Source organism: Pyrus communis, chromosome 7, assembly GCF_041283825.1.
Source record: "Pyrus communis isolate YQ-2024b chromosome 7, ASM4128382v1, whole genome shotgun sequence".
Lineage (NCBI taxonomy): Eukaryota > Viridiplantae > Streptophyta > Magnoliopsida > Rosales > Rosaceae > Pyrus > Pyrus communis.
The window spans coordinates 17,363,776-17,435,350 of NC_142571.1; the positions used below are offsets into that span (position 1 = coordinate 17,363,776).

Here is a 71,575-nt window from a genome sequence, read left to right on the forward strand (position 1 = left end):
ACGTGTGCAGCTTTGTCAAAAGGAGTCGCATCTGCACTACCACGTGTCGTTCAGAAAGCGAAGGGGCGTCGTTCAGAAATCGAAGGGGCGCCTGCTCAGAAATCGAAGAGGCGTATTCAAAGATCGAAGAGGCGCCACTATTTCAAAAAGCCGGATTTGCGGGATCAAAACGTTTGTCGACAAGGGTAAAAGGTACCACCACTTGATATTATCTCTATATATGTCGACCTTCGTCTTTTATGGCAGGGCAAACCTGAAGAAAATGCCCAACTCTCTCTCACCTCTGAGGGCGCACTCCGAGCAAAGCCTTTCGAAATACTCAATTCTTTCTTCTTCCCCAAAGATGATACCAGATGCCTGGAGTACATATGACCCAGGAGGAAACGGCGGATTGAAGCATGTGCTGATTCATTCACCGCTTCTTCAAAGCAAAGGTATCTCATATCATCAAGGTCAAAAGCAAAAATATCTCATATCATGCTTTTTCCCTGTCTTTTTCTTTGTCCTTGTTCTTACTTGCATGGCAAAGTAAAAGAAGCAATCAGCCGGCACTTGGAGTCAGTCTACCGATCTGGAGCCAACTGCCTGGAATCTATTCCTGATTGCTTACCTAACGTTGCTCTCGAGTAGTCATCTTCAACGGTTGATACACTTCCAGAGAAGGGACCACTCCTGCAAAGATTGAACAAAGAAACAGATAACAGGAGGAAGCTCAGACCTTCGGGGGAGACCCTAAAAGGAATCCTGCTGCCCAGTTCAAGAGTAGCACAAAGGAAAATCAACGATGGGTGGAAACCAGTTCAAGAGTAAACCTGTGGAATCACAAAGATCAAAGCCTCAATGCAATCACCAAGGAGAAGAGGGAATTTACACTCCATAACCAGATTTGCGTCCCTAAACTCTTCTCTTTGTTAATTACATTCTGCCATGTTTAGTATGTTTAAATGTTTTTTGTGTGTTTACTAATGTATTGTGTGAACCATATGCTTAAAACATTGAGGACAATGTTTGATTTAAGTGTGGGGGGGGGGGGTAACTAAGTTTATTTAATGCAAATTCGTGGGATTTTATCACCCATAACTTCAAATGTTGTTCCTTGCTGTTTTAAGGTGTTTTTAAGTTGTTTTAGAGTGTTTTAGTATGTTTTGTTTTATAACTCCGAAAATCACATAAAAATTTGAAAAACTTGTTTTAAAAACCCTAAAAAGAGTGTTTTGAGTCGTTTTTGTGTGTTTGTGTCTTAGGGTACCTTCCAACACAATGATAAGGATTTGGTTTATAATTGCATGACGGTTAGAAAGAGTTATAAACATAGAGAAAAGTTTGATTTACTCTTGGTATATGCTTGGTTATGGTTATAATGTATGACTTCACATGCAATCATAAAAGAAAAATTCGTTTTTGTAACATGCTTGAAGGAAGGAACTCAAACAAACGCTACAACCCTGAGAGACTTGAGCCTATAACGTTCGTTGGAGAGTATAATCTGTGATTTCTTGTTTTCTAAAGTCGTTGCATGATCTCATTATTCTTTGCTTGGTTACTACTTAGAAGGCGTTTTATCATATAGTTCCAAATGCTAGAACTCATGCCCATTTCATTCAAAGCATGTTATTGATTTGCATAACACATATTCAAGAAGAAGTTGTGTAGTGACCACCACCATAGCCAAATAGCCTTACTTCCCATACTTCGTATATGTTGTAAGTTTTAACCCCGTTGAGCCTTGTTTAGCCTTTATTCTTTGTTTACCCACATTTTCCTCACCTAGCCTAGTTTAGGACAATCCCCACCCTTGTTCTTAAAAGATAGTGAGCATGACTTAATTGAATTCCTTTTGAGTTACATTATGAAAGAAAATAAGTGTGGGGGAGAGAATGTTTAAGTGTTGATGTTTTGAGATTCAAAAGAAAAAAAAAAAAAAAAAAAAAAAAAAAAAAAAAGAGAAAAGAAAAAAATGAAAGAATAAGTGATTGAAGAAAGGTTCCAAAACACCAATTCTGGGTGTAAATTGTCTAAATTCTCCCTTTTTGTTCAAAAGTTGAGTTTTCATTCAAAAGTGAATTCTAAGTTGATTCAAATGCTTTGCTCACTATTACTTTAAAAACCTTTGTTTTCCATATCCCTTCTTTGTTATCCACATACCCTAAGCCCTGTTACAACCCTTGACTTCTATCTTGAGTGTTGTGTATTTCAATTTGTGGAGTTTGAACTTGGTATGAGCTTATGGTATCACTGGTTCTCGCGTCTAAATAGTAGCATTCCATTCATGAGATCATATCTAAACATGCTTATTAACTCCAGAAATTGCTTCCTTTGAAATACATATATGTGAGTGTTTGTTTTTATGATTACATCAATCTTCTCACATATAACTAGTTTAGGGTGTGTAGTCAGAAAATCTGTGTGAAAAACGAGAGCATATCTTGTAAGGATTTGAGCAAATTCTCTAAGGCATGTTACTACATTCAAAACATGGTTTTAAATGCTTAATTGTGAAATAGTATGTGGTGACTATGATTAAGAATGTATTCAAGTGTGAAGATGACTAAAATCTATGGGAATAATGATTTTTAACTTGTCTTGTGCATTGGAAATCCGTGAGACGATTGTTGGAAGGTGTAGGTTGTGTTTTGTTCGTTTTGTCTAGTTTCGTGTTCTTTTGTTTTGTTTTGCTCGAGGACTAGCAAAAGATAAGTGTGGGGGTATTTGATAGGAGCATATTCATGCGACTTAAATAGATTGTTCTCGTGCATTTACGTTATGTTTCTTTAGTTATTTTAGTACTTTAAGCTATTTTCGTGTGTTTGTAGGTCCAAAGGGCTAAAGGAGCAAAAAGATGCATTTTGGAGACTTTTGGAGCACTTTTGGGCTAAGGACGGATAGCTTATGCTTGAAGCCAAAGTGTTGGACGAAATTGAAGACCTAATTAAAGACCAAAGTGTTGGAACCTTGTTCCCTTTAGTTTTAGGACATTTAAACCTTTCCTTTATCCTTAGCCGTGCATAACATTCCAACATTCCACACTATCACATATCATACATCACATATCACTTATCACATATCATTCACCACTTATCATATCATACACTCAATCGCTTATCACATATCACTTATCACACATCACATATCACTTATCACATATCACTTACCACTTATCATTCACCACATATCATTCACCACTTATCATATCATACATTCATTTATCACTTATCATAATCATTCACTTATCACTTAACATATCATAAACTTATCACTTATCACTCATAATCACCTACAACATCCACCTACTTCACCTACAACATCCACCTACTTCACCTACAACATCCACTACTTCACCTACAACATCCACCTACTTCACCTACAACATCCACCTACTTCACCTACAACATCCACCTACTTCACCTACAACCTCCACTTACTTCACCAACCTCACACACTTACTTCACCTACAAATGACATAGCCATATGTTCCCTCCACTACTCCTATAAATACCCTTGCATTCATTCATTCATGGACACTCATTCATACACATTTCAGTCACAAACTCTCCATTTTCAGAATGTAGACCATCAAACTCCCTTGTGCCGTGCCCTCCCTTACAATCCAAACACCATCCTTCCATTTCCACCACTCCTCTTCCATTCCTCCACCACTCCCCAAACCATTCACACCATCAAACTATCCTTAGACCTTGTGCTACAACGAAGAGGAAGAGAAGAGTGCCTAAACGTTCATACAATTCAAGTTTGAGTTGTTGGAATGTTTAGGTGTTTCTTTGATTTCAATGTTTAATTTCAATACTCTTTGTTTTGTACGAATGAGGAATGAAAGAGAAGAGGGCCTAAACGTTCATACAATTCAAGTTTGAGTTGTTGGAATGTTTAGGTGTTTCTTTGATTCTCTTTGTTTTGTACCATAAGGAACTAAACCCCCCTTGGCTAGGGGGGGATTCGAAATAAATGTTTATACTTGCATTTTGATTTGATTACTTCTAATTGCGTTTCATAAGTTGTGGATTCAATTTGTTTAACCGTTTGATTGATAACTTATTTATGTATGTTTATTGAGAGTGCACGCTTAATTTTCATGCATGAATATGATGCTAGAATATAAGTGAGTTTCACCTAATCGTTATGAACTTATATTCACAAGTAGTGGAGGTTGCTTATAGACAATCGCGTTAAATGAATTCTTGGCACGAGTTTCATGCTCATCATAGTAACGAATGCCTCGTCAACACTTATAGTTTTCATAATGCTTAATGATCTTTGATTGTATCTTTATTGTGCTGTTCACGTAAAGGACTTTTGGAGAATGTTGTGAATTGCGTTGCGCTAACCCATCCAATTCATTAACTTAAGGAAAACTTGACGGTTAATTTAAGCGGACCTAATTAACCCGGGGTGATGAGTTTCATAATTTATTGAAATGCAATTGGAAATCATTTTATTATGCAAGTGTAACATGTGTGGAGATGAACCCCTTAGCTAGCTTCAATCCATTCAATATCATCACATTCATCTTTACAATCTGTTTTGTTTCCAAGTTTCTATTTTTATTTCAAGTTTTCAAAACCAATCCCCCTTTACTTTAGTGTCCAATTTAGTTAGAAAGTGTCTTAGTTTGTGTTTAGAAGTGTTTTGATTAAGTTTATTTCCCAAATTCGTCCAAATTCACCAAAGTGTTCAAAACTGCCCAGAAAGTGCTTTTAAGGCAGTTTTGAGTGTTTTGGGTGATGTTTGAGTCTTTTGGTTTGTTTTAGTGTTTTAAAGTTTAGTTTTGCATTCTTTGAGTCTAGTTTAGTGTTTTATATTGTGTTTTTACGTTTTTGAGTCAAATCCAAGTGATTAACAATCCCTCCTAATCCCCGGTCCAGAACGATCCCTACTTATACATATACTACAATTTGACGAAAAGAGGGTTTAATTTGTGTGCGTATAAATCCCGCATCACTTGGTGCATTCAGCAAGGCCCGAGATTAATTTAATTGCATTTTATAATCACTTTTGTGAGGTTGTTTTGGGGTGAAATTGGGGTCATCGATGTTCAATTTCAAACGCAAAAGACGTGAAAACTTATCAAAAATAATACCATATAAACTCTCTAACATTCTCTAGTCTTCTAAACTTTATGGGATAATTAGGGTGGTGAGCCCTTAAGGTCAAATCGGCCAGAAGGTTAGTAGTAATGTAGGTGGACAAACATGTGGCCAGTGTGTTGATTCATCAACCAAAACCATAAGTATTTACATGGTCCACCCTTTGGTTGGATCCACAACTATTCCCTTGAATCCAATGTGAAAAGAAGGTCATGTAGTACCTTTGCGAGGGATGATATAGAGATCTAATTTTCCCAACAAGCAGGTTGGCAAGATATGCTTGTAGGCACAAGATCCTTACTACGGATAAGGTTATGCTTTCGTATTATATGTGGCATCATTGTTCGACCTAAATGTCCTAAATGGTCATGCCAAAGTAAGTAAATTACTTGAATCACTCAGCTTTTGGCCGACTATGCTACATAGTGAACCCTATACAGGTGCATTGGTTCCTAAATATCCTTTAAGCCATGTTTATAGGACGTGATGCAAAGATATTCCACTCTATTTTCATCATTGGTTTCAGTCATGGTCATTGTTCTCTTAATATCCTTAAGACTTAATGGATTCTTCTAGAACGGGAAGAATGTAAGACCTCTTTAATGGTAATTTTGTATCATTCGTACAAGGAGAAGTGGTGCCAATGTCCTTAATCAAGTTAGATAGACCAGAATTCAATGGTTAAAATGTGATTTAGGTATGAAGTTAGGGTGCGTAGTAGTAGATTCATCCGGACAACTAACTTCCTCACATTTAAATCTAATCATGTGTTTAATTGAATACGGTCACATGTATATACAAGTGTGTTGATGTACAAAATCAGCGAGCACTTTGGTACAACAGAAAGTGTCAAGTTAGTGACCTTCACCAGATTGTTCCGGTCACCTAGTGATGATGATGTGTAAAGAGGTAGAGGTAGGGAAGCAAACACAAGACGTACGTGGTTTGCCCTAAGTCTGGCTACGTCCATAGAGTAGAGGAGTTCTCATTAATAGTGAAGGGTTTACACAAATACATAAGTTTAAGCATAATTATCATTATTGGGTTCTAATGACTAGTTTAAGTACAATAATGACATTTGGGATTAATTGTAGGAGAATGCTCTCCTTTTATAGTTGAGGAGAGTCTTTAGTTTTTGTCCGTGGTCGATGTGGGACTCTATGAGTTTTATTCTAACGTAGACATGTGTCGCGCTGCGATTGGCCTCTTGGTTGGAGGGAAACTCTAATGCTTTGGCAGGGGTACCCCAGCATGAACCCCTTAGTGGGTCCTTGAAGGTATAACGTTGACCGGCGCTCAGTAGTTTCAGGATTGGTCATGTATGGTACAAACAAAGTGCATAACTAATGGTCTTTTCCATCAAAATAGAAGTAGATTCTCCGTAGTTGAGGTTTGGGAATATTGTCCCTTATTTGAAGTTTTGGATCCAGGGGCTAAGGAATCACGCTTCTAGTTGTGATGCAACCCCTTTGCAGGCCCTGATTCTACCATTATTTGCGGGCTTGGGTTTCATACCCATGTTGTGGCCCAATTCGAAATTTAATAATTAGGCTTCATGAAGCACTTAACATTTTCTTTAGGCAAATGGAGTGTGTTCTCTAGTCAAAATTCGATTGGATTCTATAAACTTCCAAATTGCACCCATTCACGGATGTAAATGTTTCAATCAAGTCTTGCTTCAGGCAATAGATCATCTTTCATGATTGAAACGTCCCTAGAGCGAGTCAAAGAGCCATGGAATCATTTTTAACGAGGTACTGTCAATTGGAATGCTTCATCATAAGTCTTTAGCCATTGTTGGTTTTAATGGATTATCACTTTTTTTTTTTTGCCGTCAAGCGGAGCTTCACATCTTGTGCCTATATAAAGTAGTTTCCTTTATAAACTTTCAAATTAGTGAAATTGAACTTGTTAAGGTTTGACAATCCACTAAATGGAGAGAACAAGATTGTTCTTGGTGCTATGGGAGATAAAACCTCCATAAGCATCAAAGTTAAAACATTCAAGTTCTAAGACATGGTTTGGTTTAGTAGATTAATCATGGAGAACTTCAGGTCTTTACATTGGCAGTGAGTGTTAGGAAACTTCAGGTTCAAGTTGAGAGTATGAACTTCGGGTTTAAAATACCTGCAAACAAACGTATATGTACAAGTCTATATATATGTATAGATACACCAACATGCACATACATAAAGCAATTGAAAAACAAATAGAGTGGAAGTGGGTATCTTCGAGACCTTTTATGTGAAAGTATAGGGAACGACCTTAACAAAGGAAGAGCTTCATGCCCAAAAATAAAATATTACTTTAGTCGGTTGGGATACGAGCCAGCTAGTGGAAGTAGATGGGTTGACATAGCCTAGACTCAAATATTGCCTAAGAAACACTGGGGTTCAATATTTCACACGGGCCAAAATAAAGTGCCCTAAAGAAAAAGAAAAAAACAGACACAGCCCAGTTCAAAGTAGGATGGGCTATCTGATTGTAGGCCTAAAAAATTTTGGAGCTTCAGACCGAAAAGTAAAACAAAACCAATTTTATTAATTTGCTGGGTTATAGGCCTACATGATTGCGAAGACGATCGTAAGCCTAAGCCCAAATATGGGCTGAAAAACATGGATAAAAAATCCAAGCCCAAAACATAGGCCTAAAAATCAATCGAACCTGATCTGGGTTGTGAGACCGAAAGCCCACGGGGCTGGGTTCCAAGGAACCCTGACGCCATCATGGATGGTGGCGTTGAAGGTGGCGCTGAGTGTGTGAAGCTCGAGGGCATCGGTCTAGGTATGTCGCATCGAAACGTAACGCTCGTTTGGCGTTCATGGGTGAGACCGAGCGTGGTGCTCGAGGTCTCTCGTGGTGTTGCCTCGAAATCTGTCGAGGGATAAGTTCGTAACAACCCTAGGTCACCATGGACGGAGCAAAGCTCAAGTCACGGCTTGTGGCTGTCGTCATCGCGGGTTTACCTCAAATTGTTGTTGATGAGGTAGTGGTCGCAATGTCAAGCACGCTGGCAAGGGAAATCGCACATTATGCGTGGTGGATTTAAAATCCGATGAAAATTCGCCAGGAATTCACAAATTTGGTCGCCGTGGACGAGCTCTCTGCCTTGAGGGGACAACTGTTGGTGTCGCCGTGGCTGGTCATCAATGAAGAGTAGTGAAGATCTGAGGCTGATGGCGCGATTGTTCTTGATACGATCTTGGAACAAAGAGCCAAGAGAGGAAGACAACGTGAACGACATCGTTTCATTATGTGCTAGTGCCACAAGCTACAGTGCAGCGTTGATGGGCTTGGCATAACCATGAATTGAACTGAGACACAAAATTAGGGCTTTTGGGACGTTGGCTTGGCGTAGTTGCGGGTCTCAGAGGCTTCGGGCACGGCTCACACGCGGCTAGGGTGTTTTTTTCCTTCCTTTTTCTTTGCTTATTCACACAGACTTAGTTCACCACAATTATAACAACAGTAATATAATATAATTGCGAACAATAATTTAAACAAAATATATAATTCTGTTAATGAAAATTAGAGTTCACGCTTAATGGTGAATGTTTCATGTAATTAGGTTGAAAAATATCGACATTTGGCCAGGTCGGCCAACCTCGGCAGCTTTCGACAAATGTGCCAATACCAGCCGAGAGAGGGTCCGCCCGGCCGCAGCCAATCACCTTAGAAAAAAGAGGTGGACCGGGAAATAGATCCGAGGGACCAAGCCAGGGAGAAGAAGCCGCTTCCGTAAACATGACCGAAGTCCAGAGAATGATTGACTCGGCCTTGAAGAAGGGGCTGAAGTTTCCAAAATTCATCCATCCATACCCGGCTTATGTAGAAAGGTTTGAATAGCCACGAGGTTTTAAGATCCCTGATTTCAGCCTCTTCGCCGAGGAATCGTCTTTATCCTCATTAGAACATGTGGCTCGGTTCACAGCGCAGTGTGGAGACGTCAATAGCGACTTCTATAAATTACGGCTGTTTAACTTTTCACTAACAGGCTCAGCCTTCGTCTGGTACATTAATCTCCCGCCCAACTCCGTGCAGAGTTGGGAAGAGTTAGTCGAAAAGTTCCATGAACAATTCTATCGGCCAGGGATGGAGATGTCCGTATCATCGTTGGCCAGGATGGCTCAAGCGTCCGACGAATCTCCAATGGAATACCTAACAAGGTTTAAGTCGGCCAGGAATTGGTGCCGAGTACCACTCCCCGAAGTGGAATTCGTCAGGATCGCCCTCAACGGATTAGACGTGGAGTACAAAAAGAAGTTTCTGGGGGCAAATATTCGAGATATGTACGAACTTGCTCAACACGTTGAACAATATAATTATCTACTTCGAGAAGAAAAGATATCGAAGTCACCATCCCGGGGGACGTTGTATAAGAATCCCACGGTTAGCTATGCATTGGCCGAAAGTGAGGACCCTCAGTATGCTAGTGTGGATGCGGCCGAGATAGTAATAGACAAACCCTACGTCTGCAAGGCTTTGGCTCAAGTGAGTTCCAAAGACACCAAAACCCGTTCGGCCGCCGAGGAAATGAGTAAGTCATCGAAAGTATACACTTTCGATATCACCAAAGCTGATGTAATTTTCGATCAATTATTGGCAGCAAAAATCATCAAGCTTCGGCCGGGACATACTATCCCTAAGGCCGATGAATTAAAGGGAAAGATATACTGCAAGTATCATAATTCTAATAAGCATGCAACCAATAATTGTGTTGTATTCCGGGACACAATTCAAAGTTGGATCGAGAAAGGGAAGTTGAAATTTCCAGAAAAGCAGATGACGGTCGACGTCAATCCCTTCCCTTCAACAACAATTGGTATGGTGGATGCTCATCTTCCTAAAAACAAAAGGAAGGCCGAATACGTCCCGGTGCAGCATATCCGTCAACGGAATGGTCGAACAAGACTAAAGCTTGATTTATTTTCAAATGCACCACCTACGGAACAATCGGGGCCACCTGCCAATGAGCCTATGACGAGGTCAAGTTTCGACGGAACTCATGAATCAAAGGTTTTATGTGACCATTGTAAAACACCAGTTGAACCTGGGAAGAAGACATCTTTAACACCCCCCACGGCCCCTACAACATCACCGAAAGGACTTGGTAACGGTCCACGACGTCAAGTGTTTGATCGACTCGGCCCACAAGTACGGCCGAAAGACCAGGCCTCGGTTAGGCGGCATCTTGACTTCGACGTACCTTTCTATAATGAGGATTATTATTCGCGTAATACCAACAGTTCGAGCTTACCAGCCGATCGCAAAACTTTCAAACCACCCAGGACATCGGATCAACGCTGGTACAGTTACAATTCTCCGACTGGCTTATATACGGCGCTGTCTAAATCTTAAAAACGTCGCCGCCAACGGATAGATTGCATGGCTCGACGACGAGAAGCGCAGGCCAGCCCTGCCAACCAGTGGCAACCAAAAAAGGCCGTGGAAAACATTAGTGAACGGCCAACCCCGACTATCATGACCGAGTTAGCCGAAGGGAAGAAAGTTACCGGTTTCGAAACCACCATTGAAGAGTCTGAGAAACGTATCAAGATCCTTCTCCGACCTGGGGAGACGAGAGCTCGTCTAGAGCACTTTAGACAAGAGGCCGAAAGGAAACTTTCTCCGTTACCACCGCGCGAGCCGTTTATCAAAATACGGCGCAACTTACACCCTCAATTCCTCGGTGAATCCCTGGAGTACATGCGAGAGTTCCATAAGAAATACTCCGCCAATGACTTGTACGGACTACCCAAGGCGTGTCAGGAAGCCCTCGACCTAGCTCTAACTTGCCTTGATGCCGAGCAAATTATTCAGAAAACTTCCGACCCAGCAATTAAAGCTAGGTTCCAACATATACGGGAGGCTCGGGTCTTTGGTTTTGAGGTCGATCTTTACACAGATATCGACGCCGCCGAATTACCCTTTTCGCTCGAAGACCTTCAGCATTTGCGCTATCATTTCGAAGTTTTCTCGGCTGTATCGCTCTTCGGCCTTACAGCCGACGAGGAAAAACAAATAGCACGGTTGGATACATATCTAGACACGAGGAACGCCCGTATCACCTATAAGGAACGAGCTCGTGTAACGAAGGACCAGCATAAGTCTTCGGCAGTCAACATAGTCGAGGAAAATAGCCAAACCAAACTTCACTTGGTCCACACGTCTCAGATACCGGTTCTTACCGAGGCATTCAAAAGTTTGATCGAGGATGTTCCGCCGACTGCTACTGTGGTTAGTTCTGCAGAAGACGACGACCACGATCCAATGGGTCCCTCGGTCCTCGAACATATGGAGATCAGTATGGTCCATGTCCTACCAGCTGAATTCCAACCAAGTACCCACCAGTCAAATTTCTGGGACGTGGACGTGGTTGCCGAGGAAGCAACACAAGTAGATTTCATCGCAAACGACGACGACAGAGAAACCCGAAGTAGGGACAACCTTAAGGCGGCTTTGGCCGAACTATTTCCCCGTTCCCCCTCGGATAATCTCCAACACCTGAAGCCGTTGTACGTCATGGTTCACATCAAAGGATTTCCCATTTCTAAAGTGTTTGTCGACTGTAGAGCCACAGTCAACATTATGCCAATGTCCGTCATGAAGGCTTTACGCCGTTCTGATAATGAACTCATTCCGTCAGGGATCACTATGAGCAGCTTCGTTGGTGACAAGTCTCAAACCAAAGGAGTGCTCCTGTTGGAAGTTAGCATTGCCGGTCGTCAACACATGACGACATTCTTTATAATTGATTCCAAGACCAACTATAACGCATTACTTGGCCGCGATTGGATCCACCAAACCAATTGCATTCCTTCATCACTATACCAAGTCCTCATCTTTTGGGATGGCAAATCGGTCGTAGTCCACCCAGCCGATAACCAACCATTTGAAACCAACATGATTCAGGCTCGCTATTACGATGATCACGTCGGCTATATCACCCTCCAAGGCCTTAACGAGGATGGGCGGTCGACGAGAATTTCGGTACAGAAAGTGATTGAGGTCGGCGCCGAGACTGTCTAACAGGATTCGGCGAGACTTGGCTTGGCAAATTTAGTCACCAATGCCGATGATTGAGCACACCAAGCAAGAACGACGTCAGGCCGCGGTTTCATCTACAATGGAACGTCTGCTGGCCCATTGGTACGCCATTACCAAGCAACCAAATTCCAGCGTCAATTTAATCGAATTTTTGGCCGAAGCGGATAACGACCCCGTTCTATCTTTCGATAAAGTTCAGGTCGCACCGGCCGAACTCGAAGACCATCGGCCCCAGGTCAAGGACCCATTAGAAGAAGTTAATGTAGGCACGGCCGATGATCCTCGAACATTGTTTATCAGCGCGTTACTCCCACCGTCCATGAAGGTCGAACTCCGTAAGTTACTCCAGGAATTTAAAGATTGCTTCGCGTGGAGCTACCATGAAATGCCAGGCCTCGATCGAAACCTTATAGAGCATGAGCTACGCATCAAGGACGGGTACAAGCCTTTTCGACAACCTCCTCGTCGATTTTCGACCGAGGTACAACTCGGCATTAAAGAAGAATTAGTTCGGCTTCTAAAAGATGGTTTTATTAGGACCGCTCGGTACGTCGAATGGTTGGCCAATATCGTCCCAGTGTTGAAGAAAAATGGTGCCCTTCGCATTTGCATCGATTTCCGTAATTTAAATCTGGCTACTCCCAAGGACGAATATACAATGCCAATTTTAGATTTGCTAATTGATGCCGCAGCTAATCATGAACTGCTATCTTTTTGGACGGGCATGTGTGTTACAACCAAATTTTCATCGCCAAAGCCGACGTCCACAAGACGGCTTTCCGTTGCCGTGGGGCACTCGGTACTTACGAATGGGTCGTCATGCCATTCGGCCTCAAGAATGCCGGCGCCACATACCAACGAGCCATGAATATGATATTCCACGACTTAATCGATACAATCATCGAAGTTTATATCGATGATGTGGTGGTAAAATCTAAACGCCGCCAAACGCACCTGGATGATCTGCGGCAAGCATTCCTTCGCATGCGCAAGAATAACCTCAAAATGAACCCGGCCAAGTGTGCTTTCGGTGTTTCGGCCGGTAATTTCCTAGGATTTTTGGTGCACCATCGCGGCATCGAAGTCGACGAAAATAAAGCCTGCGCCATCATTAGCGCCCCACATCTGACGACAAAGAAACAGCTTCAGTCGTTACTCGGGCAGATAAATTTCCTCCCCCGCTTCATCGCTAATTCGGCCGGTAAGATGAAGGCATTCTCTACGCTCCTTAAACTTAAGGATACCAACAAATTTGAATGGCGCGAAGAGCATCAAACTGCATTTACGCAAATCAAGGTGGCCCTTTCCACCCCACCCGTGCTAATTCCACCTTGTCACAACAAACCCCTTAAATTATACATTTCGGCAGCCGCTGAATCCATTGGTTGTCTCCTCGCACAAGATAACAATGTAGGACGCGAACAAGCTATCTTTTATCTTAGCCGAAATTTGAATTCACCAGAGCTCAATTATTCACTTGTCGAAAAACTTTGCTTAGCGTTGTTTTTTGCCGCATCCAAGCTTCGGCATTACATGCTCCCATCAGTTACGCAGGTCATCGCCCAAACAGACGTAATTCGTTACATGCTCACTCAGCCAATTGTCAAAGGCCGAATCGGGAAATGGACGCTCGCCTTATCCGAGTTCAGCCTTCAGTATGTACCCCAAAAGGCCGTCAAGGGGCAAGCCCTCACCGACTTCTTGGCCCAGCACCCTTCCCCTTATGGTTTTGAGGGAGGCGACGTCGACATCGGATTAGTCACCACACGCGATAATCATTGGACTATGCATTTTGATGGTTCCAGTACTTCGACCTCGGCGGGTGTCGGTATTGCCATTCAGTCGCCTGACCACTGCCGATGGTATTTTTCTCTCAAGTTGGATTTCAGCTGCACCAATAATCAGGCCGAATATGAAGCCCTCATTATCGGCCTCCACGTTTTACATGATCTACGGGCCTCCCGCGTTCTCATCCTCTGTGATTCCAAACTTGTGATTAACCAACTGAACGGCATGTTTCGTTGCATGAGTTGTACTTTAGTGCCCTATCACATGGTCGCCACCTACCTGGCCGAGTCGTTCAAACGGATCATATTTGAACACATTTCACGTATCCACAACACAGACGCCGACAAACTCGCCCAGATCACCTCCAGAGCACAACTCACGGGGGGCAAACTAGGCCGAATTGCAGCCACAAGTCAGTGCTCGTACCCAGCCTTGATCAATCGACAAACTCTCCAGCGTGCACACAATACGCACAAGGGTAATGTCGCTCTCATCCCTACTAGAACGAGGAAACCCCGTAGAAGTGTGTGCCGTCGAGGTAGAACTAGATGATTGGAGAAAGACGATGTTACGGTACCTCGATAACCCCAATGAGAAACACGACCGGAGAACGAAAGTGCTCCCCACGAATTACGTGTCGTACCAAAATGAATTATACCGCAAGGGTGAGGACGGGTTACTACTATTGTGCCTCGGCCCACACGAGGCTGCCTAAGCAATGGCCGAGGTACTTGAAGGAATTTGTGGAGCACACCAATCCGGACGAAAGATGCGCTGGTTGCTTCGATGAAACGATTATTTTTGGCCCAGTATATTAAAGGATTGCATCGAATATGCACGAAGATGCGTACCATGCCAAATTCATGGACCCGTGCAGAGAGCCCTGGTCGAATTACTCCACTCAGTTACTAAACCATGGCCGTTCAGGGGATGGGCAATGGACGTAATTGGCAAAATCACGCCATCGTCGGGGGCGGCGAAACACGCGTGGATAATTGTAGCAACTGACTATTTCACTAAATGGGTCGAGGCAAGATCATACGCTGAATTAACGGCCAAAGAGGTATGCAATTTCGTAGAGGATAATATTATGACCAGATTCGGCGTGCCAGAAACGATCATAACTGACAATGGCACCATATTCACGGCCGATAGGTTTAAGGAATACGTGGCAAGTTTGAATATCCGACTTGAGCAATCTACACCATATTACCCTCAGGCAAACGGACAGGCCGAGACAAGCAATAAAGTGTTGATCGGCATCCTCGAAAAAATGGTAAGAGAGAAACCTGGGTTGTGGCATTTGAAGTTAAATGAAGCATTATGGGCATACCGAACTTCACCCCGGTCGGCCACTGGGACCACTTTTTACGCGTTAACTTATGGACACGACGCTATGTTACCAGTCGAGTTGAGTATAAGCTCATTACGAGTGATCGAGCAGAGTAGTTTGTTCAGTGTGGAATATGGTCAAGCGATGTGACAAGAATTAGAAGACTTGGAAGAAAATCGAATCGACGCGGGTAACTTATTGGTAGCACAAAAGAAAATTGCCGAGCGAGCGTATAACCAGCATGTAAGACAAAAAAATTCGGCGAAAGAGAATTGGTTTGGCAAACTGTGTTGCCTGTTGGGATTATAGACCCCCGATTTGGTAAATGGTCGCCTGGGAAGGGCCATTCATCGTTCACAAAGTCCTCGGCAAGGGGGCATATCATCTCAGAGATCGGGCGGGTTCAGTTCACAAATTGCCGATTAATGGAAAGTTTTTTAAAAAAGTACTATCCAATTACATGGGAAATGCAAGAGTAAAAGACCATTGTGTAAGTAAGAACCATTGTATTGATAACAAAAGAACCATTGTATTGATAGCAAAAGAACAAATACAAAGATAATTTCCTAAAAGGTCGAGGGGAGGAAAGTCTCGAGGGTAGCTTTTAGCTCCAGCCACTTCACTTCGCTCAAAATTATCTCAGCCTGCCTCGTCTTCTTGTTGCACTGCAGTTGCTGGATGCGCCTGCGCCGGTAGCGAAGGCCGTCAGCCGAGCCTTGTTGGCCTTAAAGTCCTTCTCAAGCTCGGAAGCGGCAGCCGACCTTTGCCGTTGAAGGTCAGAAATTTGACGCTAGAGGTCAGAGATCTGGCGATCAAACTCGGTCAGCTTCGCTTTCTTTGCTTTGATTGCCTCCATCTCAAGTCGTCCTCGGCTTGTAGGGCTCGTTTGAAAATGTGGAAGTGTTGCCGAGTCCGCTCCAAGAGGTCGGTGAGGAAGGAGATATTCTCCGTGCTCAGGTGACCGGCGCTGGCGAGGTCATTAAGACACTCCCTAACGGAGTCAAGACCTTTGCATCGGAAAGCTTGGGAGGCAGTGAGAGACAGGACTTCGTGCAGCTTCACGAAGACTTCGGCCTCGGGCATGGCTCCCGCTAGTTCGGCAGGAGTAGCAGAGGAGCCGGCCTCACCGGTCGTGCTCTGAAGAAGAGCGTCAAGCTCCACTTCCCACGATGGCTGCACATAAAAGGAAAACTTTGTGAAGGAAAATAAGACGTCGTGATATAGTGCATGACAAAAAGGGATTGTTTTAGACCTGCCGAGAGGAGACTTCGGCCATGCCCTCTGGGTCATTGCTCGAACCCAGGGAACTTAATGGCCGAGCCCAGTGCCTTAGACCGCTTCTCAATTCACGCGACTGATGGAGGTCATCTACATTTGATGGCCACGACGGTGGCCAGGAAATATAGACAACGCTTGTCGGCACATAAAATTGTCGGTGAAATGAACGTTCGGGCACCTGACATTTAATAGTCTTTTAAGAACATGTGTCATGAGAAAATCAACGCAAAAGAAATAAGACTTACAAAGGCCGAGGAGACTTCCTGCGGAGGAATGGGAAGGTCTTCATCCTACGGGTGGATCGGCGTTTCGGCCGTTGCCTCAGGATCGGCCATAGGTCTCTTGCCGCAATCCGCCGTAGGAGGACACGGTCGAGCGGTCGCCTCGACGACCGGAGGAGGATGCACGGGAGGAGAGTTGACTGGTCGACGACGGCGCTCCAGCGGGACTTCGTCGCTCTCGCTCTCGACGTCCTGAACAAAAAACATTTTTCGTTATGACTAGAAACCTGAAGAAACAAAGGATGGAAGTAGAATTATACCTCCTCCAGAATGACCGACGGTCGCTGAGTGGAGGGTGCCTCGACGGGTGCAGCCGACTTCCCCACGGTAGGCGCCACGACCGGCTCTGAGGCTGGAGCTGATACGACAACTGGATCGGCCGTTGTCTCAGGCAGGGAGACGGCTGGAGGAATCGGGTTTGGAGAAGATGGGGCGGCCGGTACAGAAGGAGAGCCGGCAGAAGCAGTTATCCTTGTAGTGTCACTAGGAACAACATGAATCTCCCGGTCGCCCTTCTTCGCCAATTTCTTGACGCGTTTAGAAGGACGAGGGGCATCATCCTCCGGCTCGGCCTCTTGATGGGGGCGTTTGGTGGAGACTGCCCGCTCGGTGGCGATGGTCCTCTTCGTCATCCGAAAAGACGTCGAGGTCGAGGAAGTGTTTAAAGACTTCGTCGGCTCGGTGAGGTGGCGCCGGTCGAGAGGCCAGTTGAAGGCCGAGGGCGGTCGATCGTTGGAAGGCAGGAACCTCCGGTCGAAGGGTGGAAAAGTAAACATGCAACCAGAGTTGGAACACCCAGAGGGGTCCATTCTAGTGCGGGTCAATCTTGCTAATAGTCGCCTCGGCCAAGCAACTGTAGAGGTTGGCGAGTATAGCCGGGCTGAGCACCAAGGAGCGACCATTAGCCACTGCCTGGGCCACCGGTATGTTCTCGACCAGGCATTTGTTTGACATGGTACAACAAATGAATTTGTTGTACCAGTAGAAGAGGAAGGCCTCGTGTTCTCCCTTCCTAAGGCCTTCCTCGCCTCGGCCGGCGAAGTGAAGGATGAGAGTGTTGTAGTTGAAGAAGTTCTTGTGGAGCTTCTGAACTTCTTCCCTTGAGGGCTCCCGATCGCCCTGACTAAGCGTCTCGACGACCTTTTTGTCGAATAATGCCTTCAGGTCGAGAGGAGAAGGGCATCCGGAAAGGGCGGCATCAATGGGAAGGCCGGTTGGAGAACTCCCAATGATGGCCAAAATGTCAAGGACTGTGGGGCCGAGAGGGCCGAAAGGCAGGATCATGGTGTTGGTGGCCGAACACCATAAACTCAGGGCTGCCATGAGCAGCTCCTTATCCATGGCAATATCCATGGTCGACAAAATAATGGCATCGTAGATACCAAGAGCCTTCCACTCCTTGCCAAAGAATGTGCTCATTCGGTCAACCCAGGCGCCCCAGGCTGTGGTGGTCGAGGGCCAGGCTCCCTGAGGCCGCGCCAGAGTCCACTTCGACCAATCGAACCCCTGCAGCAGGGGTATTAAACACTGCTCCTTAAGAAGATTAATGATAGACGACGACACTGCGTCTCTGAAAAGGGGATCCAGAATCTGGTGGGTGGTGGCCATGTCATTTTCAAATCGCAGCGTCTTGACGGCGCTCCGATCAATGAAATCCTTACATTTGCTGCACTCGTCAGAAAGCTTTGAGATAAAAGAGGCCATTGATGGAAGAAAGGATTTGGAGTTAAAAGAGGAGGTTGCAGGAAGAAGGGCTTGAAAGCTTTGTTTGAACGAACAGAAATGATAAAATTGAGATTTTGGAATTTCTGAAGGCGTGAGATGCGAATGACAGAAGTTTGGGTATTTATAGGCTTTTCAAAATGAAGATCAAACGTCTGGAATTCGAAAAGCACCGGTTCAAATTGGGGGGGGGGGAATTTAACCGGGAAAGGTCCCAATCATTTCAGATATTTTGGGAACCTGCGAAGATAGGATCGAGGGGTCGAAAATCCAGGACGCACGATTGCGTGCGGCGATGGTTTTAATGCATTAATTAGGATAAGACGCTTTGGTAAGTGCACGATTTCGAGGGCCATGATTGAAAGCTTTTAAGAGAGGCGGAGAATCGACATGTGGCTATACGTTGGGGGTAACGAGGAGAGTGCAATCATGTCTCATAAATGTGCATAAGTAATGGTCATCAAGGGAAGTAAAGTTCGAAAAGCAAGAGGCGTTTCCGCTTCTTCAAGGCCGAGGCCCGACCAAAAGTTAACAGTCGGCGACCTCAGAAGCGAGGGGGCAATATGTGGGCCCAAAATAATATTGTTGGGCCGAGCAGCAGGATGTGCTCGGCCCAAGGTTATGCCATACTATGGGCCGAATAATAAATCCCGGGTTTATTGGCAAGGTCGGTCAAGTCCTATCCTAAGTAATCTGGATAAATAGAAAAGGTCGAGGGAGTCCTGGTGCGACCAAGATTCCCGAACGGCAAAGAATAAAGCCTCGAAAGGAAGGAAAATTCAGAATCCCAGTGGGAGTAGGTTTGTTCGAGTTAGAGTTGAAACGGGACAAGGACTCCCACTCCAAATCAGAATGCGAATCGGTCTCAAGGAATGGGGTGCTATAAATACAAGAAATCATGCAACAGAAAGGGCCCTTCAAATCAGCATACAATTACCCTGCGCAAAACCTCTCAAATACCTTGAGATTTTTCCTTTTCCTTTTCCGCCGACACACCTTCAGTTTGGATAAACAGCACTGTGGAGGCACCCGGCGAGCATCTTCAGTTTGGATAAACAGAACTGCAGCCGCAGAATCAGCCGACCGAGAAGCACCTTCAGTTTGGATAAACAGCACTGCGTCGAGGTCGACCGGTTACCTATCTAAGTCTCGGCCGAGAAGGGTTTTCGAACCTTTGTTGGCAGAGGTCACCTTGCTAGCCTTCTCGGCATAGTCAGGTGTTACGAATTGCATTGCTCGGCGTACTGGACGCCGAGTGATTTTATGATTGGATACTCGCAAGTAAGTTTCAGGGTTCGGCATTCCGACGGCCGAACTACGTTTACCATCAAGACATACATCACATTTGAGTACATGTGCCCATATAGTTTGGTCTCGATTCGACGTGCTTATACTCTTACGAATATAATCACAGTGACCGAATCGGGCTCAAACGATTTGTGAACTCCGCAGAATTAGTAGCCTTGTCTTCAGGCTGTAGAACCCAGAGACCGAGAGTGTTCCTTCCTCGGTCGCAATCGCAAGATAAAGAGGCCAACGACGCGCTCAACGTGACATCAACAAATTTTACTCCTCGGCCAAGCTCGGCCGACGAGTTGGCATGCCCCGCATTCAACCGAAGGACGTAGTTAGCTTATTAGTTACTCGGCCTGCGTGCCACGTAGGTTTTGTAATTTTTAGAGTCAACAGAATGGTAAGCCCAAAGCGGACAATATCGTGCTACGGTGGTGGAGTTGGGCCAAGAAGTGATCCGCATCGGGCCGGGATGTGACAATTGATATCAGAGCCTAACCCTGGCCGCGTGTGTGCCGACAAGGACGTCGGGCCCTTAAGGGGGTGGATTGTGACATACCACACCGTCCAGGGGTGTGATCCTTATATGTATATTCTCATTCCTACCTAGCACGAGGCCTTTTAGGAGCTCATTGGCTTCGGGTTCTGTAGGAACTCCGAAGTTAAGCGAGAAGGGAGCTAGAGTAATCCCATGATGGGTGACCCACTGGGAAGTTGCTCGTGAGTTTCCAAAAACAAAACCGTGAGGGAATGGTAAGCCCAAAGCGGACAATATCGTACTACGGTAGTGGAGCTGGCCCGGGAAGTGATCCTCCGTAGGCTGGGATGTGACAAGATCTAATTCAAGTAGAGTACCAAATAGACCCTAATAGTTTTGCAATCTAGCAACCTATTTATTTTTGGTCTACCTTTGTAATTTACAAGCTGAAAGAATTAAAAGACACTAAAAGGAACATAAATAAGAAAAATTTTCAATGTATTGGAAACATGACTTGGTGTACCGACTGCGTTCTTTGTAGATTGAAAAACCTGTCCAAAAATAGGGCCTTCTACTTACTAAATTCATAATTTCAGTGTCCTTGTTTCCAAACATCTTTTGGCATGCTACATCTACTTAAAATTCTAACATATTTTTTTCTGGAGTGGTTGAAGATTTTCATAGGACAATAACCGATTGAATTTTATTCTGGATGATTCAATTCCATGGACCTACGAATAATGTTAAGTTTAAAAATTAATTTAGTTCAAAATCTCTAGTTATATTAATTTTACAAGTAACATTGAAAAAGAAACCAATCTTAACCCCGTACTAAACGACTAAACATTTTATTAACGCAATGATAACGCGACAAGTAGTATTGAGAGAAAAAAAATCCAACTACAGAATCTCATGCCTTGGAGAAATTTTTTAATCTATTCGGAATATGAGTCGGTAAGTGGAGGAAAACTTCAAAAAAAAAACAAAAGACTTTTTTTTTTTTTTTTCTATTTCTAATAGGACACACGAATATGTAATGTACCGCAGGACTGGTCCTGAAATTTTAGAGGCCTTGTACAAGACTCAAACGGAGACCTTTACATGGTCTAGAATTTTTGTTGCTATATTTTCTTTTATATTTCATCGTGTATAAATTGGTATAGTGCAAAATAAAATAAATAAAAATGAAGCATGATGTGGTGTCTACGTACTTATATGCTTCCCCTATGTTTTTGGGTTCGAAACTCCTTAGTTTTTAATACAAAAAGCATGGTGTGGTGGCTATGTAGTAAACATATTACCGTACAAATATTGTAATAGGACCATTCTTGCTCTTATTATTACTAGAGTTCAACTCAAGAAAAAATTATGTATTAAACAAATCACAGATTATGATATTAGTAGCATACTTATGATGAATTGTTGGTTTTTTTAGTGCATTTTTGCTCACCTCGTAAAGTAAGGATGTTTCTCACTCCACCCCGGTTGATTGTTGTTAGATTTGTCAAAATTTCGAGATTCGTCTCTTAAATCAATTAAACCAAATTAACCTAACGGTAATCAATGGAGTACTTTTGGGGTGTGACGTTTAAACAATGACAAAATAAACGATTAAATGATATCGTATAGAAAAATGGGGGGCTTTTAAAGATTATATCTTCAACCTTTTAAGAATTCTAACTTATTATGATATTCTTAATTATATATTTATTAGCAAAAGTGATCTTTTATAATGAAAGAAATTAACTACATATATTTAAAACAAGAAAAAAAATAGTGTAGCAAGAAAAAGATTTTTTTTGGGTGAAGTGTAGCATGAAAAAGAGTCTAGCTAAAAAGGCCCAAATAAAATTCATAATTAAAAGAGAAAAGATATGTGAAAGCAGGGGTCGAACCCATGCTATGTAACTAGAAAAACTAGCACCTGCCAACTCTGCCATGCAGCTATGGGAATTTTGTTAATTACGTTTACGCTTACGTTTTTTTATATATGTATTTACTATATAGGTTATTAAAATTTCCGAGCCCCATAAAAAGGGGCCATGTGCGGTGCATACCTCGCACACCCTTAGAGCAGTTCCACCATAGGCTATTGCTTGATGGATTGGCTTTGGACCAGGGCCAGATAGCCCTAGGGAGATGGTCCAACGTGTGCTGGCAAGGGAGCCCGAGTGGGCTCAAGGGAGAGGCTCGAAACGAGTTGCCAACCCGAGAGCCTGAAGGCAACGTGACAAAAGGCTGATGTCAGGGCAACGTCAGCCACAATATAAAATTATTAAAAATATTAATAAAAAAATGTAAAAAAATAATAAAAAATTAAAAAAATGTAAAACCCAGGCTTCGAACTCAACGGCTATCGCCGGAGTCCGTCGCCGAGGCTGATGATACACCTACAGACAAATGGGAGAGATCCAGTCCCTCATTCGTTGCAGCTGCCACTACACCCCACACCGCCTCACCTCCACGCACTTGCGATTCCCCTCCTTCCACTTGCGTGCCCAGATCGCACAATTTGTTATTTGTTTTTGGGAGAGAGAGAGAGAGAGAGAGAGAGAGAGATTTTAACTAAGGAGTTGGCGATCCTTTACCTACATAACTAAGGAAAAATTGTGAACTTTTGCACGGATCGGCTATTGATGTTGTCAGAGTCTGAGGCCTTGCCTCCGAAGTTCAAGTGAGAGAGAGCTGCTGAGCTTGAAAAAGAAAGAAAATAAAATACATAGCTTTTGGAATGGTGCGTTGGCACCATGTGAAAAGAAAAAATTAAAAAAATAAAAATAATTTTTTTAATAGAAAGTGATACAACGAGATTGATTAAAAATCCTATCTGAAATTGCAAAATAAAATTATTTTGTATTATTTTTAAAAAAATATTAATATTTTATTGTCTATTGCCAGGGCTATTCAGTGTAGGGGTGGAGATGCAAACGACAGTTACTGTTCATTAAGGGCAGTTATTGTTCATCGAATGAATTAAATAGTAAATAGTCCAAGAGAACCTTAGTAACAGTGGAATTGTTCTTAGGACCGGTTCTGATGTACAGGCTCATGTTTCAAGCACATGAAAAAATTTCTTCATGCACCGAGAATCAAATTAATTGGATATTTTGGAATATGTATTTACAAATAGTCAACACTAAAATTCCAATTGTCTTTGCTGATGGTTGATTTACATGAATGAGGGTCCTCTTCAGGTAATCTTTGTAAGGATTTTGGAGATATGTAAATTATATTTGCTTATTACATATCGTGCGATAAAAAATTATTTTAAAAATTTTATTTAAAATTAAACATAAATAATATTTGATAAAAATTAATCATAATATACAATAAACAAATATAATTAATGATTTATCGAGATTCTACAAAGAGAATCCGAAGTACACCACAAAAATTTTTGGATAACGTGGGCAGCTGCATCACCCAGAGTTCTTTTCGTTGTGCAAAGAAAAGTCCACTTTCTTCTAATTTTTATCTAAACATACAAAACAAAGCTCTAACACTCTATATAAGCAGACAAACGATATCTAACTACCGACTGATCAACCCGATCGATATCGAATCATTATCAATGGCAGAAGCAACAAAGCGGTGGCCACTCCATAACAATTTCTCACTCTTTGTTTTTGTTTCTAATTTCGTTGTTGTTAATTTGTTCTGAATTTGGTGTTTCGTTATGCGTGTGAATTTTTCAGGTGTGCAGTTGTGACAGGGGCAAACAAAGGAATAGGATTCGGGATTGTCAAGCAGTTGGCATCAGATGGAATAACAGTGGTTTTAACAGCTAGAGATGAGAAGAGGGGTCTTGAAGCTGTTGAGAAACTCAAACAGTCCGGTTTGGGAGGTGAAGTGGTTTTTCATCAACTTGATGTGGCTAACCCCTCAACCATTGCTCCTCTCGCGGAGTTCATTAAAACCCAGTTCGGGAAACTCGATATCCTGGTACGATCATAGCTCATTTTTTAAAAAGTTTCTGTCTTTGAAGACTTGGGCTTTTGGGCGTAGCCAAGTTTTTAGATTAGATTAATTAGAATATCGCTTGAATCAAATAAAGTTTGTCTAACTCATTAATTGGATTTTGAGTTGGTTATAAGAACATCTAAAGGATCTACCCAAACTGACCTTTAATTTCCATTTTCTAGAATTTCTTGCTTTTCAATAGTTTGAGTTGCTGAAGTAAAACAAATATTGAAAGATTTGTGCTTTGCACTGCACAGGTGAACAATGCAGGGGTTGGTGGATCCATTTTGGATGCTGATGCTTTTAAAGCTGCAGTAGCTTCTGGTTGGGTAAGTGTTGGACATAATTCTTCTCACAAGGCCACCTTTTGTGGCTAGAATTCTTCTCACAAGCCATTTTACTAGCAAATGAAATGATTATGCGTGATATTATTCTGGACAAGATTTTCACTGTGATAGATTGATGACTGATGTTTGGGGCGTGTGTGATGCAGAAAGAAACAATTGATTGGAATAAAGTGATGACTGAAAATTATGAGTTAGCAAAAGAATGCGTGCAAATAAACTATTACGGCGCTAAACGAACAACCGAAGCGCTTATTCCACTCCTCCGGTCATCCGAATCACCAAGAATTGTTAACGTTTCATCCTCCATGGGCAACTTAAACAAAATACCTAGTGACAGGGTTAAAGGAGTCTTCAGTGATGTCGAGAACCTAACAGAAGAGCGAATAGACGAGGTGCTGACTCAGTTTCTAGAAGACTTCAAGGAGGGTTCGCTTGAGACCAAAGGCTGGCCTTCTCATATGTCTAGCTATATACTCTCAAAGGCAGCAATGAATGCATATAGACGTGTTCTAGCCAAGAAGTACGCCGATTTTCGTATCAATTGTGTCTGCCCCGGATTTGTCAAAACAGATATAAACTCCAATTCCGGCGTCCTGCCTGTCGAAGAAGGTGCAGCAAGGGTTGTGAAGTTAGCATTCCTGCCCAATGATGGGCCTTCTGGCTGCTTCTTTTCTCAGAATGTAGTGACAGATTTTTGATTCAAGAAGATTTTATATTATAATGCAAATGTTGCAATGTATGTCCTTTATTTGGGTAGCAGCTTGAACTTGTTAAGTATACTTGGAACAATCTATATTTGTAACAAAGTACCTTTTGTATAATGTTTTATTTCCTACTTTGAATATATATATTCAATCAGTTGTGCAACATTAATGTTTTTTTTTTTTTTTCTACTAGGAATATATATTCAGTCAGTCGTGCAACAATCTCTATCTCACATTGCAACATGATTGAATTTCAGAATTTTCATTTAGTCTCACTCTACTCATACAGTACAACAAAACTGTTGCGAAATTTAAACTAACCGAAATTAGTCCAATTTAGTTCCAAATTTTATGCTCGCAAGCGTACGAATCGATCGATAGTATAGAAAGTAAGCACTTAATATCGTACCTTAGAAAATGATTTAATTCTTATCAACTAACTTAAATCCAATTGCAACGAAGTAAAATTAGCAAAGATTGATGAAAGATGGATTTGAAAATTAAAACTAATAGTAAAAACGAATGAAAACAAGAAAATTTGTTCACAACGCAAAATGTGGCAGCCAAGAACACAATTGTAATTCAGTCGAGTAAAATGCTAGAACATCCGACTGACCATAACTAATCCAACTTATTTTCTGCAGTGAATTATTAACAAGTACTCAACCTCATTGATAGTCAAATCTCTCTAACACATGTAATATCTATGGCATCTAGACTATTACGTATATCCCAATATGCAACCATCCATGGCATCTGGAATAGTTTAACATAATGAAACTCATTACGATCAGTGGAAATTTATATAAAGACTACACAAATCCTAAAGTATGGCATCTACTACTAGGAAATTCATGATATCTATTTGCAAGAAGCTATCACTCAAGTTGAAAACATGGCATCTGCACAACTTGCATCAAATTTACCAAGTAAAAGTCAAGATGGTAGCTAATCACCAAGACTAAAACTAAGGATATAAACACAGCAAACGATACTCAATGAAATTGAAAACTTGCAATAATTCACTTGAGAATATAAGCATTCATAGTCATGGCTACATCGTAACCCTAGCTAAGGAAAATTAGTTCGAAACATAGATGAAATTATCATTGTATTCATAATAAAAATGAGAAGAAAATTGAGTTAAGAAAAAACGCTGAAAAATCCTTGTGCTTTGTTGCAATTGTCTTCCGTCAGTCCCCTGCCTCTTCTCCAAAATATTAATCAGTTCTCTTTTCTTTTTTTTTCTTCCCACTTCTCCTTCCTTTTCCGTAACCGACAAAGGTTTTAAAACCCATTAATTCACAAGAATGAATTAATTTGCCTCTTCAATGATCTGCTACGTGTTGACTAGCAATCACATCTCCCAAATGGACATCCACCAGATTTGCAACTTGGCCAATCTCCATAACAGATCAAAATGATCAAATAAATATCTCATGTTCATACTTTTGGTTGAGACCCTCAAACTGGAATTTGATCTAGGAAGTTGGGTTTCCATCTCTTTTTGAATTTGATCACCCTAAACCCCTTGCTCTGCTGCAATTGTATGTGGCGGTTTGCTCCAGAAAAATTGGGTTAGGCCTTTCTTTCATCTGTCGGTGTAAATGAGATGATAAGGCCAGCCTTTGTGCAATTGAATAAATCATGTGCAAGGCATGTCTTCCACATTTTGTTGACTTGTCAAACCTCCTTTTAGACTTTTAAAACAATATGATCCCTGCACAAAAATTCAACCAAATAAACTGCTGTCTAATTTCTAAAGGAATGACCTGCATAAGATTTAGATGAGCAAAAAAAAATGTAATGAAAAATAACCCAACTTGTGATTATCACTTAAAACCAATTTTGACCTAAAAAAATTGACAAACACATTTTAACTCAATCCACTTACTGAACAAAACCAAATTTCAGCTACTTCACTTGAATTGAACTTAAAAGGATTGAATTCATATTTTTCTCAAAACCATGTAATTTCATTCATTTTGAACAAACATAGCACAAGAAAATGTAGCTTTCGGAGTAAGATAAGTAGTAACATATGCGCTCATCAAAAACCTCATCCCACTAAGTGGGGTAAACTCTATTAATTCTAGAATAATACCATTGTTTGGTTTTGCACCAAGTCTTGGATTAGCTCCAAGAACTTTGTTTTTTCTTGAAGTCTCTGTTCACGTCTTCCTAGGTCATCCTCTACTTCTTTTCCCTAACCTTGTCTCATAATTGCATTTTTTAACTGAAACATGTGTAGGTTTCGTTCCAAACCACTTAACTGATTTTTTTTCTAATCTTATCTTCAATTGTGGCTCCTCCTACTACTTACTTTAGATATCCTTATTTTTAATCATGTCATTTCTAGTGTGCCCACACATCCAATGAAGAATTCTCATTTCCGCCACTCATTTTTTGCACGAGTTGATGCTTGACCGCCTAACATTCCGTGCTATAAAACATTGCTGACCTTATTTTCATTCTATAAACTTTTTTATTGAGATTTTATGGTTTACGAAGGTTGCACAACACACCGATGCACTATTTCACTTCATCCATCTAGTTTGTATTATATGATTGAGATCTCCATCCAAAGACACACAAACTCTCTGTCGTGCTGTCAAAATGCAGCATATCTTGATGCTTCTCTGTTGGGATTATTCTTGATTTTGAAGATTTCCTATGTTTCTAAGTCCTTTCAGTTTGTAACTGGTCTTCATTTTCAACTCTATGTTGCAGGTAGACATAATCGTCCTCACAGATGGCAGTCGTATCCTTGGCCTAGGGGACCTTGGAGTTCAGGGAATTGGAATTCCATTGGAAAACTTAATATATATGTTTGCTGCAGCTAGTATGAATCCACAAAGAGTATGCTCTCTCTCTCTCTCTCTCTCTCTGAGTCTACATCTTACGTTTCTACTAATATTTATATTACAGTTTTCTTGGTTAACAAATTAATCTAGTAGATCTTATATCGCTTCACCTATATACCTCTATGACAGATACTACCGGCTATACTATCGATTTGAGCACACAACTTCTCATGGCTCACCAGAAGCTCTAAGCATTTTAGTCATTGCCAATTAATTTCTGCTTGGGAGATGCATCTCGATCACATGCATCATCATGATTTGTTTGGTTATATTTTTCAACCAACAAGTAATTGTGTACAAAAAGATGGTTTTCATCCATTAAAATTGGAATTCAAGTCGATGTATTTTTTAGTTGTGCTTATATATATTCACCATAGTTTTGTGGCTTGTCACTTTTGATGAGACAATTTTTCGCACCGTGTGACAAATTGGATTCAAATAATGTCATGAATCAGCGTTGATACATCCACTCTTGTCTCATAAGTGACGTGGATTAATCTGTTGCCTGCTTGAAACATGACAAATATATAAGTTCCAAACTTTGAAATCCCCAGAAGTGAAGATTGAAGATTTCAAGTCTGATTTAAATGACGCTCCATAGGTTATGATCCAATTCTCTAAGCAATTCATCTTCATTTGTTTGTCATGACTATGTAAGCCCCGAAGAGGCACTTGTACTCAAGCATTGAGAATACTTATAAATTAAGCATCCGCATGAAAATGAGAATTATTGGATCACAAATTAATGATACTTGATAATTTTGATTATAGTAGTTACTCATATCATTAAGAGCTATTCAATCACGTTTTACCATTAATGTCAAACAAAGTAAAGGGTTGGTCAAATTGGAAAGATACAAGATCCATTTTTGAGAGCCACTGAAAAATGTGGAATAAGGAAACCTATAGTAAACCCAAATGGTATTCTTGGGTGCATGTGATGAAGTGAAATAAATCATTATGGCATAACACTTCTTGGTAGAGACATAGTCTGCTATTGTAGGAGAAACCACATTTTTATAAGTGCAGTGTTATTTGAAACATGAGACTTCTAGCATGTGGAGACTACATAATACTTGAGATTTTAAGTTTTGCTCTCTCTCTCTCTCTCTCTCCAATTTCATAAGGAATAGAGAGTGCCATGAAATTCCTTATCAAAGATTTCAAATGAAGAGCATAAAGCTCAAAATATGTACTCAACACCTATTCTAGATAAATTGCCTCAACGAGTACATTTGTTAGTTCGAACTAAATTATATTGTTGCAACATACCCTTAAAAGAGTTAAAAGTTTTAGTATGACTCTTGAAGAGCCTTCAAGGATATTTGTATATATAATTTACATTTACCATGGAGCTTTATACTACTCTTTGTTTATTTTAATTCCTAGTTTTTATTTTGTATTTGGTCTTTGTTGGAACACAAATGGCTGTTGTCAAATGCCAGTAAACTTCTGCACTTCCCTAGGTCAAGCCCTAACCAAACTTAATACTGAAGCACATTACTTCACACTTGACAATGATGACAAGTCGAATCAAGACCATTAGGGGGAGTCACTTATTTATCAAATTTATTCATCAAAGGGAATCTTCGACAATATGCTAAATCTTCGACAATATGCTATACAAAAGCTTTGTGCTCTTTTCCCTTCGACTAGGTTTTTATCCCACTAGGTTTTTCCTGTCAAAATTAATTTTAGAGAGGCAACATTATGCGCGTCCAAAACCTTATCAATGTTTTCTAAGTTGTGCTTGATTTTTCTCCTTTACTTTGGTTTGTCCCACTAGGTTTTCCAAGGAAGGTTTTATCGAGGCAACTATTATTGATTGGTGAAAATCCAAAGAGGAGTGTTGCAAATATTATTCATTATATAGCTATTCACCTTCCGGGTCAATATGTCATCCCAATAGTTCAACACTTTTCTACGTAAATCCTACGCCTATAATAGGCACTCTAATAAGAAGGAAATGGCACCTTGATTTCTCCACCAATTTCTCTTTTGTCTCTCTACATTCTCTCTTGTTTCATAGTTTTATTTCCAACTGTGTGTTATGCTCGTAAATTCGCTATTATATACATATTAATTCTCCTTGTTTACACCTTTATTTTAATCTTTTATATAGGTTTTACATTCTATATATATTTTGTAGGTTGTAACAGGTAAAGAGAGGAAAAGAAGCTAAAAAGAAAGTATTGAGACTAAAAACAGTTTGCAATTCCATGTCGTCAGCACAGCCTCTGCCGATCAGTCGAGTTCGTGGATTAAATTGTATGACTCGGGAAGAACCAGGAGATTTAACATATATCTCTGGAAAGCTACGGATGTTTATTTTCTATAGAATTTTATGGTTTGGGAATAGCAACCACCAAAACAGAGAAGGAATAACCCACAGCAAAAGGAAGGAAGAGGAAAGACCTAAGCATTGTTCTACAATTTATCATTGAGGAGTTTCTTCTTCTCCTTTTTATTTTCTGTTTTGCATGGCTTTGTTACCCATTTACATTATGATTAACTAAATTCCATAGTTAGGTTGAAGTCCTAATCATGTTTCCTTGAGTATTTTCATTATACTTTGTTACAAAACAATCTATTGATGCTTTAATGGTTAATTCCTATTTTAACTCCAATCTTGTTGAGTTATTTTATTATTGATCACCATAGAATAGCTTTGTGATTGAGTTCGTTACATAGGTAAATTTGGATGATCGAGTCTTTTATCTATGCCTAGTAACAAGTGAACTTGTTACGGTTCTTGGAATTAATTATCATGAATAACTAAAATAGATACCATGTTCTAGGATTTTTGTGTTTGTCGATTTCCATTGTTTTATGCTTTCTCAGAGTGCAACTTAGCAGATACCATGCTAAATACTTCGAGCATGAAAAGAGTTAGAGTAGACACCCATGCCTAATTCGTTGTTTAGGAAAATCAACAACTTAAAGAGCAGATATCATGCCTTTAGGTTGACAAAAGTTAAGCATCTAAATTGTCTTGTATCATCGTGTATATCGATTGCGTAGGCAAAAAAAAAAAATTAAGGATGAAAACTAAAGTCCTAATCGTTCAAAAATCATTTTCATAACCCTTATTGCCAATTATTTTTATTTGCCTATGTTCTTTATGTTGTGTTTGTATATTTTTAAATTTAAAACATCTCAAACTATTTTGTTAAACCTTTATGTGCATATTTGATTGCTTTTGTAAAAGAATTAATTAGGGTTTTGCACCAATTTGGTTTACGAACTTAGGGTTTTACACCAACTGTCCCCGACCATGGATACAGCTTCCTAAAGCGGTGGTGCTGGTTCCTATGACCGGCGATCACACCCAACGACATTGGGGTGTCCCCTTGGTCCAGCCCAATCCCACTTGGACTTGGTTTGCCTTCGATCCTTACCATCCATATTGGCCCTTGGTGGTCTCAGCCCACTGTAGTTGATAGTGCAATCATGCACACTGTTTTGCGTGAACGCGTCTATTTCACTAACTTCATACCTAAGAATGCATCTCTGACAACCCTCTCAAGTCCATCCAACATGATTGAATGATACGGTAAGGTTCGTAACATGTTGTCCAATGACACTATTTTGACCATTTAAGAGGCTTTTTATTCTCTACGTTCCAGAAGAACGTTGTTAAGCTTAAAGGACATTTGAGACAATAAGTATCACGCTGAAATCTATGTAGAAAACGGAGTTGAAAATCTGTGCATCACTTCCTACAAATATGGCCAGACCTGTAAATATTGAAATTTCGATGAAATAATTGTTCATCAACAAATTAGATTTTAACCCAGCAAAGGTTATGTGGCGCACATCATGGGTTCCACAAATTACACACATGAGATGTGACTCATCAAAATTGAATGAGTTATCAAGAGTGACACATGTCAACATATGAAACTTTCTCAAGCAAATCAAATCAAGTACAAAAAGAGACAAATTAACCTAATTTGATCAAATTATATCAATTAGGATTTAATTTCCTATTAAAGATTTTGATAAAATTAAAAGATAAATTAAATAATTAGCTCAAGTTATCAAATCATAAATTTAATCCCAAAAATCACGAGATTCATATTGGGATTTCTAAACTAAAACTCAATCCCTTGGCTGTAAATACTAGGTTCAGTTCAAGCTATGAAAGAGAGAAACGAAGCAAGTCCAACCCTTTGAAGGAACCAGAAAGCTCTCTTGCCAAAGCAAACTCCAAAGTCACGAACACTTTTGTGTTCTTCATCAAACTTGTGGAGAATCAACAAGCGCAACAAACACATGCCGAGTCATCAACCACTAAAACCGAAGATCGCCCCACCACATGACACTACTTGTGGTCCCAATTTGTTTAAGATCAAGTCTCGACAGTTTTTGACCAAATCACATCCTAGTTCAAGATCAAGTGTTTGGCACCATGGGATCAAATCTCAATATTGGAAATTTGAATAAGAGAAATATTCTTATAAGAGATTAAACCATAGAAATGTAACCCTAAACATTCATTAATACAAAAAGTTGTTTCCTACACGTGACTTGTTTTATTCGATGAAGGAAATATTTTACAACTTTGCATTTGCATTATGTTTAGAAGAAGTTGCGAGTCAAGTCACTTCACATTGATGAGTAAATGAAAGCCACCTACAGTACTTGCCCAACAACAGAAGCACGACAAAGTTAAAAGCGAAGAGGGCATTGCAAAGATCTCAATACGTAGCATTCAAGGAGTGATTTATTCATGGAGGTGGATTGTCTACCCTCCCATTTCTATACTCTCTCCATGCCATCCTGTTTGTGTGGTCACAGTTAAGCCACATCAATATTTTATATTCCTATTACTTTTTGTTTTATTATTTCTATAAAAAAAATTAATATAAAATGTTGTCGTGGCTTAACCGTGACCACACATCACAGGAAGGCATGAGGAGAGCATGGAAATGGGAGGGTAGACAATTCACCTCCCTTATTCATGTTGGAAAAGGCTGTCAAAAACTAAATATCAAGAGATCAGAACAAACAAAAGAAAATTATATGTACAGAGCAACATATCAAAACTTAAATTTTAAACAAAATAGTATAGCTGTAAAAGAAGAGAGATTTTCAATGTGCCGGGACGCGATTGGTACACCAAGTATCATAATACAAGTAGTTAGATACTTAAGAAAAATAACTTTCAATTACTTGTATTATAACACTTAGTGTACTGAGCCGTATTTCTAATATACTAAAAAGTTTATTGTAAAAGAGACTGTAAAGAGAAAAAAAAAAATACTACAACAATTTAGAAAGACCTAGCATGCATGATTATAATATAAAAGGCATAGGTAGCCTATTGGACCAAATGTTTGAACTACTATTTTGTGCCTTTGTACTATTGAAGTTCCCATTATCATGGCGGGTTTTGAATTCCATCATGAGATTTTGGTTCCCGAGAGGCTGGTGATTAACTGGTTATCTGAAAAATGAACGGAAGCTCTAAGACTTTCCAACTCAAAGCAATCTTATTCTGTTAATATTCTTCTGAAAATTTTATGATGCTCCAAATTATCATATATTTTAAAATTGTTAACGGTTAAATATTTGTCATTGTATCTTTGAGCAATGATATAATAGTTAAAATTCTCGAAGTATATAGAGTGCCCGGAGTATATACTAAACAAATCTTATTATCCTAATCTCATATCAAGCTAACTTATAAGCTAGCTTCTGGCCTAGCAAGGAAGCAATCTTGATGTTTCTCACGTTGATTAATATTACATATGTTGATCCATTAGCAAATTCTGGCCACATATTGTTGGTCCATAGCGTAATGTTGCTTGAGGAATTTGGATTTTTTTTTTCTTTAAAATAGGGACAATTGATGGCAAGTCACGGTTATCTACTCGTTCCGAATTAATGGTTTATTTCTCAACCTCCATATAGTTAGCAGTTCAGACAACTTTCTTAGATCCACTTTATTGATGGTCTATTTCTAGTACAAAATATGGCACCTGTCGTGACTTGAAGTCATGACCAAACCGTGTTCCTCGCCCTTGAATCATGGCTAAACTGTGTTCACAAGAAGTCACATCGCTAAATATCTTTAGTGAGGTAACATAATGTTAATCTCATTACAACTCTTGGCATACCCGGATTGAAATTAAATCGGTTTCGTTGGATAAATGATTTTAAAAGAAGGATTCGGAATGTTATATTAGCTAAAATCTTAGCAGACGGACTATAATAGTCTAAAAAATATCACTTGAACCTTATATCATGTGAACCTTAGATTTGGAATCGTTCTTAGACCTGAGATTTCTTACACAACAGATTCATCCGACTCGAAACGACCCAAAAATAATGGGTTTTGGGTCAACACGTTACAAACCCAAAAAATTTGGAATCACTCTAGATTATTTATTGATTTAAAATATATTTTTTCTTTAATGAATAACGGGTTGAATCATATTAATGTTAATATTAACGGGTCAAGTGCGGGTCGAGTCATATTATCCATTCATTTAAAGGGTGTGACATGATACCACCATTAAGATATTGAGTATGTAACGAGAATGACACGAATACGAAAAACACGGCATTCGGAACCCAAAATTAATTACATCTGTGAATATATCTATAAATATTAAATAGACAGACACTAAAGGAACCACTGGTACCAATTAGCAATTTAGGATTACTATGGCTTCCCTGTTTACCAAGTCTTGTTCTAAAGTTGTCATTACCTTCCTACTGATTCTCCCATTTTTGGTTTCGAGGTCGTTCGCCGGGCGCATTGTGGTTTATTGGGGACAAAATGGAGGGGAGGGCACACTAACAGCAACATGTCACACAGGAAGGTACCGGATTGTAAACATAGCATTCCTCTCACAGTTCGGCAATGGCCAGACCCCTCAAATCAACTTAGCCGGGCACTGTGATCCGGCGTCTAACGGCTGTCAAAAAGTGAGCACCAGCATCAGAAACTGCCAGAACCAAGGCATTAAGGTCCTGCTTTCGATTGGCGGCAGCTTGGAGAGTTACACGCTACCATCTGCAGATGATGCTAGAGGTGTAGCGGACTACATATGGAATAACTTCTTAGGGGGGCAATCAAACTCGAGGCCTCTAGGAGACGCCGTATTGGATGGCGTGGATTTCGATATCGAGAGAGGTGAGATTCAGTACGCTGCACTTGCTAGGAGGCTTTCTGAGCATAGCCGGAGAGGTAGAAAAGTGTACTTAAGTGCAGCACCGCAATGTCCGTTTCCTGACCAGAAACTCAATGGTGCACTAACCACTGGGAAATTGCTCATGAGTTTTCAAAAACAAAACCGTGAGGGAATGGTAAGCCCAAAACGGACAATATCGTACTACGGTAGTGGAGCTGGCCCGGAAAGTGATATGCCGCGGGCCGGGATGTGACAAGATCTAATTCAAGTAGAGTACCAAATAGGCCCTAATAGTTTTGCAGTCTAGCAACCTATTTATTTTTGGTCTACCTTTGTAATTTACAAGCTGAAAGAATTAAAAGACACTTAAAGGAACATAAATAAGAGCAAATTTTCAATGTATTGGAAACACGACTTGGTGTACCGACTGTGTTCTTTGTAGATTGAAAAACCTGTCCAAAAATAGGGCCTTCTACTTACTAAATTCATAATTTCAGTGTCCTTGTTTCCAAACATCTTTTGGCATGCTACATCTACTTAAAATTCTAACATATTTTTTTCTGGAGTGGTTGAAGATTTTCATAGAACAATAACCGATTGAATTTTATTCTGGATGATTCAATTCCATGGACCTACGAATAATGTTGAATTTAAAAATTAATTTAGTTCAAAATCTCTAGTTATATTAATTTTACAAGTAACATTGAAAACGAAACCAATCTTAACCCCGTACTGAACGACTAAACATGTTATTAACGCAATGATAACGCGACAAGTAGTATTGAGAGAAAAAAAATCCAACTACTGAATCTCATGCCTTGGAGAAATTTTTTAATCTATTCGGAATATGAGTCGGTAAGTGGAGGAAAACTTCAAAAAAAAAAAAAAAAAAAAGTCTTTTTTTTTTTCTATTTCTATTAGGACACACGAATATGTAATGTACCGCAGGACTAGTCCTGAAATTTTAGAGGCCTTGTACAAGACTCAAACGGAGACCTTTACATGGTCTAGAATTTTTGTTGCTATATTTTCTTTTATATTTCATCGTGTATAAATTGATATAGTGCAAAATAAAATAAATAAAAATGAAGCATGATGTGGTGTCTACGTACTTATATGCTTCCCCTATGTTTTTGGGTTCGAAACTCCTTAGTTTTTAATACACAAAGCATGGTGTGGTGGCTATGTAGTAAACATATTACCGTACAAATATTGTAATAGGACCATTCTTGCTCTTATTATTACTAGAGTTCAACTCAAGAAAAAATTATGTATTAAACAAATCACAGATTATGATATTAGTAGCATACTTATGATGAATTGTCAGTTTTTTTTAGTGCATTTTTGCTCATCTCCTAAAGTAAGGATGTTTCTCACTCCGCCCCGGTTGATTGTTGTTAGATTTGTCAAAATTTCGAGATTCGTGTCTTAAATCAATTAAACCAAATTAACCTAACGGTAATCAATGGAGTACTTTTGGGGTGTGACGTTTAAACAATGAAAAAATAAACGATTAAATGATATCGTATAGAAAAATGGGGGGCTTTTAAAGATTATATCTTCAACCTTTTAAGAATTCTAATTTATTATGATATTCTTAATTATATATTTATTAGCAAAAATGATCTTTTATAATGAAAGAAATTAACTACATATATTTAAAACAAGAAAAAAATAGTGTAGCAAGAAAAAGATTTTTTTTGGGTGAAGTGTAGCATGAAAAAGAGTAGCTAAAAGGGCCCAAAATGGTTACCCCCAAATAAAATTCATAATTAAAAGAGAAGAGATATGTGAAGGCAGGGGTCGAACCCATGCTATGTAACTAGAAAAACTAGTAAGGCAGGGTTCGACCCCTGCCATGTAACTAGAAAAACTAGCAAGGCAGGGGTCGAACCCATGCTATGTAACTAGAAAAACTAGCACCTGCCAACTCTGCCATGCAGCTATGGGAATTTTGTTAATTATGTTTAAGTTTTTTTTTATATATGTATTTACTATATAGGTTATTAAAATTTCCGAGCCCCATAAAAAGGGTCCCTGTGCGGTGCATACCTCGCACACCCTTAGAGCAGTTCCACCGTGGGCTATTGCCTGGTGGATTGGCTTTGGACCAGGGCCAGATAGCCCTAGGGAGATGGTCTAACGTGTGCTGGCAAGGGAGCCCGAGCAGGTTCAAAGGAGAGGCTCGAAACGAGTTGCCAACCCGAGAGCCCGAAGGCAACGTGACAGAAAGGTGATGTCAGGGCGACGTCAGCCACAATATAAAATTATTAAAAATATTAATAAAAAAATGTAAAAAAATAATAAAAAAATGTAAAAAAATAATAAAAAATTTAAAAAATGTAAAACCCAGGCTTCGAACTCAACGGCTCTCGCCGGAATCCGTCGCCGAGGCTGATGATACACCTACAGACAAATGGGAGAGATCCAGTTCCTCCTTCGCTGCAGCTGCCGCTACACCCCACAACGCCTTCACCTCCACGCACTTGCGATTCCCCTCCTTCCACTTGCGTGCCCAGATCGCACAATTTGTTATTTGTTTTTGGGAGAGAGAGAGAGAGAGAGAGAGAGAGAGAGAGAGAGAGAGAGAGAGAGAGAGAGATTTTAACTAAGGAGTTGGCGATCCTTTACCTACATAACTAAGGAAAAATTGTGAATTTTTGCACGGATCGGCTATTGATGTTGTCAGAGTCTGAGGCCTTACCTCCAGAGCTCAAGTGAGAGAAAGCTGCTGAGCTTGAAAAAGAAAGAAAATAAAATACATAGCTTTTGGAATGGTGCGTTGGCACCATGTGAAAAGAAGAAGGAGAAAAAAATTATAATAAAAAAAAGGTTTTGGAATGGTGCATCGGCACCATGTGAAAAAAGCAAAGGTTTTGGAATGGTGTGCTGCACCATGTGAAAAGAAAAAATTAAAAGAATAAAAATAATTTTTTTAATAGAAAGTGGTACAACAAGATTGATTAAAAATTTTATCTGAAATTAAAAAATAAAATTATTTTGTATTATTTAAAGAAAAAATATTAATCTTTTATTGTCTATTGCTAGGGCTATTCAGTGTAGGGGTGGAGATGCAAAAGACATTTACTGTTCATTAATGACAGTTATTGTTCATCGAATGGATTAAATAGTAAATAGTCTGAGAGAACCTTAGTAACAGTGGAATTGTTCTTAGGACCGGTCCTGATCTACATGCTCATGTTTCAAGCACACGAAAAAATTTCTTCATGCGTCGAGAATCAAATTAATTGGATATTTTGGAATATGTATTTACAAATAGTCAACACTAAAATTCCAATTGTCTTTGCTGATGGTTGATTTACATTAATGAGGGTCCTCTTCAGGTAATCTTTGTAAGGATTCTGGAGATATGTAAATTATGTTTGCTCATTACATATCGTGCGATCAAAAGTTATTTTAAAAATTTTATTGAAAATTAAATACAAATAATATCTGATAAAAATTAATCATAATGTACAATAAACAAATATAATTAATGATTTATCGAGATTCTAGAAAGAGAATCCGAAGTACACCACAAAAATTTTTGTATAACGTGGGCAGCTGCATCACCCAGAGTTCTTGTCGTTGTGCAAACAAAAGTCCACTTTCTTCTAGGTACAACTAGATCCTACTTCAGTAGTTGGAAGATGGCAAAGAACAATATTCTTCTAATTTTTATCTAAACATACAAAACAAAGCTCTAACACTCTATACAAGCACGCAAACGATTATCTAACTACCGACTGATCAACCCGATCGATATCGAATCATTATCAATGGCAGAAGCAACAAAGCGGTGGCCACTCCATAACAATTTCTCACTCTTTGTTTTTGTTTCTTAATTCGTTGTTGTTAATTTGTTCTGAATTTGGTGTTTCGTTATGCGTGTGAATTTTTCAGGTGTGCAGTTGTGACAGGGGCAAACAAAGGAATAGGATTCGGGATTGTCAAGCAGTTGGCATCAGATGGAATAACAGTGGTTTTAACAGCTAGAGATGAGAAGAGGGGTCTTGAAGCTGTTGAGAAACTCAAACAGTCCGGTTTGGGAGGTGAAGTGGTTTTTCATCAACTTGATGTGGCTAACCCCTCAACCATTGCTCCTCTCGCGGAGTTCATTAAAACCCAGTTCGGGAAACTCGATATCTTGGTACGATCATAGCTCATTTTTTAAAAAGTTTCTGTCTTTGAAGACTTGGGCTTTTGGGCGTAGCCAAGTTTTTAGATTAGATTAATTAGAATATCGCTTGAATCAAATAAAGTTTGTCTAACTCATTAATTGGATTTTGAGTTGGTTATAAGAACATATAAGGATCTACCCAAACTGACCTTTTAATTTCCATTTTCTAGAATTTCTTGCTTTTCAATAGTTTGAGTTGCTGAAGTAAAACAAATATTGAAAGATTTGTGCTTTGCACTGCACAGGTGAACAATGCAGGGGTTGGTGGATCCATTTTGGATGCTGATGCTTTTAAAGCTGAAATGGCTTCTGGTTGGGTAAGTGTTGGACATAATTCTTCTCACAAGGCCACTTTTTGTGGCTAGAATTCTTCTCACAAGCCATTTTACTAGCAAATTAAATGATTATGTGTGATATTATTCTGGACAAGATTTTCACTGTGATAGATTGATGACTGATGTTTGGGGCGTGTGTGATGCAGAAAGAAACAATTGATTGGAATAAAGTGATGACTGAAAATTATGAGTTAGCAAAAGAATGCGTGCAAATAAACTATTACGGTGCTCAACGAACAACCGAAGCGCTTATTCCACTCCTCCGGTCATCCGAATCACCAAGAATTGTTAACGTTTCATCCTCCATGGGCAACTTAAACAAAATACCTAGTGACAGGGTTAAAGGAGTCTTCAGTGATGTCGAGAACCTAACAGAAGAGCGAATAGACGAGGTGCTGACTCAGTTTCTAGAAGACTTCAAGGAGGGTTCGCTTGAGAGCAAGGGCTGGCCTTCTCATATGTCTAGCTATATACTCTCAAAGGCAGCAATGAATGCATATACACGTATACTAGCCAAGAAGTACCCCGATTTTCGTATCAATTGTGTCTGCCCCGGATTTGTCAAAACAGATATAAACTCCAATTCCGGCGTCTTGCCTGTCGAAGAAGGTGCAGCAAAGGTTGTGAAGTTAGCATTCTTGCCCAATGATGGCCCTTCTGGCTGCTTCTTTTCTCAGAATGAAGTGACAGATTTTTGATTGAAGAAGATTTTATATTATAATGCAAATGTTGCAATGTATGTCCTTTATTTGGGTTGCTGCTTGAACTTGTTAAGTAAACTTGGAACAATCTATATTTGTAACAAAGTACCTTTTGTATAATGTTTTATTTCCTACTTTGAATATATATTCAATCAGTTGTGCAACATTAATGTTTTTTTTTTTTTTTTTTTCTACTTGGAATATATATTCAGTCAGTCGTGCAACAATTTCTATCTCACATTGCAATATGACTGAATTTCAGAATTTTCATCTAGTCTCACTCTACTCATACAGTACAACAAAACTGTTGCGAAATTTAAACTAATTGAAATTAGTCCAACTTAGTTCCAAATTTTATGCTCGCAAGCGTACGAATCGATCGATAGTATAGAAAGTAAGCACTTAATATTGTACCTTAGAAAATGATTTAATTCTTATCAACTAACTTAAATCTAATTGCGACGAAGTAAAATTAGCAAAGATTGATGGAAGATGGATTTGAAAATTGAAACTAATAGTAAAAACAAATGAAAACAAGAAAATTTGATCACAATGCAAAAAGTGGCAGCCAAGAACACAATTTGTAATTCAGTCGAGTAATACGCTAGAGCATCCGACTGACCATAACCAATCCAACTTATTTTCTGCAGTGAATTATTAACAAGTACTCAACCTCATTGATAGTCAAATCTCCCTAACACATGTAATATCTATGGCATCTAGACTATTACGTACATCCCAATATGCAACCATCCATGGCATCTGGAATAATTTAACATAATGAAACTCATTACGATCCGTGAAAATTTATATAAAGACTACACAAATCCTAAAGTATGGCATCTACTACTAGGAAAATCATGGTATCTATTTGCAAGAAGCTATCACTCAAGTTGAAAACATGGCATCTACACAACTTGCATCAAATTTACCAAGTAAAAGTCAAGATGGTAGCTAATCACCAAGACTAAAACTAAGGATATAAACACAGCAAACGATACTCAATGAAATTGAAAACTTGAAATAATTCACTTGAGAATATAAGCATTCATAATCATGACTACATTGTAGCCCTAGCTAAGGAAAATTAGTTCTGAAACAAAGATGAAATTATCATTGTATTCATAATAAAAATGAGAAGAAAATTGAGTTAAGAAAAAACGCTGAAAAATCCTTGTGCTCTGCTGCAATTGTCTTCCGTCAGTCCCCTGCCTCTTCTCCAAAATATTAATCAGTTCTCTTTTCTTTTTTTTTTCTTCCCACTTCTCCTTCCTTTTCCGTAACCGACAAAGGTTTTAAAACCCATTAATTGACAAGAATGAATTGAGAGAAACAGAAGAAACTTCAACTCCTTCTCGTTGATATCTCACTACCATAACCCCTAGCCTCATACCTCTGAGTCAATTCATTGCAGTAGTAACCCTCCTTAATTTGCCTCTTCAATGATCTGCTAAGTGTTGACTAGCAATCACATCTCCCAAATGGACATCCACCAGATTTGCAACTTGGCCAATCTCCATAACAGATCAAAATGATCAAATAAATATCTCATGTTCATACTTTTGGTTGAGACCCTCAAACTGGAATTTGATCTAGGAAGTTGGGTTTCCATCTCTTTTTGAATTTGATCACCCTAAACCCCTTGCTCTGCTGCAATTGTATGTGGCGGTTTGCTCCAGAACAATTGGGTTAGGCCTTTGTTTCCTCTGTCGGTGTAAATGAGATGATAAGGCCAGCCTTTGTGCAATTGAATAAATCATGTGCAAGGCATGTCTTCCACATTTTGTTGACTTGTCAAACCTCCTTTTAGACTTTAAAAAAATATGATCCCTACACAAAAATTCAACCAAATAAACTGCTGTCTAATTTCTAAAGGAATGACCTGCATAAGATTTAGATGAGCAAAAAAAATGTAATGAAAAATAACCCAACTTGTGATTATCACTTAAAACCAATTTTGACTTAAAAAAATTGACAAACACATTTTAACTCAATCCATTTACTGAACAAAACTAAATTTCAGCTACTTCACTTGAATTGAACTTAAAAGGATTGAATTCATATTTTTCTCAAAACCATGTAATTTCATTCATTTTGAACAAACATAACACAAGAAAATGTAGCTTTCGGAGTAAAATAAGTAGTAAAATATGCGCTCATCATAAACCTCATCGCACTAAATGGGGTAAACTCTATTAATTCTAGAATAATACCATTGTTTGGTTTTGCACCAAGTCTTGTATTAGCTCCAAGAACTTTGTTTTTTCTTGAAGTCTCTGTTCACGTCTTCCTAGGTCATCCTCTACTTCTTTTCCGTAACCTTGTCTCATAATTGCATTTTTTAACTGAAACATGTGTAGGTTTCGTTCCAAACCACTTAACCGATTTTTTTCTAATCTTATCTTCAATTGTGGCTCCTCCTACTACTTACTTTAGATATCCTTATTTTTAATCATGTCATTTCTTGTGTGCCCACACATCCAATGAAGAATTCTCATTTCTGCCAAACTCATTTTTTGCACGAGTTGATGCTTGACTGCCTAACATTCCGTGCTATAAAGCATTGTTGACCTTATTTTCGTTCTATAAACTTTTTTATTGAGATTTTGTGGTTTACGATGGTTGCACAACACACCGATGCACTATTTCACTTCATCCATCTAGCTTGTATTATATGGTTGAGATCTCCATCCAACGACACACAAACTCTCTGTCATGCTGTCAAAATGCAGCATATCTTGATGCTTCTCTGTTGGGATTATTCTTGATTTTCAAGATTTCCTATGTTTCCAAGTCCTTTCAGTTTGTAACTGGTCTTCATTTTCAACTCTATATTGCAGGTAGACATGATCGTCCTCACAGATGGCAGTCGTATCCTTGGCCTAGGGGACCTTGGAGTTCAGGGAATTGGAATTCCATTGGAAAACTTAATATATATGTTTGATGCAGCTAGTATTAATCCACAAAGAGTATGCTCTCTCTCTCTCTCTCTCTCTGAGTCTACATCTTACGTTTCTACTAATATTTATATTACAGTTTTCTTGGTTAACAAATTAATCTAGTAGATCTTATATCGCTTCACCTATATACCTCTATGACAGATACTACCGGCTATACTATCGATTTGAGCACACAACTTCTCATGGCTCACCAGAAGCTCTAAGTATTTTAGTCATGGCTAATTAATTTCTGCTTGGGAGATGCATCTCGATCACATGCATCATCATGATTTGTTTGGTTATATTTTTCAACCAACAAGTAATTGTGTACAAAAAAATGGTTTTCATCCATTAAAATTGGAATTCAAGTCGATGTATTTTTTAGTTGTGCTTATATATATTCACCATAGTTTTGTGGCTTGTCACTTTTGATGAGACAAATTTTCGCACCATGTGACAAATTGGATTCAAATAATGTCATGAATCAGTGTTGATACATCCACTCTTGTCTCATAAGTGACGTGGATTAATCTGTTGCTTGCTTGAAACATGACAAATATATAAGTTCCAAACTTTGAAATCCCCAGAAGTGAAGATTGAAGATTTCAAGTCTGATTTAAATGACGCTCCATAGGTTATGATCCAATTCTCTAAGCAATTCATCTTCATTTGTTTGTCATGACTATGTAAGCCCCGAAGAGGCACTTGTACTCAAGCATTGAGAATACTTATAAATTAAGCATCCGCATGAAATTGAGACTTATTGGATCACAAATTAATGATACTTGATAATTTTGATTATAGTAGTTACTCATATCATTAAGGGCTATTCAATCACGTTTTACCATTAATGTCAAACAAAGTAAAGGGTTGGTCAAATTGGAAAGATACAAGATCCATTTTTGAGAGCCACTGAAAAATGTGGAATAAGGAAACCTATAGTAAACCCAAATGGTATTCTTGGGTGCATGTGATGAAGTGAAATAAATCATTATGGCATAACACTTCTTGGTAGAGACATAGTCTGCTATTGTAGGAGAAACCACATTTTTATAAGTGCAGTGTTATTTGAAACATGAGACTTCTAGCATGTGGAGACTGCATAATACTTGAGATTTTAAGTTTTGATCTCTCTCTCTCTCTCTCTCTCTCTCTCTCTCTCTCTCTGCAATTTCATAAAGAATAGAGAGTGCCATGAAATTCCTTATCAAAGATTTCAAATGAAGAGCATAAAGCTCAAAATATGTACTCAATACCTATTCTAGAATTGGGTATAAATTGCCTGAACGAGTACATTTGTTAGTTCGAACTAAATTATATTGTTGCAACATACCCTTAAAAGAGTTAAAAGTTTTAGTATGACTCTTGAAGAGCCTTCATGGATATTTTGTATATATAATTTACATTTTCCATGGAGCTTTATACTACTCTTTGTTTATTTTAATTCCTAGTTTTTATTTTGTATTTGGTCTTTGTTGGAACACAAATGGCTGTTGTCAAATGCCAATAAACTTCTGCACTTCCCTAGGTCAAGCCCTAACCAAACTTAATATTGAAGCACATTACTTCACACTTGACAATGATGACAAGTCGAATCAAGACCATTAGGGGGAGTCACTTATTTATCAAATTTAATCATCAAAGGGAATCTTCGACAATATGCTATGCAAGAGCTTTGTGCTCTTTTCCCTTCGACTAGGTTTTTATCCCATTAGGTTTTTCCTGTCAAAATTAATTTTAGAGAGGCAACATTATATGCGTCCAAAACCTTATCAATGTTTTCTAAGTTGTGCTTGATTTTTCTCCTTTGCTTTGGTTTGTCCCACTAGGTTTTCCAAGCAAGGTTTTATCGAGGCAACTATTATTGATTGGTGAACATCCAAGGAGGAGTGTTGCAAATATTATTCATTATATAGCTATTCACCTTCCGGGTCAATAAGTCATCCCAATAGTTCAACACTTTTCTACGTAAATCCTACGCCTATAATAGGCACTCTAATAAGAAGGAAATGGCACCTTGATTTCTCCACCAATTTCTCTTTTGTCTCCCTACATTCTCTCTTGTTTCATAGTTTTATTTCCAACTGTGTGTTATGCTCGTAAATTCGCTATTATATACATATTAATTCTCCTTGTTTACACCTTTATTTTAATCTTTTATATAGGTTTTACATTCTATTTATATTTTGTAGGTTGTAACAGGTAAAGAGTGGAAAGGAAGCTAAAAAGAAAGTATTGAGACTAAAAACAGTTTGCAATTCCATGTCGTCAGCACAGCCTCTGCTGATCAGTCGAGTTTGTGGATTAAATTGTATGACTTGGGAAGAACCAGGAGATTTAACATATATTTCTGGAAAGCTACGGATGTTTATTTTCTATAGAATTTAATGGTTTGGGAATAGCAACCACCAAAACAGAGAAGGAATAACCCACAACAAAAGGGAGGAAGAGGAAAGACCTAAGCATCGTTCTACAATTTATCATTGAGGAGTTTCTTCTTCTCCTTTTTATTTTCTGTTTTGCATGGCTTTGATACCCATTTACATTATGATTAACTAAATTCCATAGTTAGGTTGAAGTCCTAATCATGTTTCCTTGAGTATTTTCATTATACTTTGTTACAAAACAATCTATTGATGCTTTAATGGTTAATTCCTATTTTAACTCCAATCTTGTTGAGTTATTTTATTATTGATCACCATAGAATAGCTTTGTGATTGAGTTCGTTACATAGGTAAATTTGGATGATCGAGTCTTTTATCTATGCCTAGTAACAAGTGAACTTGTTACGGTTCTTGGAATTAATTATCATGAATAACTAAAATAGATACCATGTTCTAGGATTTTTGTGTTTGTTGATTTCCATTGTTTTATGCTTTCTCAGAGTGCAACTCTAAAAACTCATTAAAAGATTTGGAGTGAGAGGGGAGGAGGGAGAGAAAAGAATGGAGTGAGTTTAAGTTTAAAAACTCTAAAAACTCACTTCTTGTTTTTAAAGAATAGACTATATTTTTTAGTTAGTCTGAATTCAGTTTTTGAAAATAGTCCTACCAAACAAGTTTTTAAGACCCAAAACCTGAAAATTGTTTTTGAGTTTGAAAAGTTGGATTCAAGTAGAGTACCAAATAGGCCATAATAGTTTTGCAGTCTAGCAACCTATTTATTTTTGGTCTACCTTTGTAATTTACAAGACACTGAAAGGATTAAAAGACACTAAAAGGAACATATATAAGGGAAAATTTTCAGTGTATTGGGAACACAACTTGGTGTATCGGTTGTGTTCTCTGTACATTGAAAAACCTGTCCAGAAATAAGGCCTTCTACTTACTAAATTCATAATTTCAGTGTCTTTGTTTCCAAACATCTTTTGGCATGCTACATCTACTTAAAATTCAAACATTTTTTTTTGGAGTGGTTGAAGATTTTCATAGAACAATAACTGATTGAATTTTATTCTGGATGATTCAATTCCATGGACCTACGAATAAAGTTTAATTTAAAAAATAATTTAGTTCAAAATCTCTAGTTATATTGACACATCCTGACCGAAATCAAGGCGTGCTGACCGTTACATGGGAGTGTCATAACCATGTGCACAGTACGGAAACAAAATGATAAAGAGAAATACGAAAAAATAAAAACCAAACTACAAACAGTACTAGCTAAGATAACATGCTAGTGCGAGAGTAAGTGTGAAATACATAACTAGAGCATAAATAGCCTAAGTGCAGTCCGACTTGACAAGTACTAATTAAACAACACCCAAAGGTGATCCTACATTTGTGAAATCTATCAGAACCACCACCACCATTCGACTCCTAAGCTTGCTAAGAGTCCAAAAATACCATTCACGACCTTGATCTGTGATGTTTGAAAGGATTTTGGGGGTTGTCCGTACAAGTTGTATAGAAATGGAAGAAAAATCCGAGAGGGGGCAGAGAGAAAGAGGGTCAACGGGGAAAGGGATTGGTGTGTGTGAGTGTAGTCCAGCTGAGTCACCAACCAAAAACAAATCACCCACGACACCAACTAACGTCCAAGGGCAAAATCGTCATTTCACACCATCGATAACATAATTCGGGACGGGCTGTCACATATATTAATTCTACAAGTAACATTGAAAACGAAACCAATCTTAACCCCGTACTAAACAACTAAACATGTTATCAATGCAATGATAACGCGATAAGTAATATTGAGAGAAAAAAATCCAACTACATGATCTCATGCCTTGTAGAAATTTTTTAATCTGTCCAAAATATGAGTCGGTAAGTGGAGGAAAACTTAAAAAAAAAAAAAAAAAACGAAGACTTTTTTTTCTATTTCTATTAGGACACACAAATATGTAATGTAGTGCAGGGCTGATCTTGAGATTTTAGAGACCTTGTGCAAGACTCAAACAGAGGCCCTTACATAGTCTAGAATTTTTGTTGCTATATTTTCTTTTATATTTCATTGTGTATAAATTGAAATAGCGCAAAATAAAATAAATAAAAATGAAGCATGATGTGGTGGCTATGTACTTATATGCTTCCCCTATGTTTTTGGGTTCGAAACTCTTTAGTTTTTAATACAAAAAGCATGGTGTGGTGGCCATGTCGCAAATCACAGATTATGATATTAGTAGCATACTTATGATGAATTGTCGGTTTTTTAGTGCATTTTTGCTCACCTCCTAAAGTAAGGATGTTTCTCACCCCACCCCAGTTGATTGTTGTTAGATTTGTCAAAATTTCAAGATTCGTGTCTTAAATCAATTAACCAAATTAACCTAACGGTAATCAATGGGGTACTTTAGGGGTGTGGCATTTAATAATGACAAAATAAACGATTAAATGATATCGTATAAAAAAATGGGGGGCTTTTAAAGATTATATCTTCAACCTTTTAAGAATTCTAATTTATTATGATATTCCTAATTATATATTTATTAGCAAAAGTGATCTTTTATAACGAAAGAAATTTACTACATATATTTAAAACAAGAAAAAAATAGTGTAGCAAGAAAAAGATTTTTTTTTGGTAAACTGTAGCATGAAAAAGAGTCTAGCTAAAAAGGCCCAGAATGGTTACCCGTATGTAACTAGAAAACCTAGCAGCTGCCAACTCCGCTACGTGAATTTTGTTTATTACGTTTACGTTTTTTATTTTTTTATTTTTTAGTTTTTTTATATATGTATTTACCATATACGTTATTAAAATTTCTGGGCCCCATAATAAAGGGGCCTGTGCGGTTGCATACCCTGCACACCCTCCGAGCTGGTCCTGATGTACCAGCTTATGTTTCAAGCACATAAAAAAATTTATTCATGCATCGAGAATCAAATTAATTGGATATTTTGGAATATGTATTTACAAATAGTCAACACTAAAATTCCAATTGTCCTTGCGGATGGTTGATTTACACGAATGAGGGTTCTCTTCAGATAATTTTTTGTAAGGATTCTTGAGATATATAAATTATGTCGGGTCATTGAATATCATATAATTATAAATTATTTTAAAAAGTTTTATTTAAAATTGAATACAAATAATATATAATGATAATTAATCGCACAATGTATAATAAACAAATATGATTGATGATTTATCGGGATTCTCACAAAGAGAACCCAAATTACACCACAAAAATTTTTGGATAACGTGGGCAGCTGCATCACCCAGAGTTCTTTTCGTTGTGCAAAGAAAAGTCCACTTTCTTCTAGGTACAACTAGATCCGACTTCAGTAGTTGGAAGATGGCAAAGAACAATTTTCTTCTAATTTTTATGTAACAATACAAAACAAAGCTCTAACACTCTATATAAGCACGCAAACGATTATCTAACTACCGACTGATCAACCCGATGGATATCGAATCATTATCAATGGCAGAAGGAACAAAGCGGTGGCCACTCCATAACAATTTCTCACTCTTTGTTTTTGTTTCTTATTTCGTTGTTGTTAATTTGTTCTGAAGTTGGTGTTTCGTTATGCGTGTGAATTTTTCAGGTGTGCAGTTGTGACAGGGGCAAACAAAGGAATAGGATTCGGGATTGTCAAGCAGTTGGCATCAGATGGAATAACAGTGGTTTTAACAGCTAGAGATGAGAAGAGGGGTCTTGAAGCTGTTGAGAAACTCAAACAATCCGGTTTGGGAGGTGAAGTGGTTTTTCATCAACTTGATGTGGCTAACCCCGCAACCATTGCTCCTCTCGCGGAGTTCATTAAAACCCAGTTCGGGAAACTCGATATCTTGGTACGATCATAACTCATTTTTTAAAAAGTTTCTGTCTTTGAAGACTTGGGCTTTTGGGCGTAGCCAAGTTTTTAGATTAGATTAATTAGAATATTGCTTGAATCAAATAAAGTTTGTGTAACTCATTAATTGGATTTTGAGTTGGTTTTAAGAACATCTAAAGGATCTACACAAACTGACCTTTAATTTCCATTTTCTAGAATTTCTTGCTTTTCAATAGTTTGAGTTGTTGAAGTAAAACAAATATTGAAAGATTTGTGCTTTGCACTGCACAGGTGAACAATGCAGGGGTTGGTGGATCCATTTTGGATGCTGATGCTTTTAAAGCTGTAGTAGCTTCTGGTTGGGTAAGTGTTGGACATAATTCTTCTCACAAGGCCACCTTTTGTGGCCAGAATTCTTCTCACAAGCCATTTTACTAGCAAATTAAATGATTATGTGTGATATTATTCTGGACAAGATTTTCACTGTGATAGATTGATGACTGATGTTTGGGGCGTGTGTGATGCAGAAAGAAACAATTGATTGGAATAAAGTGATGACTGAAAATTATGAGTTAGCAAAAGAATGCGTGCAAATAAACTATTACGGTGCTAAACGAACAACCGAAGCGCTTATTCCACTCCTCCGGTTATCCGAATCACCAAGAATTGTTAACGTTTCATCCTCCATGGGCAACTTAAACAAAATACCTAGTGACAGGGTTAAAGGAGTCTTTAGTGATGTCGAGAACCTAACAGAAGAGCGAATAGACGAGGTGCTGACTCAGTTTCTAGAAGACTTCAAGGAGGGTTCGCTTGAGACCAAAGGCTGGCCTTCTCATATGTCTAGCTATATACTCTCAAAGGCAGCAATGAATGCATATACACGTATTCTAGCCAAGAAGTACCCCGATTTTCGTATCAATTGTGTCTGCCCCGGATTTGTCAAAACAGATATAAACTCCAATTCCGGCGTCCTGCCTGTCGAAGAAGGTGCAGCAAGGGTTGTGAAGTTAGCATTCCTGCCCAATGATGGGCCTTCTGGCTGCTTCTTTTCTCAGAATGTAGTGACAGATTTTTGATTCAAGAAGATTTTATATTATAATGCAAATGTTGCAATGTATGTCCTTTATTTGGGTAGCAGCTTGAACTTGTTAAGTATACTTGGAACAATCTATATTTGTAACAAAGTACCTTTTGTATAATGTTTTATTTCCTACTTTGAATATATATATTCAATCAGTTGTGCAACATTAATGTTTTTTTTTTTTTTTCTACTAGGAATATATATTCAGTCAGTCGTGCAACAATCTCTATCTCACATTGCAACATGATTGAATTTCAGAATTTTCATTTAGTCTCACTCTACTCATACAGTACAACAAAACTGTTGCGAAATTTAAACTAACCGAAATTAGTCCAATTTAGTTCCAAATTTTATGCTCGCAAGCGTACGAATCGATCGATAGTATAGAAAGTAAGCACTTAATATCGTACCTTAGAAAATGATTTAATTCTTATCAACTAACTTAAATCCAATTGCAACGAAGTAAAATTAGCAAAGATTGATGAAAGATGGATTTGAAAATTAAAACTAATAGTAAAAACGAATGAAAACAAGAAAATTTGTTCACAACGCAAAATGTGGCAGCCAAGAACACAATTGTAATTCAGTCGAGTAAAATGCTAGAACATCCGACTGACCATAACTAATCCAACTTATTTTCTGCAGTGAATTATTAACAAGTACTCAACCTCATTGATAGTCAAATCTCTCTAACACATGTAATATCTATGGCATCTAGACTATTACGTATATCCCAATATGCAACCATCCATGGCATCTGGAATAGTTTAACATAATGAAACTCATTACGATCAGTGGAAATTTATATAAAGACTACACAAATCCTAAAGTATGGCATCTACTACTAGGAAATTCATGATATCTATTTGCAAGAAGCTATCACTCAAGTTGAAAACATGGCATCTGCACAACTTGCATCAAATTTACCAAGTAAAAGTCAAGATGGTAGCTAATCACCAAGACTAAAACTAAGGATATAAACACAGCAAACGATACTCAATGAAATTGAAAACTTGCAATAATTCACTTGAGAATATAAGCATTCATAGTCATGGCTACATCGTAACCCTAGCTAAGGAAAATTAGTTCGAAACATAGATGAAATTATCATTGTATTCATAATAAAAATGAGAAGAAAATTGAGTTAAGAAAAAACGCTGAAAAATCCTTGTGCTTTGTTGCAATTGTCTTCCGTCAGTCCCCTGCCTCTTCTCCAAAATATTAATCAGTTCTCTTTTCTTTTTTTTTCTTCCCACTTCTCCTTCCTTTTCCGTAACCGACAAAGGTTTTAAAACCCATTAATTCACAAGAATGAATTAATTTGCCTCTTCAATGATCTGCTACGTGTTGACTAGCAATCACATCTCCCAAATGGACATCCACCAGATTTGCAACTTGGCCAATCTCCATAACAGATCAAAATGATCAAATAAATATCTCATGTTCATACTTTTGGTTGAGACCCTCAAACTGGAATTTGATCTAGGAAGTTGGGTTTCCATCTCTTTTTGAATTTGATCACCCTAAACCCCTTGCTCTGCTGCAATTGTATGTGGCGGTTTGCTCCAGAAAAATTGGGTTAGGCCTTTCTTTCATCTGTCGGTGTAAATGAGATGATAAGGCCAGCCTTTGTGCAATTGAATAAATCATGTGCAAGGCATGTCTTCCACATTTTGTTGACTTGTCAAACCTCCTTTTAGACTTTTAAAACAATATGATCCCTGCACAAAAATTCAACCAAATAAACTGCTGTCTAATTTCTAAAGGAATGACCTGCATAAGATTTAGATGAGCAAAAAAAAATGTAATGAAAAATAACCCAACTTGTGATTATCACTTAAAACCAATTTTGACCTAAAAAATTTGACAAACACATTTTAACTCAATCCACTTACTGAACAAAACCAAATTTCAGCTACTTCACTTGAATTGAACTTAAAAGGATTGAATTCATATTTTTCTCAAAACCATGTAATTTCATTCATTTTGAACAAACATAGCACAAGAAAATGTAGCTTTCGGAGTAAGATAAGTAGTAACATATGCGCTCATCAAAAACCTCATCCCACTAAGTGGGGTAAACTCTATTAATTCTAGAATAATACCATTGTTTGGTTTTGCACCAAGTCTTGGATTAGCTCCAAGAACTTTGTTTTTTCTTGAAGTCTCTGTTCACGTCTTCCTAGGTCATCCTCTACTTCTTTTCCCTAACCTTGTCTCATAATTGCATTTTTTAACTGAAACATGTGTAGGTTTCGTTCCAAACCACTTAACTGATTTTTTTTCTAATCTTATCTTCAATTGTGGCTCCTCCTACTACTTACTTTAGATATCCTTATTTTTAATCATGTCATTTCTAGTGTGCCCACACATCCAATGAAGAATTCTCATTTCCGCCACTCATTTTTTGCACGAGTTGATGCTTGACCGCCTAACATTCCGTGCTATAAAACATTGCTGACCTTATTTTCATTCTATAAACTTTTTTATTGAGATTTTATGGTTTACGAAGGTTGCACAACACACCGATGCACTATTTCACTTCATCCATCTAGTTTGTATTATATGATTGAGATCTCCATCCAAAGACACACAAACTCTCTGTCGTGCTGTCAAAATGCAGCATATCTTGATGCTTCTCTGTTGGGATTATTCTTGATTTTGAAGATTTCCTATGTTTCTAAGTCCTTTCAGTTTGTAACTGGTCTTCATTTTCAACTCTATGTTGCAGGTAGACATAATCGTCCTCACAGATGGCAGTCGTATCCTTGGCCTAGGGGACCTTGGAGTTCAGGGAATTGGAATTCCATTGGAAAACTTAATATATATGTTTGCTGCAGCTAGTATGAATCCACAAAGAGTATGCTCTCTCTCTCTCTCTCTCTCTCTCTCTGAGTCTACATCTTACGTTTCTACTAATATTTATATTACAGTTTTCTTGGTTAACAAATTAATCTAGTAGATCTTATATCGCTTCACCTATATACCTCTATGACAGATACTACCGGCTATACTATCGATTTGAGCACACAACTTCTCATGGCTCACCAAAAGCTCTAAGCATTTTAGTCATTGCCAATTAATTTTTGCTTGGGAGATGCATCTCGATCACATGCATCATCATGATTTGTTTGGTTATATTTTTCAACCAACAAGTAATTGTGTACAAAAAGATGGTTTTCATCCATTAAAATTGGAATTCAAGTCGATGTATTTTTTAGTTGTGCTTATATATATTCACCATAGTTTTGTGGCTTGTCACTTTTGATGAGACAATTTTTCGCACCGTGTGACAAATTGGATTCAAATAATGTCATGAATCAGCGTTGATACATCCACTCTTGTCTCATAAGTGACGTGGATTAATCTGTTGCCTGCTTGAAACATGACAAATATATAAGTTCCAAACTTTGAAATCCCCAGAAGTGAAGATTGAAGATTTCAAGTCTGATTTAAATGACGCTCCATAGGTTATGATCCAATTCTCTAAGCAATTCATCTTCATTTGTTTGTCATGACTATGTAAGCCCCGAAGAGGCACTTGTACTCAAGCATTGAGAATACTTATAAATTAAGCATCCGCATGAAAATGAGAATTATTGGATCACAAATTAATGATACTTGATAATTTTGATTATAGTAGTTACTCATATCATTAAGAGCTATTCAATCACGTTTTACCATTAATGTCAAACAAAGTAAAGGGTTGGTCAAATTGGAAAGATACAAGATCCATTTTTGAGAGCCACTGAAAAATGTGGAATAAGGAAACCTATAGTAAACCCAAATGGTATTCTTGGGTGCATGTGATAAAGTGAAATAAATCATTATGGCATAACACTTCTTGGTAGAGACATAGTCTGCTATTGTAGGAGCAACCACATTTTTATAAGTGCAGTGTTATTTGAAACATGAGACTTCTAACATGTGGAGACTGCATAATACTTGAGATTTTAAGTTTTGATCTCTCTCTCTCTCTCTCTGCAATTTCATAAAGAATAGAGAGTGCCATGAAATTCCTTATCAAATATTTCAAATGAAGAGCATAAAGCTCAAAATATGTACTCAATACCTATTCTAGAATTGGGTATAAATTGCCTCAACGAGTACATTTGTTAGTTCGAACTAAATTATATTGTTGCAACATACCCTTAAAAGAGTTAAAAGTTTTAGTATGACTCTTGAAGAGCCTTCAAGGATATTTGTATATATAATTTACATTTACCATGGAGCTTTATGCTACTCTTTGTTTATTTTAATTCCTAGTTTTTATTTTGTATTTGGTCTTTGTTGGAACACAAATGGTTGTTGTCAAATGCCAATAAACTTCTGCACTTCCCTAGGTCAAGCCCTAACCAAACTTAATACTGAAGCACATTACTTCACACTTGACAATGATGACAAGTCGAATCAAGACCATTAGGGGGAGTCACTTATTTATCAAATTTATTCATCAAAGGGAATCTTCGACAATATGCTATACAAGAGCTTTGTGCTCTTTCCCCTTCGACTAGATTTTTATCCCACTAGGTTTTTCCTGTCAAAATTAATTTTAGAGAGGCAACATTATGCGCGTCCAAAACCTTATCAATGTTTTCTAAGTTGTGCTTGATTTTTCTCCTTTGCTTTGGTTTGTCCCACTAGGTTTTCCAAGTAAGGTTTTATCGAGGCAACTATTATTGATTGGTGAACATCCAAGGAGGAGTGTTGCAAATATTATTCATTATATAGCTATTCACCTTCCTGGTCAATATGTCATCCCAATAGTTCAACACTTTTCTACGTAAATCCTACGCCTATAATAGGCACTCTAATAAGAAGGAAATGGCACCTTGATTTCTCCACCAATTTCTCTTTTGTCTCTCTACATTCTCTCTTGTTTCATAGTTTTATTTCCAACTGTGTGTTATGCTCGTAAATTCGCTATTATATACATATTAATTCTCCTTGTTTACACCTTTATTTTAATCTTTTATATAGGTTTTACATTCTATTTATATTTTGTAGGTTGTAACAGGTAAAGAGTGGAAAAGAAGCTAAAAAGAAAGTATTGAGACTAAAAACAATTTGCAATTCCATGTCGTTAGCATAGACTCTGCCGATAAGTCGAGTTCGTGGATTAAATTGTATGACTCGGGAAGAACCAGGAGATTTAACATATATTTCTGGAAAGCTACAGATGTTTATTTTCTATAGAATTTTATGGTTTGGGAATAACAACCACCAAAACAGAGAAGGAATAACCCACAGCAAAAGGGAGGAAGAGGAAAGACCTAAGCATCGTTCTACAATTTATCATTGAGGAGTTTCTTCTTCTCCTTTTTATTTTCTGTTTTGCATGGCTTTGTTACCCATTTACATTATGATTAACTAAATTCCATAGTTAGGTTGAAGTCCTAATCATGTTTCCTTGAGTATTTTCATTATACTTTGTTACAAAACAATCTATTGATGCTTTAATGGTTAATTCCTATCTTAACTCCAATCTTATTGAGTTATTTTATTATTGATCACCATAGAATAGCTTTGTAATTGAGTTTGTTACATAGGTAAATTTGGATGATTGAGTCTTTTATCTATGCCTAGCAACAAGTGAACTTGTTACGGTTCTTGGAATTAATTATCATGAATAACTAAAATAGATACCATGTTCTAGGATTTTTGTGTTTGTCGATTTCCATTGTTTTATGCTTTCTCAGGGTGCAACTTAGCAGATACCATGCTAAATACTTCGAGCATGAAAAGAGTTAGAGTAGACACCCATGCCTAATTCGTTGTTTAGGAAAATCAACAACTTAAAGAGCAGATATCATGCCTTGTGGTTGACAAAAGTTAAGCATCTAAATTGTCTTGTATCATCGTGTATATTGATTGCGTAGGCAAAAAAAAAAAAAAAAAAAAAAAATTAAGGATGAAAACTAAAGTCCTAATCGTTCAAAAATCATTTTCAAAACCCTTATTGCCAATTATTTTTATTTGCCTATGTTCTTTATGTTGTGTTTGTATATTTTTAAATTTAAAACATCTCAAACTATTTTGTTAAACCTTTATGTGCATATTTGATTGCTTTTGTAAAAGAATTAATTAGGGTTTTGCACCAATTTGGTTTACAAACTTAGGGTTTTGCACCAACTGTCCCCGACCATGGATACAGCTTCCTAAAGCGGTGGTGCTGGTTCCTATGACCGGCGACCACACCCAGCGACATTGGGGTGTCCCCTTGGTCCAGCCCAAGCCCACTTGGACTTGGTTTGCCTTCGATCCTTACCATCCATATTGGCCCTTGGTGGTCTCAGGCCACTGTAGCTGATAGTGCAATCATGCACACCGTTTTGCGTGAACGCGTCTATTTCACTAACTTCGTATCTAAGAATGCATCTCTAACAACCCTCTCAAGTCCATCCAACATGATTGAATGATATGGTAAGGTTCGTAACATGTTGTCCAATGACACTATTTTGACCATTTAAGAGGCTTTTTGTTCTCTACGTTCCAGAAGAACGTTGTTAAGCTTAAAGGACATTCGAGACAATAAGTATCATGCTGAAATCTATGTAGAAAACGGAGTTGAAAATCTGTGCATCACTTCCTACAAATATGGCTAGACCTGTAAATATTGAAATTTCGGCGAAATAATTGTTCATCAACAAATTAGATTTTGACCCAGCAAAGGTTATGTGGCGCACATCATGGGTTCCACGAATTACAGACATGAGATGTGACTCATCAAAATTGAATGAGTTATCAAGAGTGACACATGTCAACATATGAAACTTTCTCAAGCAAATCAAATCAAGTACAAAAGGAGACAAATTAACCTAATTTGATCAAATTATATCAAGTAGGATTTAATTTCCTATTAAAGATTTTGATAAAATTAAAAGTTAAATTAAATAATTAGCTCAAGTTATCAAATCATAAATTTAATTCCACAAATCACGAGATTCATATTGGGATTTCTAAACTAAAACTCAATCCCTTGCCTGTAAATACTAGGTTCAATTCAAGCTATGAAAGAGAGAAACGAAGCAAGTCCAAGCCTTTGAAGGAACTAGAAAGCTCTCTTGCCAAAGCAAACTCCAAACTCACAAACACTTTTGTGTTCTTCATCAAACTTGTAGAGAATCAACAAGCGCAACAAACACATGCCGAGTCATCAACCACTAAAACCGAAGATCGCCCCACCACATGACACTACTTGTGGTCCCAATTTGTTTAAGATCAAGTCTCGACAGTTTTTGACCAAATCACATCCTAGTTCAAGATCAAGTGTTTGGCACCATGGGATCAAATCTCAATATTGGAAATTCGAATAAGAGAAATATTCTTATAAGAGATTAAACCATAGAAATGTAACCCTAAACATTCATTAATACAAAAAGTTGTTTCCTACACGTGTCTTGTTTTATTCGATGAAGGAAATATTTTACAACTTTGCATTTGCATTATGTTCAGAAGAAGTTGCGAGTCAAGTCACTTCACAGTGATGAGTAAATGAAAGCCACCTACAGTACTTGCCCAAAAACAGAAGCACGACAAAGTTAAAAGCGAAGAGGGCATTGCAAAGATCTCAATACGTCGAATTCAAGGAGTGATTTATTCATGAAGGTGGATTGTCTACCCTCCCATTTCTATACTCTCTCCATGCCATTCTGTTTGTGTGGTCACAGTTAAGCCACATCAACATTTTATATTCCTATTACTTTTTGTTTTATTATTTCTATAAAAAAATTAATATAAAATGTTGTCGTGGCTTAACCGTGACCACACATCACAGGAGGGCATGAGAAGAGTATGGAAATGGAAGGGCAGACAATTCACCTCCTTTATTCATGTTGGAAAAGGCCGTCAAAAACTAAATATCAAGAGATCAGAACAAACAAAAGAAAATTATATGTGCAGAGCAACATATCAAAACTTAAATTTTAAACAAAATAGTATAACTGTAAAAGAAGAGAGATTTTCAATGTGCCGGGACGCGATTGGTACACCAAGTATCATAATACAAGTAGTTAGATACTTAAGAAAAATAACTTTCAATTACTTGTATTATAACACTTAGTGTACTGAGCCGTATTTCTAATATACTAAAAAGTTTATTGTAAAAGAGACTGTAAAGAGAAAAAAAAAAATACTACGACAATTTAGAAAGACCTAGCATGCATGATTATAATATAAAAGGCATAGGTAGCCTATTGGACCAAATGTTTGAACTACTATTTTGTGCCTTTGTACTATTGAAGTTCCCATTATCATGGCGGGTTTTGAATTCCATCATGAGATTTAGGTTCCCGAGAGGCTGGTGATTAACTGGTTATCTGAAAAATGAACGGAAGCTCTAAGACTTTCCAACTCAAAGCAATCTTATTCTGTTAATATTCTTCTGAAAATTTTATGATGCTCCAAATTATCATATATTTTAAAATTGTTAACGGTTAAATATTTGTCATTGTATCTTTGAGCAATGATATAATAGTTAAAATTCTCGAAGTATATAGAGTGCCCGGAGTATATACTAAACAAATCTTATTACCCTAATCTCATATCAAGCTAACTTAGAAGCTAGCTTCTGGCCTAGCAAGGAACCAATCTTGATGTTTCTCACGTTGATTAATATTACATATGTTGATCAAGAAAAATTAGCAAATTCTGGCCACATATTGTTGGTCCATAGCGTAATGTTGCTTGAGGAATTTGGATTTTTTTTTCTTTAAAATGAGGACAATTGATGGCAAGTCACGGTTATCTACTCGTTCCGAATTAATGGTTTATTTCTCGACCTCCATATAGTTAGCAGTTCAGACAACTTTCTTAGATCCACTTTATTGATGGTCTATTTCTAGTACAAAATATGGCACCTGTCGTGACTTGAAGTCATGACCAAACCGTGTTCATCGCCCTTGAATCATGGCTAAACCGTGTTCACAAGAAGTCACATCGCTAAATATCTTTAGTGGGGTAACATAATGTTAATCTCATTACAACTCTTGGCATACCCGGATTGAAATTAAATCAGTTTCGTTGGATAAATGAATTTAAAAGAAGGATTCGGAATGTTATATTAGCTAAAATCTTAGCAGACGGACTGTAATAGTCTAAAAAATATCACTTGAACCTTATATCATGTGAACCTTAGATTTGGAATCGCTCTTAGACCGGAGATTTCTTACACAACAGATTCATCCGACTCGAAACGATCCAAAAATAATGGGTTTTGGGTCAACACGTTACAAACCCAAAAAATTTGGAATCACTCTAGATTATTTATTGATTTAAAATATATTTTTTCTTTAATGAATAACGGGTTGAATCATATTAATGATAATATTAGCGGGTCAAGTGCGGGTCGAGTCATATTATCCATTCATTTAAAGGGTGTGACACGATACCACCATTAAGATATTGAGTATGTAACGAGAATGACACGAATACAAAAAACACGGCATTCGGGACCCAAAATTAATTACATCTGTGAATATATCTATAAATATTAAATAGACAGACACTAAAGGAACCACTGGTACCAATTAGCAATTTAGGATTACTATGGCTTCCCTGTTTACCAAGTCTTGTTCTAAAGTTGTTATTACCTTCCTACTGATTCTCCCATTTTTGGTTTCGAGGTCGTTCGCCGGGCGCATTGTGGTTTATTGGGGACAAACTGGAGGGGAGGGCACACTAACAGCAACATGTCACACAGGAAGGTACCGGATTGTAAACATAGCATTCCTCTCACAGTTCGGCAATGGCCAGACCCCTCAAATCAACTTAGCCGGGCACTGTGATTCGGCGTCTAACGGCTGTCAAAAAGTGAGCACCAGCATCAGAAACTGCCAGAACCAAGGCATTAAGGTCCTGCTTTCGATTGGCGGCAGCTTGGAGAGTTACACGCTACCATCTGCAGATGATGCTAGAGGTGTAGCGGACTACATATGGAATAACTTCTTAGGGGGGCAATCAAACTCGAGGCCTCTAGGAGACGTCGTATTGGATGGTGTGGATTTCGATATCAAGAGAGGTGAGATTCAGTACGCTGCACTTGCTAGGAGGCTTTCTGAGTATAGCCGGAGAGGTAGAAAAGTGTACTTAAGTGCAGCACTGCAATGTCCGTTTCCTGACCAGAAACTCAATGGTGCACTAACCACTGGCTTATTTGACTATGTTTGGGTTCAATTCTACAACAATCCACAGTGTGAATTCACCTCTAGCAATCCAGATGCCTTCAAGAACTCATGGAACAAATGGACCTCCTCCATACAAGCTGATCAATTCTTCGTGGGGCTCCCAGCTGCGCGGGCGGCTGCTGGCTCTGGCTATGTGCCTTCAAATGATCTGATAAACCAAGTTTTGCCTTTCGTTAAGAAATCTGCGAAGTATGGAGGTGTCATGTTGTATGTTAAGTTCAATGATGACAGAAGTGGCTATAGTTCAAAGATTCAAGGGAGCTTGTGATTTAAGCCCCAACTAAAATATGGCTTAAAAAGTAAGTAAAATAAATAAGTCGTGCCTTTTCATCAGTTTATCGTTTCCTTTGATAATAAAGTGAATGCTTTATATATATATAGACACACACACGTATACATACACACACACACATACGCTGTTCAAATCTTTAAGTTTGTGATGTCTAATAAATTCTTATTTATGTTGCAATCTCAAGTTTATAATTCAAATTTTATGAATTAGAAATTCAAGAGCTAGCAAGGAAAACTGTACATGGCAAAATTGCCGGATCACCTTTGACACATGCATTCAAGATAACTCATACTTATGAAAGGGGAATCCAGTCATCCAATATATTGTATAAATGTAGAGGCTCGGAATCCGCTTTATTTATTTATTTATTTTTATCAATAGTTAGGTGGGGTTCTAACAGAGTAGGGAGAAAGGGTGGAGGAGCTTCGAACCCGAGTGAGAAGGGTCACATGAGTGCTTAATTTTCACTATAACACTAGCCCTCATTGTCTAGTTGTTCTTTTTGAAATACCATATTATGAACTCAAATAAAAATCTGTAACATAAATCCAACAACTTTATATGCGAAACTTGACAAAACAAGATTAGAAATCTATTATTGCCTAAATTCAAAGACTTTTTTGGCTTAAATGTTCTTAAAAAAAAAAAACAAAGAAAATGTCGGCAAAATAAACACAAAATTTTCGTATATAAAGAAAAATTAGCACCTAATTGAAATAACCATACACATAAACTTGGGAGACTCAAATTTAGAGAAATCTCGTTCCAGAAAATCTTTCTTTAGAGAGAAATTATTCCTCCATGCCTTCATATGGGTCCCTACCATTGGGTTGGACATGTCCACGCGTCTAAGGGTGGATCAGGCCTCGAATCCAATCCACAAAACTAAAAATCTTGTGGTTTCCACCACCATCACAGAATTTACATCGACAACAGTCGAATCAAATTTTACCGATTTGCCTTTCATTAGAAAGTTCAAACCCTTTAATGAAATTTAAGAACATATGTTTGCGGGGTTCTAAAATACCCTAGTTGCTAGTCGGGCAATAGGTTGAAGTCTAGTGCCTATGCGGTTAGGAGATTAGACAAATTTATGTAAATCTATTATATATCATATAAATAAGTGGCTGCTTTATACTTAAAAGAATAAATAATTTTATTAGTATACATGCAACCAGTGTTTTAAAAATCGGCCTAGGCAACATCTAGGCGTTGGGCGGTGGCCAACCACCAGGATTAATGCATAAGGGGGAGCAAAATCGGGACAAGGATTAGGCGGGCACTGAGGCGGCCTGAGCAGCCCTTGGGCGGCTTAGGCGGGCGACTGAGTGACCTAGGTGGTCTGGGAACTTCATTTCTATTTTCGAACTTGAGAAAGGATGAATGCAGATCAGTTGTGTTCTGGTTTTTCTGTCATAAGCTTATGCTCTGCGTTCTTACGAAGAGGAAGAAGATGAGAGAAAATTAGTTTCTCCCTCTTCCTTCCACACCCACGTGACTACTCTCAAACTATTTATTTATTTATTTGTCCACTCAAGTTTGGATAGCTAGCATAAGTTGCTTGACGGCTGTCAGTCCATAGTATCAAGTGCTATTGATTTTTTCTCATTCAAAAAACATAGATTGTCAGGTTGATGTTGCCCATCTTTATGTGTCCCAATGTTCACTTTTCTTTTTATACCCACATATTTGACACTTTCATTTCTCTTTAAATTCAAAATAAATTAATATGTTCTCTAAAAGATATTTTATAAATTAATACATACTTGTGATTATTTGAACTTCCATTTCATACCACCAAATTCACTAAGATTGACACACCCCGACCAAAATCAAGGCGTGTTGGCCGTCACGTGAGGGTGACGGCCAACACGGCTTGATTTTGGTCGGGGTGTGTCATTTTGGTATCAGAGCCAATCCTTGGCCGAATGTGTGCCGACAAGGACATCGGGCCCCTAAGAGGGTGGATTGTTAGATCCCACATCGCCCAGGGGAGTGGATCCTGTAAGCCTTATATGTATATTCCCGTCTCTACCTAGCACGAGGCCTTTTAGGAGTTCACTGGCTTCGCAGTTAATCAGAACTCCAAAGTTAAGCGAGTTCGCATGAGAGCAATCCCAGGATGGGTGACCCACTAGGATGTTCTCATGTGAGTTCCCAGAAACAAAATCGTGAGGGTGTGGTAGGGGCCCAAAGTGGACAATGTCGTGCTTCGGTGGAGTTGAGCCCGGGATGTGGTGGGGGTCCAGGCTGGGATGTGACAAAGATACTAAAGATATATATTAAATTTACTTAAATCCATTTAGGGCCCCGCATAGCCATCTAGTTGCTATACTCCAACCCGTCGCCCGGTTAGCGCCTAGCGTTTTTTAGAACCTTCCATGCAACATATAGATTATAAAGTATTAGAACATAATGAGAACATGAGAAACAAAAATATAATGTATGTTCATCTAATTATTATAACATGTCTCTTACAATTTATTTGAAAAAAATAAAATGCACATTGAAAGTTATCTATTTTCTGTCTAAGTGAGAGTCGCCACCTAAGTGGGTATGGACGATCTAAGGGGGCGCCTAGGCGGTCTAGGCGGGCTCTAGGCAATTTAGGTGAGCACCTAAGCAAGTCTAGACGCCCTTTCTTAATTTTCAAACACTTAGAAATTAATCGAAGCGGTGGCAAGCAGCCTAGCACCTAGCACCTAAAGCCTAGACGAAGATTTTTAGAATAATGTATATTTGTAACGAGTTTGATACTTAGATATAGCAGTGGCACAACATAATTTGGTGTAGACCAAACAATAAAAAACTCTCAAAATATAACTCATCATTTAAGCCTAAGCCTAGAGAAGTTTTCATTAAGTCTTCTATTCCACTCATCCTCACATGTAAGAGAGTTTTTTCCTCAATCTCACCTCCATACTCTCTAACCAAAGAGAAAAGAAAAACACTTATAGCTACCAATTCTTTTTCTAGAGCAAGACTATACTAGTTACTCACTCTTACTCATTCTCCATCACTTTTCATAATCTAGAAGGTGTCAATTCTTAGAGGCACCAAATCTTTGGTGCTTAGGAGATTTCAAGTTTCTAAATCCACTCGAGTCCAAAAGCTAAGGAGATGAAGCATGAAAGGAAGAAGGCCCTCCACTAGGGTAATCGACCTTGATGAAGATCAAGATAGTGCTACAAGAGGTAAAACAGTGTGTTAATGCATAAATGCATGTGATATATTATCAAATGGGAGTATGATATCCATACACTCCATTTTACTTCTCACGCACCTTTTATTAATTTTTTTCCTTTGATCTTCTTCAATTCATTCGATCTGACCACCGAAAATTAAGAGTGTGAGAAGTAAAAAGAGGTGTGTGATTAGCACACACTTATCAAATATAAAAGTTCTAAAGATCCATTGTTTCGGGTTTTGGAATTGCACGCAACATTTCCGCCATTTATTTTTCGTTTTAGTCCATGCATGCTCTTGGTCCAAGAAAGCCGCGACTTGGCCCTAAAAATATAATAAAATAAAAACTAAACAAATAAAAACTAATTACAAACAATTATCAAATAAGTGCTACCGTTTAATGTAAGTCGCTGTCAAAATAACCATTTGCACACTAGTAACGCCAACAGTTCTCCGTGTATTTGAAGTATGCAACTTCATAAAGGCCGTTCTTGTCAAACTATATTTACAGGAAGGTGTCTTAAAGTTATGTTATAAACCCTGCTTTTGTTGTGGGATGCATCATGGTATGCTATTTGTTTCCTCTCTGATGAGTTTTGAGTTGAGTTTTGATGTGGCTGCACACTTGCATTAGACAAATTGAAAAACGGATATAATTACTACAGTTAACAGAGTTTCACAAGTAAAATTCATAACACTAACATGCTACAAGTGCACTTCGATTTCTTCTATTATGACAAATAAGAAACGTTTACAAGTTCCTATGAAGAAAATTCACCTAACCCAAAAGTGCGCAAACAGAATTGTTCAGGATCTACCAAATCCATTGACGATGTTGCTGCTGTTCTGAGCATGTAATATGAATCTGAGTACCAGTCTTTGCTTTGTACCAATCATTAAAATCTTGGAGCTGCAACAAAACAAAATTTTTTATGTTACCTCAAGTAAACTGGTTCCATGTTCCAAAAAGGCCATAAGATTCACATTAGACTTTTTCTAAAAACACCTCAGTGTCAACATTAATAAATAAAAACACAAGCCCGTAGCCACTTAGTACTACAGTCTAGTGATATTCCTCTTCACTTATAAGTGAGAGGTCTTAGGTTCGATTCTCGCCAAAAACGAATTTGAACCACAATATTGTTAGCCCATTGTGAGGCTAAGCCCAACCCCTCCCCCTTAGTATAGATAATTCATTTGTTCAAAAAGAAATAACACAAGCCCGTAAACTTTCCAAACAACTCAACATGGTTAAAAACCTTGAAATAAAACAGCATTTGGCAATTAACAGTACTTATGTGAGTTTTTTGGTATCTAAGCCTACCTCCACCTATGGTTGCTTCTGGCAACCTCTCAATTGAATACTTGTGTTGAGTGATGTACATGATTGGCACACCAGGGACCTGCACTTAAACAAGCAAAGTTATGGAGTTGTTACATTAAAGCCAGAGTGTCGCTTAAAATGGTTCTAAATTGCTATTCCACCTTTCTGATTCTTCGCTTTAAATCACAATCGCATGTAGCAACAATGTAGCATTTGTGCTGTACCCAACAAGAAGGTCAGTCGATGTCAGTCGTAAGAATGCATCAGAAAATTTTGATAAGCTGCGACTATAATTGCCAGAAGACCACAATCTGCTTAGTAAATTTTGCCAAAACGTTAACAGAAAGAAAGCATAGACAAAAAACATAGTCTTTAGACAACTGCTTCAGAAGAGAAAATATATTTAACGTTCGAAATCCATCTAACTTTCAATATATCGTTTTACAAACCAAGAAAAGAAGGAACTGATTTGATACAAAAAAATTCATTGGTTTCCCATTTCTAGGTTGTTCATCGTCAACATTTCACTAATTTATTCTTGATGAGATTTCCATCTCAAGTCTAAACATTTGTGCAGTCTCTTGCTTAAGTTACAATGGATAAAACTTGTGATAGCCAGATACACTGTAGCAAGCTATTATTATACAAATTTTACACCCCTACAGTTGCAAAACATCTGCCATTATAGTATAGGCGATACCTACCATAGTCCAATGCCTTCTCAGCAGGATGGATGCAATTTGTGGCCTTTCACAACCTCAAAGTTTCCTTTCTTAATAAGAATTAAGAACCCACTGAGAGACAATTGTTTGTGAAAAGGGATATGATAGTTGTGCTCATGTGCCTCTCAAATGCCAAAGGTTGAACTATGGCAACTTTGGTAGGGATAAATCAAGCACAGCTCAGCCAGTCTATTTTGGATAGTATTTTACCAACTGAAAACAAGGAATAAAGACTCCAAAGAGCAAAACAGGAAAGTGCAGTTACTGGGTGTAAATTGTACCTGGGTAACTCTTTCAACAATACAGTCATCAGCGTAAGTCCCTTTATGAGTGCAGAGTAGTCTCTCAAAACGGGGATCCTTAGCAATCCTGTCGGAACAGAATAATTTCTTTGTTAGTAACGCAATCTTTTGGTGAACTGGAGCATAAATTATTAATGCTACATAATATATTAGTTATCTTACAACCTGACAAACAGGAAATTAAAATCATAATTGAAAAATTAGAAAATGTAAAAGGAAACAGTATAAAATGATATGAACAGGACAATGAACATAGATATTAGAGCAGCTCATGCATATGCAAATCCAACAACTTCAAACCTTCTAACAAAGAAATAGAAGAGGTACCAAAGTTGGGAACATACCTCAGAGCCACACGATATTTCTGACCTAACTTCTCGAGCTCTGCCATTACACTATCCGTGATACAAGGAGTGCCTACGAATTCAAAAGATACAAACAGGTTGTTATAAAAACAAAAATTACCAAAAAGAATATTAAGCTACCAATAGAGGAGCATTTGCAATCAAGACGTGGTCTGGATTTCTCGTAATGGAATGTATACAAGTGAATAAACGAGTGATTTAAGACTCACATTTTGCGTATAGGCAATCCATCATTCCCTTCTCCAAATCCAACTGCATAAAGTGAAGGAGAAAAATAGTCAACTATGGCCACTACAGATAATTTCTAAGTTCGAACCAATACCTTTAGCTCATTAAAAGAGCAAAATGTGATTAAACTCACTGAAAAAAGTACACCATGTATCAAGATTTTTCAACCATAAACACGCAGCTGTTTATAAAACCTTCCGTCACGAATCAAAACAAATTTGCGTAAGACGATTATATGTACAATGTCAACAATTAGTATTTAAACACTACCCTTATTCTGGATAGAGAAATTGATGAAGTTGGTATCAACCAAAACCCGGTAAGGCGGTCCCAAAGCAGTGTTGTATTTAAAGAACAGCGCGGAAGAAACATTTGGCCTAATTCACAACCAAACTAATTATGCGAAACCACTAAACCTCTAATTAAAAAAATTAAAATAAACATTAAACTCAAAACAAACTTACACATTTTTGGGTAGCATTTCTTTGGTGAGATCCTTCTTGTTCAGATTCAAAACTGCCTCTTTGCAGCTGAATTTAAAACACATAGCAAATATTGACTAAATTTCCAACTTTTTTTACAGAAAAATGAAGAAATAAACACAAATAAGAAAGAAATTGTCAAAAGTTATTACCTTTTAATTGCTTTGGAGGTGACCACCTTCTTCATGACTGCGAATTTAGGGCCTTTTTTAGCTCTCCCCATCTTTTCAGTCGCAGAGCAAACCCAAGTTAACAGATTTGGGACTGCTCAAAAACCCTAAACCCTTTTTCAATGAAAAGCAACGGTTAGTCGGGAGGGAGGGACACGGAGAAGACGACGATAAATTTGTGTCCAACATGTACCCTACCGTGGGTTTAAACCTTCATTTTTTTTTTAAAAAAAAAAAATGAGTACAATGACATTTTTTTTTACTAATGGGAGAGGAAATTCGGGTAAGTCACACAATGGATAACCTAATTTGATATTGAATTCGCCACTCACAAGATTCGAACCTACAAATGAACAGGAATACCACCAAACCGTAGTACTAAGTGACAACCTTCACTTTATTATCATCATAAATTCTAGGCTTGCAATTCATTAGGTTCTAATCGACTAAGCCGTGATACGATTCAAATTCTTTTGATTGTTATTAGCGGACTGAAAATAACTTTTAATCAAACCTCATTATGAAGATCATAAGTGACTCTTTTAAGTCTTCACATATTATGGGTGACATCTAGTCGTATGAATAGTTTCTAAGTCAATGTAAAATTACGGGAGAGATCTATTTTGTTGCAATGACAATGTAGTGTGATCCTTCCCTAAAGTGTTGTTAGTCACTTTGGTTAGGCCTAAGTAAGTGCTTATGTGACGTCACATGATTCCACCATAAAATTGCTCTGCTCAAAAACTCCAGAATCATGTGAGCAAGCATTCACCTTCCATTCTGAAAGTTAGAGATTCCTTGTTGTGTCTTCAACTACATAAATATCTCGATCAATTATAACGACGCATTGACCACACCTAAACCAAAGTAGAATATTTGACATAATCAAAGATTGAGGACCAGCTCACAAGACAGCTATAATACCTCAAGTCCAAGGATTAATGCAACATTATTGCAACCAAAGATTTATTACTAACATGATTACGTAAGATCTCTTTTGTGATCGCGTTCAGTGAACTTAATCTCTATTGAGCACCTATAATGTCTTAGCGTTTCTACATAATGATTGAGACAAATCATCCTAAGTTAGATAGATACAACTCTTAGTGGATGGTCAACGCTCAATCGAAAATCCTATGAGTAGGAACATTTAAACTACATATTGTCCGAAAATCTTATAACTAGGAACATTTAAACAACTAGCAATACTAGTGATAAAATGCTTGAAGTATCTCAATGATTGGTTGGTCGAGGAACATAATATGCTCATGGTTGTGGCTACCAAGATTTCGACTATGACTTCCAAGCCTTGGTTAACCCACAAGGTGGTCTTTATATAGGAGGGAATAGCTTAAGTGGTTAAGTTTGTGGATGAAACAAGTCAATTTTGACATTAGCATCACTTGATCAACTGATAGCGATATCTCTTTTTTTTTTTTTTCTTTTTTTTTTTTTTGGGTTAAAAGCTATTTTTACAACAAACCAAAAACATACAAAAACAAACCAAAGGCTCAAAGCTAACATATAAACAAGCAAAAAAGGGGCCAAGACAAACAGACTAAAAAAGGGCCAACTAACAGTTGAAGCCTAAGCGCACAAATGAATTTACAGACTCTAGAAACATCCACTGCATCCGCTACCACCACAGTGAACCTCGATTCGTCCAATTCCTCGTCCCCAGCCGAGCATCGCCTCATAAAATGCAGCATCCTATCCCGATCTGCTTCCCGAGCACAGCCACAAAGACAGGATAACCAAAAACTGGTCGAAAGAAGCCAACTATCAGGATGAAGTTTGTATAAACTCACAAAGAACACTGCCAGTGAAGGCAAATAACAGGGAGATGGTGATGGTGTTGTAAACACCCGAGCTGGTAAAAACGTAAGAGCTCTACGCATGATCTTAACGATATTCATAGCTGGAAATCAGAATATTGATGAACAAAAAGGAGGGATACCAACTAGGCAAAAGGAATAGAATAGATTGGGGTAAAAAGCAGGGGGAGAGAGTAGTAGAAGCAAAGAATAGGGAAGAGAAAGAGAGAAGGGTGAAACGGAGACAGACCTTGGTTGAAGCTAGGGTCGACACCATGCCACCACCGAGTTTTCTTAATTTTAAAAGCCTCACACCAGAAGGTGAGAAAGACTCTCAATAGGAGAAACTTTCACTCAGAGAGAAAGACTTTTTTTACTGATAGTGATATCTTAGTTATATATAAGTTATACATGGATCGATTAATTAGCAACTACAGGAAGAAAATTATGCCCTCTTAATAAACGGGCAAGCACAAGCAATGGGCCAAGTTGAGCTGCATCTGTGAAATCCCATTCATGGATTTCACTATTGTAAACTACGTATTTGTATTAACAAGATTTCATATTATTTTTGGAAATTTATATTAAATTTTGAATTTTAATTAAACTAATTATGAAGTTTGAATTTTGGTCAGTAATCATTAAAAATCCATGGACTTTATGAGGTCACAAAAAGTATAATTGGATAGAGCTCGATCCTACGAGCTCGTAGGTGAAAACCGTTCATGAATCGAAGTTGAAACGAAGAAATTAGAGACATTTTAGTTGTTAAAAAAATAAAAATAAAAATTAGAAGCTGCCAGATGGCAACCGGAGAGAGGGGAAAAGAGAGAGTTGAGGGATAGAAAATGAGGGAGAGTAACCAATCAAAAATGAAGAAAGGAGGAAGGAAATGAGGGAATAGAGGAGGAGAGAACCAACCAACCCAGTTTCTCCACCCAACCTCGTTCCTTGACCCCGTCCGATGTCCATTCGAGGTGATTTTGGTGTCTATGGAAAGCTCTCGATGATCCCAACATCTTTGTGGTGTTAGATTTCAAATTCCTAACCCAATTTTACAAATCGAAGCCACAAAGTTTCGGTTTGTCCAGCAAGTTTTCCCATTTTCCAGTGATTCAGATAACGACTACCATCGATCACCATAACCAATAGACTCCCCTCAACCCCAGGAGCAAGGCCCAAGCATTGAATGAGGGGTCGGAGTTCGTTTTTGCGATGAATCGAGAACACCCATTTTTAGGGCTCCCAACGAATCGATGTGGTTTTCAGGTGTTTGTTGGCCAAATTGGACTTCGGCTCATGTATGAAAATTATTGCTCTAGATGTACTCTACATTTTTGTAAAATTTGGTAATTTTTGGAATTAGTCGGAAAATTGGGTTTTCGTTCACCGGAAATCACCGCATGCGGCGGCGCGTGACCAGTGGACCAACTCTGTCTTTCTAGACTATATTCGATACCCCAAATCCATATGTGACATCCAATTGATGAACTCCCATCAATTGGACATATTTTTGTTAGAGGCCGTCACTTGATCATTATAACAATCAACGATCTAACTGTTAGATCGCTACCAAACTTTAATATGTTATTATAATATTTGAGGACCTTAGGAACTTATGGACTGGAAACCCGATGGGCGGATCTTCATTATTGATCTACTAGGGTTGATTTTGATCAAAATGTTCTTAATCGTTCTTGAATACTA

The 71,575-nt window shown here is 38.2% G+C and overlaps 6 protein-coding genes across 10 annotated transcripts; 5 read left to right on the forward strand and 1 right to left on the reverse strand.

Annotated features, from left to right (window-relative positions):
* Positions 1–23,755: 23,755 nt before the first annotated feature.
* On the forward strand, positions 23,756–25,496 carry LOC137733655 ((+)-neomenthol dehydrogenase). Its single transcript, XM_068472801.2, has 4 exons — positions 23,756–23,913; positions 24,018–24,264; positions 24,540–24,611; positions 24,776–25,496. The coding sequence occupies exons 1-4, from the start codon at positions 23,894–23,896 to the stop codon at positions 25,325–25,327; spliced, it is 891 nt and encodes a 296-aa protein (XP_068328902.2). The 5' UTR covers positions 23,756–23,893; the 3' UTR covers positions 25,328–25,496.
* A 9,353-nt stretch (positions 25,497–34,849) lies between these two features.
* Positions 34,850–35,741, forward strand: LOC148695793 (basic endochitinase-like). The gene has a single exon (XM_088696336.1). It carries the CDS (start codon positions 34,870–34,872, stop codon positions 35,590–35,592), a length of 723 nt encoding a protein of 240 aa, XP_088552462.1. The 5' UTR covers positions 34,850–34,869; the 3' UTR covers positions 35,593–35,741.
* Positions 35,742–38,858: 3,117 nt separating this feature from the next.
* LOC148695794 ((+)-neomenthol dehydrogenase-like) lies at positions 38,859–40,719 on the forward strand. Its single transcript, XM_088696337.1, has 4 exons — positions 38,859–39,138; positions 39,243–39,489; positions 39,765–39,836; positions 40,001–40,719. The coding sequence occupies exons 1-4, from the start codon at positions 39,119–39,121 to the stop codon at positions 40,550–40,552; spliced, it is 891 nt and encodes a 296-aa protein (XP_088552463.1). The 5' UTR covers positions 38,859–39,118; the 3' UTR covers positions 40,553–40,719.
* Positions 40,720–49,108: 8,389 nt separating this feature from the next.
* On the forward strand, positions 49,109–50,963 carry LOC148695795 ((+)-neomenthol dehydrogenase-like). Its single transcript, XM_088696338.1, has 4 exons — positions 49,109–49,380; positions 49,485–49,731; positions 50,007–50,078; positions 50,243–50,963. The coding sequence occupies exons 1-4, from the start codon at positions 49,340–49,342 to the stop codon at positions 50,792–50,794; spliced, it is 912 nt and encodes a 303-aa protein (XP_088552464.1). The 5' UTR covers positions 49,109–49,339; the 3' UTR covers positions 50,795–50,963.
* Positions 50,964–60,321: 9,358 nt separating this feature from the next.
* Positions 60,322–61,357, forward strand: LOC148695796 (basic endochitinase-like). Its single transcript, XM_088696339.1, has one exon. It carries the CDS (start codon positions 60,346–60,348, stop codon positions 61,249–61,251), a length of 906 nt encoding a protein of 301 aa, XP_088552465.1. The 5' UTR covers positions 60,322–60,345; the 3' UTR covers positions 61,252–61,357.
* A 3,335-nt stretch (positions 61,358–64,692) lies between these two features.
* Positions 64,693–68,234, reverse strand: LOC137735522 (uncharacterized). Of its 5 annotated transcripts, none has more exons than XR_015963937.1 (8): positions 67,673–67,860; positions 67,384–67,426; positions 67,154–67,226; positions 66,789–66,876; positions 65,947–66,003; positions 65,786–65,864; positions 65,240–65,371; positions 64,693–65,078 (listed from the first exon to the last, which is right to left on the reverse strand). XR_015963937.1 is itself a non-coding variant. In XM_088696340.1 (8 exons), the coding sequence occupies exons 3-8, from the start codon at positions 67,406–67,408 to the stop codon at positions 65,358–65,360; spliced, it is 336 nt and encodes a 111-aa protein (XP_088552466.1). In that variant the 5' UTR covers positions 67,409–67,426; positions 67,867–67,932; positions 68,037–68,234; the 3' UTR covers positions 65,092–65,357. The 5 variants fall into 5 exon arrangements, 2 of the variants coding, with proteins under 2 accessions (XP_088552466.1, XP_068331050.2); XR_015963936.1 differs by having other exon boundaries at positions 64,693–65,085; XM_088696340.1 differs by lacking the exons at positions 64,693–65,078; positions 67,673–67,860 and adding exons at positions 67,867–67,932; positions 68,037–68,234 and having other exon boundaries at positions 65,092–65,371.
* Positions 68,235–71,575: the final 3,341 nt, after the last annotated feature.

Coding starts and splice junctions, on each gene's coding strand:
- LOC148695794 (XM_088696337.1), top strand. CDS start 39,119: ATGGCAGAAGCAACAAAGCG. Junction 39,139..39,242: donor ATGGCAGAAGCAACAAAGCG/GTGGCCACTCCA, acceptor TGAATTTTTCAG/GTGTGCAGTTGTGACAGGGG. Junction 39,490..39,764: donor TCGGGAAACTCGATATCTTG/GTACGATCATAG, acceptor TGCACTGCACAG/GTGAACAATGCAGGGGTTGG.
- LOC148695795 (XM_088696338.1), top strand. CDS start 49,340: ATGGATATCGAATCATTATCAATGGCAGAAGGAACAAAGCG. Junction 49,732..50,006: donor TCGGGAAACTCGATATCTTG/GTACGATCATAA, acceptor TGCACTGCACAG/GTGAACAATGCAGGGGTTGG. Junction 50,079..50,242: donor CTGTAGTAGCTTCTGGTTGG/GTAAGTGTTGGA, acceptor TGTGTGATGCAG/AAAGAAACAATTGATTGGAA.
- LOC137733655 (XM_068472801.2), top strand. CDS start 23,894: ATGGCAGAAGCAACAAAGCG. Junction 24,265..24,539: donor TCGGGAAACTCGATATCCTG/GTACGATCATAG, acceptor TGCACTGCACAG/GTGAACAATGCAGGGGTTGG. Junction 24,612..24,775: donor CTGCAGTAGCTTCTGGTTGG/GTAAGTGTTGGA, acceptor TGTGTGATGCAG/AAAGAAACAATTGATTGGAA.
- LOC148695793 (XM_088696336.1), top strand. CDS start 34,870: ATGGCTTCCCTGTTTACCAAGTCTTGTTCTAAAGTTGTCATTACCTTC.
- LOC148695796 (XM_088696339.1), top strand. CDS start 60,346: ATGGCTTCCCTGTTTACCAAGTCTTGTTCTAAAGTTGTTATTACCTTC.
- LOC137735522 (XM_068474949.2), bottom strand. CDS start 67,774: ATGTTTCTTCCGCGCTGTTCTTTAAATACAACACTGCTTTGGGACCGC. Junction 67,427..67,672: donor TTTCTCTATCCAGAATAAGG/GTAGTGTTTAAA, acceptor CACTTTATGCAG/TTGGATTTGGAGAAGGGAAT. Junction 66,004..66,788: donor TTGTTGAAAGAGTTACCCAG/GTACAATTTACA, acceptor TGTTGGGTACAG/CACAAATGCTACATTGTTGC.